At 39.2% G+C, this 72,089-nt stretch overlaps 3 protein-coding genes across 8 annotated transcripts; 1 reads left to right on the forward strand and 2 right to left on the reverse strand.

Annotated features, from left to right (window-relative positions):
* Positions 1–11,297: 11,297 nt before the first annotated feature.
* LOC115699866 (uncharacterized) lies at positions 11,298–14,045 on the reverse strand. The gene is made up of 3 exons (XM_061103201.1): positions 13,499–14,045; positions 11,806–13,378; positions 11,298–11,691 (listed from the first exon to the last, which is right to left on the reverse strand). The coding sequence occupies exons 1-3, from the start codon at positions 14,043–14,045 to the stop codon at positions 11,298–11,300; spliced, it is 2,514 nt and encodes an 837-aa protein (XP_060959184.1).
* Positions 14,046–32,146: 18,101 nt separating this feature from the next.
* Positions 32,147–35,148, reverse strand: LOC133030191 (uncharacterized). Its single transcript, XM_061102507.1, has 2 exons — positions 34,776–35,148; positions 32,147–33,824 (listed from the first exon to the last, which is right to left on the reverse strand). Exon 2 carries the CDS (start codon positions 33,822–33,824, stop codon positions 32,622–32,624), a length of 1,203 nt encoding a protein of 400 aa, XP_060958490.1. The 5' UTR covers positions 34,776–35,148; the 3' UTR covers positions 32,147–32,621.
* Positions 34,700–44,016, forward strand: LOC115700553 (protein transport protein SEC24 A). 6 transcript variants are annotated; one of them, XM_030628117.2, is made up of 15 exons: positions 34,700–35,031; positions 35,410–35,584; positions 36,985–38,142; positions 38,232–38,370; positions 38,823–39,013; positions 39,712–39,819; positions 39,922–40,125; positions 40,282–40,513; positions 41,211–41,360; positions 41,463–41,619; positions 41,908–42,035; positions 42,126–42,448; positions 42,542–42,727; positions 43,026–43,268; positions 43,432–44,016. In XM_030628117.2, exons 3-14 carry the CDS (start codon positions 37,123–37,125, stop codon positions 43,257–43,259), a joined length of 3,072 nt encoding a protein of 1,023 aa, XP_030483977.2. In that variant the 5' UTR covers positions 34,700–35,031; positions 35,410–35,584; positions 36,985–37,122; the 3' UTR covers positions 43,260–43,268; positions 43,432–44,016. The 6 variants fall into 6 exon arrangements, with proteins under 6 accessions (XP_030483977.2, XP_030483980.2, XP_060958489.1 ...); XM_030628120.2 differs by having other exon boundaries at positions 34,772–35,031; positions 43,530–44,016; XM_030628116.2 differs by having other exon boundaries at positions 34,816–35,031; positions 35,392–35,584.
* The last annotated feature ends 28,073 nt before the right edge of the window (positions 44,017–72,089 follow it).

Consider the following 72,089-nt stretch of genomic DNA (forward strand, 5'->3'; position numbering starts at 1 on the left):
TGTCCCGAGACCGAACACTTCAGGTCGTGCTGCTTGACATGTACAATCCCATCTGAGCTCGGGTTCACTCCTGTTCAGTCGTAGCCTTTCCTTTACCTACACATGAAAGTAGAACTGTGAGTCGACAGACTCAGTAAGAAATGCATATAACATATCATATAATTTCTGACTTGTAAATAGGCGCCCATACACCTATTTACAGAGCTTAACAGATGAGTATGAACGTTCAAACTACTTGTGCTATTGACCATGATATCACTCTTACCAGCTTTATAATCGAGCTGTAGGACCGGCACTATGTTCGCGCCGCTATGATAGCGTCAACAACACCTAAAAGTATAATTGGCCATGATATCACTCTTAACCAGTACGATGCATGTACTGCTGAACCGACACGATGGTTGTGTCGCTATGATAGTACCAATTCATACTTTCAGGGGAGAATATCACTCTTAACCAGTACGATGCCTGTACTGCTGAACCGACACAATGATTGTGTCGCTATGATATCACTCGAACATATACAATGATACAAACAACATGCATATATATCATACATATACATACACACAGATAATCACATCACACATTATACACAGTTCTTACCTGTTTTCCGAATTCAAGTGTGTTGGCTGATCTGAACGGAACTCTCGTGCTAGATGGATGCCCTAATCACAATAATTGTAACACAGATGAGTGACTAGCTAAATCACTTTCCGGGACTTAAACTTGAAACTAAAAAGTTTCCCTATCGATAAACCTCATGGCAATACCCTAAATATCTCAAAATTGGGCAAAACTAGGGTTTCGAAAATTCCCCCAACAGGCAGACCGGTTCCCAACTGGAAATCCAGTTCTGGGTCACCAACCGGTCGACCGGTTGCCACAGGTCCCCCAAAACCAGAATTTCGGTTCTGTGCTGGGAACCCGAAAATTTCCCCCATGACCTCAAAACTCAACCAAACTTTATCAAACTCTCCAGTATACCTATACAATGCTCAAAGCTTGAGTTTCAAAACTCAAGCTTGCTTAGAACTAACATCAAGCATTAAAACAAGCTGCTAGGGACTTAGATTAACTCAAATGAACCCTAATTTTCAAACTAAACAAACATCACACTCTAACAGCCACTGTTTAGGAAAAACATAACTTAAAATCAATGAAAACCTAGAGAAATACAACTAAAGAAGAACTAGAGTTACCTTTGATCAACCTCCTTGAATTCCTTGCTGAAATCCCAAAAAAAACTATTGAATTAAGGTGATTCTCCTTTGGTTTTGGTCCCAGCCGAAAGAGAGAAAGAGAGAGGGTTCAAGAGAATGAATTCCAATTTTTTTGATTTTTCTTCCAAAGAGAAATGGATTTTCTCTAGCTAAATCCTTAAATTAAAAGCCACTTGTCACCTCCCTAGGCAGCCACTACACTATTCCTTAAAAAGACTTAAATGCCCTTAAGGTTAAACTTAGATATTTTCCAAGATTAGGGGTAAAATGGTCAATTACATAACCCCGCTCAATCCCGATAATTTATTTTCTCTAAAATATTTCTCACTATGAAATAAGATTCTAAACTTACCCATGTGATCAATCTAGCCATCCATCGCATTTTCCGCTGTCGCCGAGCAAAAATTACAAAAATAGCATATTACACATATAAACTAAATAATACCCCTAGAGTTTAATAAAATCTCCAGAATTGAGAAATTATAACTCTAATATTTATTTCTAAATATTAGGATCCAGAATTAAATAAATTCACAAATAATAATAAAATAATAAAAATTAGTGCTAATTGCCTTTACTAATCCACATTACTACGGCGGTCATTACAATTATCCCCCCGTTAATAGGATTTCGTCCTCGAAATCTAACCTGAATAGCTCTGGATATTGAGTTCTCATATCCGACTCCAATTCCCAGGTGGCTTCTTCCACCTTACTGTTTCTCCAGAGCACCTTAACTAGTGCAATAGTCTTGTTCCGAAGAACTCTTTCCTTTCTATCCAAAATCTGTACAGGTTGCTTTTCATAGGATAAGTCTGGTTGTAGTTCAAGGGCTTCATAACTCAAGACATGAGTCGGGTCTGACACGTATTTCCTTAACATAGAAATGTGAAATACGTCATGAACAGCCGATAACGCTGGTGGTAAGGCTAGCCGATATGATACCTGGCCGACCTTCTCGAGTATCTGAAATGGCCCAATGAACCTAGGGCTTAACTTACCCTTCTTCCCGAAGCGCCTAATACCTTTCATTGGTGAAACCCGCAGGAAAACATGTTCCCCTGCCTGAAATGTAACATCTCTGCGCTTCGGATCAGCATAACTTTTCTGCCTGCTTTGAGAAGCAATCATCTGAGCCTTGATCTTATCAATAGCTTCATTGGTCCTCTGCACTAACTCTGGACCCAAGTACTTCCTTTCTCCTGTCTCGTCCCAATGAATAGGAGAACGACATTTTCTACCATATAACATCTCATAGGGAGCCATCCCTATTGTACTCTGGTAGCTGTTATTGTAGGAGAATTCAATTAAAGGCAAGTACTTACTCCATGAACCCTCAAAGTCCATGACACAAGCTCACAGTAAATCTTCCAGAATCTGGATAGTTCTTTCTAATTGACCATCAGTCTGAGGGTGAAAGGTTGTGCTAAACTTTAACTTGGTACCCATAGCCTTCTAAAGACTTACCCAAAACTTCGATGTGAACTTTGGATCCCTATCTGACACAATAGATTTAGGGGCTCCATGGAGACGAACTATCTCCTTCACATACAATTCAGCGTACTGATCCACTGAATATGTAACTTTCACTGGTAAAAAGTGAGCTGATTTTGTGAATCTGTCCACAATGACCCATACTGAATCATACATCCCTGTAGTTCTAGGCAAACTAGTTACGAAGTCCATTGCAATGTCCTCCCACTTCCATTCTGGAAGGACTAAAGGTTGCAATAACCCTGTCGGCCTCTGATGTTCAGCTTTAATTTGCTGGCAGGTTACTTGGACACGTAGTCCACCACATCTCTTTTCATCCCATACCACCAGAAGTAGGGTTTCAAATCCTGATACATCTTGGTGGTTCCCGGATGCAACGAATAAGGCGTGGTGTGAGCTTCATCCAGTATTTCTTTCTTAAGCTCATCAACACTAGGAACACAAACTCGAGCTTTGTATAATAACATTCCACTGTTCGAGACTGAAAAACCTCTAGGCCGACCGGCCATTACATCGTCTCAAACCTTAACTAACTCAGGATATTCCAATTGCGCTTTTCCGATTCTTTCTAATCGATCAGATTGAAGTGTTAAACTGTGTAACTTTCCAACTATGAATTCAATCCCAGCGTTAACCATTTCAGAGACTAGTTAAGGGCTAACAGAACAGTAGTACAAACTTGCCCGAAACCCTTTTTACTCAAAGCATTAGTCAAGACATTGGCCTTCCCGGAGTGATATAAAATTTCACAATCGTAGTCCTTAACCAATTCCAGCCATCTTCTCTGCCTCATGTTCAAATCCTTCTAGGTGAAAAAGTACTTGAGACTCTTATGATCAGTATAAATCTCACTTTTTTCACCATAAAGATAATGTCGCCATATCTTTAAAGCCAAAAACCATCGCAGCATGTTCTAAATCATGAGTTGGATAGCGCTGCCCATAATCTTTCAGTTGACGAGAGGCATAGGCTGTAACTCTGTCAGCTTGCATCAGAACACATCCCAGACCCTGTCTAGATGCATCATAGTAAACCACGATTTCTCTTGATCTGATGGCAAAGCTAACACCGAGCTATTATCAAATGTTGCTTTAACTCCTGGAAACTTGTTTCACATTTATCTGACCACACAAATCTCTGATTTTTCTTGGTTAACTCGGTTAGGGGCATAGAAATTTTAGAAAATCCTTCGATGAAACGTCGATAATACCCTGCTAAACCGAGAAAACTTCGAACTTCCGTCACAGACTTGGGCCTCGGCCAATTCTTCACTGATTCTATCTTATTTGGATCAACCATAATTCCATTCTTCCCAACAATATGTCCCAGAAAGGACACCTCAGACAACCAGAATTCGCACTTTTTGAACTTGGCATACAACTTGTGATCCCTAAGTCGCTGTAATACCATTCGAAGATGATGCTCGTGCTCCTCTTCTGACTGAGAGTATACAAGAATGTCATCGATAAACACTATAACGCAGTTATCGAGGAAATCCTTGAATACCCTATTCATGAGATCCATAAAGGCTGCAGGAGCATTAGTCAATCCGAATGACATTACCAGAAACTCATAGTGCCCATATCTGGTTCTAAAAGCAGTCTTCGGTATGTCCTCCTCCCGAATTCTAAGTTGATGATAACCAGACCGTAAATCAATCTTCGAAAACACTGTCTTTCCCTGAAGCTGATCGAACAGATTGTCGATTCTGGGCAACGGGTACTTGTTCTTAATCATCAGCTTGTTTAGTTCCTGATAATCGATACACATTCTGAGGGAACATCCTTCTTTTTCACAAATAGAACCGGAGCTCCCCAGGGCGATACACTGGGTCAGATAAACCCAATGTCAAGCATCCCCTGAAGTTGTAACTTAAGCTCCTTGACTTCTGCTAGAGCCATCCTATATGGAGCTTTAGAAACAGGTTCGACTCCAGGTGCCAAATCAATTACAAAATCAATCTCTCGCTGTGGCGGCAATCCCGGCAACTCCTCGGGAAACACGTCAAGAAAATCTTTCACCACCCTGACTGCCTCAGGCCCAAATGTTTCAGGTCTGCTGGAGTCAAAAACCACCGCTAGAAATCCTACACAGCCATTGCATAGTAAATCTCTAGCCTTCAGTACAGAAATAATCGGGATCCGAGACCCCTGAACTGATCCAACATAAACAAATGGATCTTCACCGTCCGGCTGAAAAGTCACCATTTTACGCCTATAATCTATACTGGCCGAATACTTGGATAGAAAATCCATTCCAAGTATAATGTCAAACTCAGTTAATTCCAGTTCTATAAGGTCAGCACTTAACTCCCTATCTTCGATTCTAACGGGCATAGACCTACTACGCCTATTAGAGACCACCAACTCCCCACTAGGCACTAGGGTTCCAAATCCTCTTCCTAAAATATTCCAAGGCCTACCCAAAATGAATTATTCTCATAGCTACATATAAACGTGCGGCTCCCAAATCAAACAACACGATATAAAAGAAGTCGTTTACAGGGAGCTAACCTGCCACTACAGAAGGGCTTGCTGCATCATCAACTTGAGCATTAACATACACCGGAGTAGGAACAAATACCACTTCCTGCTCTTGTTCTTCTTTCTCCACCTGTGGGCAATCTTTCTTAAAATGCTCAACCTTACCACATTGAAAACATACCTTTCGGTTGCATTCTCCGGGATGATGTTGTTGGGAATTATTTTACCAGGATCTTAGATCTACTCACAAGTATGTTTATTAACATCCTAAATATGAACTTTCTAAAACGATAAAATAAACACATATAAAGTTAAGAAAACCTTACATTGATGCAGCGGAATAAATGTCTCCTTCCACTCAGATCTCTAACCCTTGATTCCTTTCTGTAGCAGAGTATAATCAAGATCTGAGCCCGAATCTCCTTCTTCTTCAAGCTTTGATCCTTCACAGTCTTCCAATCTATGATTGAGTTACTGCTTGCTGTGTGTGGGCACTTACTCTTTCACTAGGGTCACGAAAAAGATGAAGGGAAAAGAGAGAGAGAGAGAGATATTTCGGCCAAGGTAGAGAGTGAGGAAGGCTCAGTTTTCTGAAGAGAGAAATTTCTGTCAGAAAGGCTTGTTGAAAACTTATGATTTGACTGAGCCATCACTTTCTATTTATAGGCAACTACTAGGTCTAGGTTTAGAATTATTTGGCATTAAAATAATGAAAATATTAATTTGAAAAAGCTAATTAAGTGGCCGGCCTAGGTGTTGTAATGGGCCTCACTTAATTTTGCAATTTTATCAAATTTTATCTCTATTTTCTCAAAAACGCCAATTTTCCAATTCTAACCTTTTAAATGCCAAAACTAATTATTTAATAACTAAAATACATTATTAAATAATATTGTCATTTAATTTAATTATTAATTAGACATATAAAGTCTATTAATAAATAAATAAACCTAGAAAACTCTTTTTCCTTACAATTTCACCCCTGCTTAGTGAAAATTCATAAAATTAGACATAGTCTAACTTTAGAATTATAATTGATCAATCACGAATCAATTAATGAGTCTTACAAGCAGAATGTTCTCAACTAGAATGGGGACCATGGATCTATATGCTGAGCATCCAATAAGTGAACCAAATTTACCAAGTAAATTCCTACTTATTAATTCTTCGTTGAATCCACTCTTAGAACTTAGAATTGCACTCTCAGACTTATATAGAGCATATTGTATGTTTCACGATACCAATATACTATCTCATTTAACCATTGTTATAATCTTATTGTGATTTAAAGATCCTCTATATAGATGATTTACATCGAGATGGGATTTATTTACCGTTCTCACCCCTCAATGTATTTTGCCCCTTAAAACACTTAACCTACACGTAAATGGTGTTTAGTGATCTAATAATTAGTCAGTTAAACAAGAGCTCATCCATTTACTTCTATTTGCTAAGCTCGAAGGGAATCATCACTTGACTTCTATACACCAGTAGAAGCTATAGATTCCATATTTATGTTCAGCACTCCCACTCAATCATACTATCATGTTCCCAAAATATATGTATCACCCTGACCCAAAAGTAGGCTTAACTAATAAATCAAAGAACATGAATAGCACTCCTGAGTTGAGCCCAAGCATATCAGGATTTAGATTCTTTTTAATCTTAAGATCAACTACTGATATTGACTTGGAAAGATATGTATAACGGTAAGTTTGTAATATCTTAACTTAGTTGCAATATCGGTCCAGTCCAATGTATACTCCATACATTCGAAACTAGTATACTTTACTAATGTCCTGGAAAGAACATAACACTTACTCCAAGTGTAAGTACACATCATCGCTGATTATCACATTAGTGTAAATCCAATAACACTGATGAAATAGGGACCAAAACTTTTGATTCATATGATCACAATCACATTCCACTGTGTTGACGATACTGTAATTGTGAATAAACATATGATCTGGATTTAACTGATTTTGTGTGTATGAATGTAATAAACATATTAAACATGTTAAACCATTAGCATGTAAAATTCATGCAAACATCGATCACTTCTAATTTCTTTTATTGATAACTAATCAGATTGTAAAGAGTTTTATTTAGGGCATAAAACGTAACAGATGTTTCATGCAACGTGGGCACTCAGGGTAAGAATAACCCTGGCGTCCACCCTTGCCTTGAAACTTTCGGAACCGCTTGTTCTGTCTTAAACCCACCACTGATGACGTAGGTTTCCTCTTCCGCTCAATCATGGAGCTCCTACCACTTTCACCATAATCTGGATTCAGGCAGGTAAAATTTTGACCCTCCACCATAATCTCCTGAGGTCTCATAATAATTTCCTCAGGGCTTTCAGCCCAAGAAGCATTCTTCATATTTGAACCTCCTTGAAAGTCTGAAGGTTCTTGGATCCAAATCTTTCCATGCAATGGTTCCACTTGATTACCAGCCATTCCATACTTTGCTGGTAATACCGAATCAAAAATGATTGGCATATGTGGCAAAGATACTACAGGAGACCTTTGTTGTTTCAACCTCTGAATCTCTTCTTCATGTCGTTGAATCACAGCTTCCATTTTTGCAAACCTTTGCTCCAAATCATACGGAGCCTGTGACGGATAACCATCACTCCCATCAGAAGCCCTCCAAGGACTTTCACCTTGGTTACGGGGACAACTTGGACTCCATTCTCTCCAACCGTTACTAGCCCTGGCCACATTACTTTGACTCTCCATACTGCACCAGGTGTCCATTTTATAAGACTAACCTGTCAGTTAGTAAGTCAGTCTGGTCAGGCAACAGCCTATTTACATACTTACTACCGCACTTACGGATTTTAAGGCAATGCACTTAACATAATTAATTATAATCTAATATGCTTCCTAATAGGCTTTCACATTCACAATATTTAAAATACTAAACAAGTACGGGCTTACTAAACCGTGAACCAAGCTTTTTCTGATGAAGATTGTACATGTCTTAGCAAGCTTCGGTAGACAAACCTGGTGGCTCTGATACCAAAATTGTAACGCCATAGTGCTAAGGCACGCTACAGTGCTTTTTCGATTAAAGTGCAATCTTTGCTAATCAAAGAATTTTCTCGAAAAACGTGTCAAATTAAAACTTTTACATTAAATATTAAACTTTGTAATATAATAAAATATTTACAAGTGCCGGGATCCCTTTTCAAACTTTGTAAAATTTACTTTTTAAAATATACATTCCAAAATACACAATTTACTAGTCGCACAGCGACTTTCAAAATACAACTCCCAGATGTCCCGAGACCGAACACTCCAGGTCGTGCTGCTTGACATGTACAATCCCATCTGAGCTCAGGTTCACTCCTGTTCAGTCGTAGCCTTTCCTTTACCTACACATGAAAGTAGAACTGTGAGTCGAAAGACTCAGTAAGAAATGCATATAACATATCATATAATTTCCGACCTGTAAATAGGCGCCCGTACACCTATTTACAGAGCTTAACAGATGAGTATGAATGTTCAAACTACTTGTGCTATTGACCATGATATCACTCTTACCAGCTTTATAATCGAGTCAGGGGATTCCAAGGCACTATGTTCGCGCCGCTATGATAGCGTCAACAACACCTAAAAGTATAATTGGCCATGATATCACTCTTAACCAGTACGATGCCTGTACTGCTGAACCAACACGATGGTTGTGTCGCTATGATAGTACCAATTCATACTTTCAGGGGAGAATATCACTCTTAACCAGTACGATGCCTGTACTGCTGAACCGACACAATGATTGTGTCGCTATGATATCACCCGAACATATACAATGATACAAACAACATGCATATATATCATACATATACATACACACAGATAATCACATCACACATTATACACAGTTCTTACCTGTTTTTCGAATTCAAGTGTGTTGGCCGATCTGAACGGAAATCTTGTGCTAGATGGATGCCCTAATCACAATAATTGTAACACAGATGAGTGACTCGCTAAATCACTTTCCGGGACTTAAACTTGAAACTAAAAGTTTCCCTATCGATAAACCTCATGGAAATACCCTAAATATCTCAAAATTGGGCAAAACTACGGTTCTGAAAATTCCCCCAACAGGCAGACCGGTTCCCAACCGGAAATCCTATTCTGGGTCACCAACCGGTCGACCGGTTGCCACAGGTCCCCCAGAACCGAAATTCCAGTTTTGTGCTGGGAACCCAAAAATTTCCCCCATGACCTCAAAACTCAACCAAACTTTATCAAACTCTCCAGTATACCTATACAATGCATAAACAACCATTTCCAACCAATAATTCACAGAACAAACCAATAAATCTCAAATTGCCATTAAAGCTCAAAGCTTGAGTTTCAAAACTCAAGCTTGCTTAGAACTAACATCAAGCATTAAAACCAGCTGCTAGGGACTTAGATTAACTCAAATGAACCCTAATTTTCAAACTAAACAAACATCACATTCTAACAGCCACTGTTTAGGAAAAACATAACTTAAAATCAATGAAAACCTAGAGAAATACAACTAAAGAAGAACTAGAGTTACCTTTGATCAACCTCCTTGAATTCCTTGCTGAAATCCCAAAAAAAACTATTGAATTAAGGTGATTCTCCTTTGGTTTTGGTCTCAGCCGAAAGAGAGAAAGAGAGAGGGTTCAAGAGAGTGAATTTCAATTTTTTTGATTTTTCTTCCAAAGAGAAATGGATTTTCTCTAGCTAAATCCTTGCTGAAATTAAAAGCCACTTGTCACCTCCCTAGGCAGCCACTACACTATTCCTTAAAAAGACTTAAATGCCCTTAAGGTTAAACTTAGATATTTTCCAAGATTAGGGGTAAAATGGTCAATTCCATAACCCCGCTCAATCCCGATAATTTATTTTCTCTAAAATATTTCTCACTATGAAATAAGATTCTAAACTTACCCATGTGATCAATCTAGCCATCCATCGCATTTTCCGTTGTCGCCGAGCAAAAATTACAAAAATAGCATATTACACATATAAACTAAATAATACCCCTAGAATTTAATAAAATCTCCAGAATTGAGAAATTATAACTCTAATATTTATTTCTGAATATTGGGATCCAGAATTAAATAAATTCACAAATAATAATAAAATAATAAAAATTAGTGCTACTTGCCTTTACTAATCCACATTACTAGGGCGGTCATTACAAACTTGGTACAACAAATTTGTGTCAAGCAGAATTTGAAGAAAGGGGTTGATAAGAGAAGCAATGGAAACTACAGAGCATAAAGGAGGAGAAGAAGATAAACAAGCAACTAGTACTAATGATGTGGGCTGGAGTGGAATGTTGGTGAATCAGTATCGGAAAATTAAAGAGAATGCAGAAACATACCCTTATGTTTGGGGTTCCTACATTGTTGTCTATGGGGGTTTTACTCTTTATATGGCTTATAGATGGAGGAAGCTAAGAAACATGTGAAACAACCTCATATTAACAAATTACTATCCCAAATATATAAATATATATACGATTGAACCTGAAAAAGTCTTACCGTATGCAATTAAGGAAAACGAAAAGAAATTACATGAAATGGGCATGTAATTATGACCAGAAAAAAAAAGAAGAAAAAAGTAAACTTTATACCTCTGAAGATAAGATTTGTAGGAAGCGAGAGAAGGGTTTGATTTGCAGCGAGTGATGAATTGCTCCAATTCTGCCAATTTCACAAAATATGTGTCGTTTGCGAGGGAGAAGATGTGTCGTTGTTGGGGAGGGAGGAGCTGTGTTGTCGTTGGGGGAGGGAGGAGTTGTGTCGCTTCTGTCGTTGGTGAAGATGTTGTCGGCAACTTAGGGAGGAGATGGCCGTCGTTGTCAGCGAGTAGGGAAGAAGATGTGGTCGTCTCCGTCATCGTCAAATTGTTGTGCAGCGAATCACCATCGTCACTCTCTGCGCAGTGGGCAGGTTTGGCGGCTTCAATGAGGGGTGAGGCGGCTTCAATGAGGGCTGAGATGAGATGAGAGAGAGGGGTCAGGTTATTTAGGGTTTTGCTTTTTTTAAATGTTTATATATATATATATGTAATAAAATATATATATATTGAGAAATTTCACTGTTATTAAAACTGATAATCGTTTACAACAACAGAGAAAATAGGATTCGAGATTTCACCCATCCAACAAACATCTTCATCCAACTCAAGAGCATACCTAGCTAAACCATGAGCAGCCTGGTTAGCGTTTCTCTTAACATGAGAAACTGTTACTCCCGAGAAAAAAAATAAAAGATAACAAACATCCATAATTAAGTCATCAAAACTAGAAAGATTTTTAAATGGAGAATTAATGGCTGAAGAAACACGTAAGGCATCGGTTTCCACATGTGTAATTCGAAGCTGCAATTGTCTAGCCCAATTAAGACTATGAAATAAAGCTTTGGCCTCCAATTCATCAGACCGAAAGCATCCCTGAACAGGCTTTGATAAAGCAGCTATAACATTGCCATTCTCGTTCCTAATAATAGCTCCAACCCCCAAAATTTTTTGTTCCTGGTTTAATGCAGCATCGACATTAAGTTTAAGGCCTGAAAGTGTTGGTGGAGTCCATGAAACTGTGGTGCTATGTTACTGGATTGTAGCTTGAACATCGACAGGGCTCGTTGAAGTATTGCAGACCGTATACTGCTGCTGGTTTTTCCTACTTGAACGATGGAATTTGTCAAGGTGTTGATTGGCAAAAACAGTAATATCACGGCTTGGTTTCGAAACACCTCCATGAATGACTTTATTTCTTTCATGCCATATAGCCCACATAGTACATACAATTAACTCAAAATCTTGCTTGGAATGAAGTGTGGACAAATGAATTAAATAATCACCCTTATACACATTGTTAGCATGTGAATGGTCAAGGATGAACTTAGTTTCTCTCCAAACCTTTCTAGCTTTGATGCAATTAAACAAGGCATGACCCACCGATTCCCATGCATTATGACATAGAGAACTTGTAGCAGAATCTATAACTTTCCTTCTGCATAAACAAGTAGCTACAGGCAGTGCATCTTGCATAACCCTCCAAGCAAATTTTTTTACCTTTGATGGCAAGCTCAAACTCCAAAACATTTTCCACCAATTCGTATGATTGTTAGAGCCACTAGTTTCCCTTACTTCAGCCAAGTGAAAACCAGAATTGACTGTGTAACAGCCCGTCGTTGTGTGATGCCAAATGAGACGATCATTGGAAGGGAAAAAACTAAGAGGAATCGTGACAATTCTATCAACATCAATAGGCAGGAAGTATTCATTTAAGAGTTGTATGTTCCATTCTCTTTTGTCAGTGATTAAGTTTGCAACGGTGAGAGTTGCAAGACCAGTATAGTTGATAGGCTTGAAGTCATTGTGACCAGGAATCCATTTGTCAAAACCAGCCAAGACATTGAATCCATTACCAATCTTGTGGCGCAAACCTTCTACCAATAATTCACGTCCCCAATGTATACCTTGCCAAGTAAGAGATGGGGAATGGCCAAGTCTAGCTTCTAAAAAGTTATTGTTGGAAAAGTATCTGTGTTTGAGCAATCGACTGAGCAAAGAATTAGGCATTTCAAAGATTCGCCATGCTTGCTTTGCAAGGAGAGCCTTGTTAAAGTGCACAAAAGAACGGAAACCCATTCCACTTTCAAACTTTGACTTACATAACAATTTCCAACTTCTCCAATGAATCTTTGAACCATCCTTGTTAAAACCCCACCAAAAATTTGCCATCATTGATTCAAGTTGGTTACAAAAAGTCGTTGGCAAACGAAAACAGCTCATAGCATATGTGGGAATTGATTGGACCACCGCTTTCAAAAGAACTTCCTTTCCCCCAACTGAAAAAAGTTTCTCATTCCAAGCATGAAGCTTTTGCCATATTCGTTCTTTCACATCACTAAACATTTCCTTTTTATCACACTCAGAAAAAGCAGGAAGACCCAGGTACCGTTCATGACATTCACTGATAGGCATGCCTAAAGTTTGTTGAAAGTAGTCTTTAGTTGCTTGTGAGGTATTGGGCGAGAAAGACATAACATACTTTGTTGTGTTCAGTAATTGACCAGAAGCCTTGTTGTAGATGTCAAGTACCTTCTTTATCGCTCTTGCCAAATTATTTGCTGCCTCACAAAGTAGGAGACTATCATCTGCAAAGAGAAGATGTGAAACTGAAGGTGCATGACGCGTTAAACGTAAGCCTTTAAGGTTCTGTAGCGATTCTTCACTCTATAGTAGCCTGGATAGCCCCTCTGAACAAATCAGAAATAAATAAGGTGATAAAGGATCACCTTGCCGAAGGCCCCTAGTAGGTTGTACAAATCCCACTTCTTCACCATTAAGCATAAAAGAGAAACTTGTGGAATTGAGACAACCCATGATCAAAGAAATCCATTTGTTGTGGAAACCCATTTTACGCATAACCTCTTGAATGTAGTGCCATTCTACCCTGTCAAAAGCTTTGCTCATATCTAATTTGAGCGCTGAATAGCTCCTACCCCCCCTTATCTTATGTTTCAAGTGATGGATTAACTCAAAAGCCACAATGATATTGTCAGTGATAAGTCTGTTTGAGAGAAAATCACTTTGAGTTTCAGAGATTACAGCTGGGAGGATTTCCTTGAATCGGATAGCAAGAGTCTTGGAGATGATTTTGTATATGACATTACACAGGCTAATGGGTCTGAAGTCTCCCATACTACTAGGAGTCTTTGTCTTAGGGATTAGAGTGATGAGTGAATGATTAATTGTTTCCAAACCATGTCCATCATTCAAAACACCCAAAACAACTTTGGTAACCACATCTCCTACAATAGACCAGTACTTGTGATAGAACATAGCTGACATACCATCACTACCTGGGCTTTTGTCAGGGTTGATAGTCTTGAGAGCATTGTATATTTCTTCACTTGTGAAAGGTTAAATTAATGATTCATTCATGGCAGCAGTAACTGTAGTTGGAATTGCTGCAACTGTGTGGTTTAAAGCATCAGGATCAACATCAGTAGCCTTGAATAAGTCTCCAAAATAGGATGCTATAATATCAGTTATGCCATTCTTGGAATGGACAGTATTGCCTCGGTCATCCATTAAAGACTTGATGGTGTTGTGTTGCCTTCTTGATGAAGCATAAGCATGGAAAAATTTTGTGTTTTGATCTCCATTTTGCAACCAATCCACACGGGATCGCTGCTGCCAATAGGTTTCTTCCTAAGCCAACAAATCATCTAACACATTTTCCTGATGCTTCAGTTCTTGGATAGCATTTGGGGTTTGATCACTCTCATTGTTCAGGTCCCTCACCTTCTTTTGAGCACGAGAAATGTTCTGTAACGTCCCCGCTTCAAGCCTCCATTGGGCCCTTACACCCACGGACTGAATGGCTCTTATACACGAGTACGTCACTCTGGCTGCTTCATGGACTGACGACTGACCCTACAGACCAACACGAGTGTTTCCAGCATGCTTTGTCCTCACTCGCACGCTTCTTGGGAAAACTTCCCAGGAGGTCACCCATCCTAAAATTGCTCCAGGTCAAGCACGCTTAACTGTGGAGTTCTTTCGCGTTGGGCTACCGAAAAACAAGATGCACCTTGTTGACATAGGTAGTACCAATCAATCCATTTAAGCTCTCTTCAACTGTGTAGTCCCATACCTACACAGTCTCAGAATCATCCCACTTGACCTTCCCCAGGCGATGTGGGATTGCACAGCTTACCCGGTATTTCCCCTTACGGATCACGGGACTACTGACTGTCACAATCACCCCCCCGTACGGGGTCCGACGTCCTCCTCGACCACACTTCCGGCTGGAAATCGTGATTAATTAAAATTTTTGCTTTTTAATTAAACTTATAAAATATTTTATACCAAAAATACTCGGGATCCCGATTACAAAATACGTTACAAAAGTTTACTGTCTAATACAAAATACTTGTCGCTTAGCGACTAATTACAAAAGCGCTGCTGTCCCGAGGATCGTACGCTCCAGGCCTAACCACCCCGACATGTACAATCTTCATCGGCTCGTCCTCGCGGTTCTTCAACTTTGGCCTTGCCCTTACCTACCCATGAACATAGCAATGTGAGTCGACAGACTCAGTAAGAAAAGCATAATAATAATCATACATAAATCCCGGGTTATGATCAGACGCCCATAGCCCTGACCATAACCCTAACTGTCATGTCCCACACGATACTGAGTCCTGAATGTTCATAAGACGGTACTATTGACAAGTAACAGCTTATACTCAGTACACTGGTCATACTCCAGCTGCTAGTCATACTCTAGCCTGTACCGATGTGTTACAGTATCAGCCTATACTCGCCACACTGGTCATACTCCAGCTGCTAGTCATGCTCTAGCCTGTGCCGATGTGATACGGTCAAATAGTACAGAACCACCAACCCTAGTATCAGCCTATACTCGGTACACTGGTCATACTCCAGCTGCTAGTCATACTCTAGCCTGTACCGATGTGATACAGTGTCAGCCTATACTCGGTACACTGGTCATACTCCAGCTGCTAGTCATACTCTAGCATGTACCGATGTGACACAGTCGGATGGTTCGAAGCCAACATACATATCTAATGTAATCTAACAGGCTTCCTACATGCACGCTAAACATGTAATACATATGCATACTGTTATACTAATCTTACCTCGATTCCGAATTCAGGTGTGCCGGTCAACCTGAGTGGAACGAACTGCACGGCGGTTTACAGGCTCCAAAACCATAACAATCACAACACTATTAAGTGATACGCTAAATCACTTCCCAGGGACTTAAACTAGAAACTAAAAGTTTCCCTATCAATAAAAAGCATGGCAATACCCCAAATAACATAAAAACGAGAAAATCTAGGGTTCCTAAAAATCCCCCAATCGGTAGACCGGTTCTGCAACCGGAATTCCGGTTCTGGGAATTCCTGAACCCTCATCCGGAATTCTGGTTCCTCGCAGGAAACATTCAAAAATTCATAACTTGCCCAAATCAAAACCAATTCAAACAAAACCTTCCAGACCTATTCTAAATACCCCAAAGAACAAAACCAAAGCATCAAAACAGCCCAGAACAGACAGATACTAAAAATGCCATTAGAGCTCCAAGCTTTGAGTTCAAAACTCAAACTTGGGTAAATCTAACTAACATGCATCACAACCTGCTTAAATCTACTTAAACAAGCATATAATAACTGCAGAAAACATCCACAAACCATAACAACAACTGCAGCAACCAAGATCACCTTTTTACTTTGAAAATCATAGTTTGAGTAAAAATTGCATACTTGCTATAAATCAACTAATCATGCTTCAAAACCTATTCTATTTCACTCATTCAAACATGATTATACCTCTGAAAACAACACATAAATCCAGCAGCAACAAGATCCAAAAACAAAGCATGCAAACTATCCTTTTTGTCTTAAAACTCAAGAAAACATCAAGAACAAGTTACTAAAATCTTACCAAGGCTTTGAGTTCACTAAATCTTGAGAAAATAGCTTGAATTCACAAAGAAAATTCCAATAATCTTTACTGCACAAGGAGGCCGAAAGAGAGAGAAGCTTGAGAGGAAACTTGGGTTTTTCTTTTCTTTTCTAACTTTTTTCCAATTTTGTAAAATGAAAATAAAAGGTTTCAAATAGTCATTTCAGCCAATACTTTAATAATAAACCAAGCATTTTCACAACACTAAGTCCACTAAAGGACAAAATAACATTGGGGCAAAATGGTCCCGCTAAAATAACATAAAGGACACTAAAGGGTATTTTGAAAAATTCTAAATTCCCGACCAATCCCGACATTCCCAATGTCTAAATAACCGTCCCACAATACTAACATACTGAGTTGTGATTTTATTGAGCCAAACACCAAGTTCCATGTTACCGGGCACCGGAAATGAAAAATTACGAAATTCACTATATGACATAAAATGCATTTCAGAATTCAATAATAACAGTATAAACAATTATTTAAATATCTATAAATAATTTTCATAATCAAGCATACTTAACTGCTAATTTCCAAATTAAACTAAGCGGTCTTTACAACTATCCCCCCCTTACAAGGATTTCGTCCCCGCAATCTAACCTGAACAACTCTGGATATTGAGCTCTCATATCTGACTCTAGCTCCCAGGTGGCTTCCTCCACCTTGCTGTTTCTCCAGAGTACCTTGACCAAAGCTACGGTCTTATTCTGAAAGACTTTATCCTTTCTATCCAGGAACTGCACTGGCTGTTCTTCGTATGTCATATCTGGCTGCAGCTCAAGGCTCTCTTAACTGAGTATATGAGAAGGATCTGAAACGTATTTTCTCAACATAGAGACATGGAATACGTTGTGAACTGCTGATAAAGCTGGAGGCAACGCTAACCGGTATGCCACTTGACCTATCTTCTTGAGAATCTCGAAGGGTCCTGTAAACCTAGGGCATAACTTGCCTCTTTTCCCGAAACATTTGAACCCCTACATTGGAGATACTCGTAAAAACACATGGTACCCTACTCGGAACTCAACATCTCTGCGTTTTGGATCTGCGTAACTTTTCTGTCTACTCTGTGAGGCAAGCATTCTAGCTTTTATTTTCTCAATTGCCTCATTGGTCCGCTGCACTGACTCCGGACCTAAGTATTTCCTCTCCCCTGTCTCATCCCAGTGGATGGGAGATCTACGCTTTCTACCGTATAACAACTCATAGGGAGCCATCCCTATCGTACTCTGATAACTGTTGTTGTAAGAAAATTCTATTAACGGTAGATACTTATTCTAAGAGCCTTCAAAATCCATAACACAGGCTCGTAACATGTCCTCCAATATCTGAATTGCCCTTTCGGACTGTCCATCTGTCTGAGGATGGAATGTTGTACTGAATTTCAGTTTTGTACCCATTGCTCGTTGCAAACTCTGCCAAAACTTGGAGGTGAACTTCGGATCTCTATCCGAAATTATAGACTTCGGTACCCCGTGAAGTCTTACAATCTCTCTAAAGTACAATTCTGCCAACTGATCCACTGAATAGGTTGTTCTAACAGGCAAAAAATGAGCAGACTTCGTGAATCAATCCACCACAACCCAGATGGAATCGAACAAACTCGTGGTTCTAGGTAACCCAACCACGAAATCCATCGCGATATCCTCCCACTTCCATTCAGGTAGGGTTAAAGACTGTAACAACCCTGCTGGTCTCTGATGTTCAGCCTTAATCTACTGACAAGTGAGGCATCTCGATACGAATTCTACCAAATTCTTCTTCATACCGCTCCACCAGAAATACGGTTTAAGATCCTGGTACATCTTGGTGGTGCTAGGATGCAGAGAATAAGGGGTAGAATGAGCCTCTTCAAAGACCTAATTCCTGAGTTCCACACTACTCGGAACACAAACCCTAGCTTTATACAGAAGCATCCCGTTGTCTGACACTGAAAAATCCCTGGCTTGACCAGCCGAAACCTCATCTGTGATTTTTACTAACTCTGGATCAGTCATCTGAGCGGCTTTAATTCTTTCCAACAGATCAGATTGCAGCGTCAAGTTGTGAAGCTGGCTTACAACAAACTCAATGCTGGATCTAACCATGTCCTCTGCTAACTGAGGTGAGATCTGAATCATGCTAGCTATCTGCCCGGGACCCTTCCTGCTCAGGGCATCGGCCACTACATTGGCCTTCCCAGGGTGATAGAGAATCTCACAGTCGTAATCTTTCACTAACTCCAACCAACGCCTTTGTCTCATATTCAAATCTTTTTGAGTACAGAAATACTTGAGACTTTTATGGTCGGTATAGATTTCACACCTTTCTCCATAAAGGTAATGCCGCCAGATCTTCAATGCAAAAACTACCGCGGTCAATTCTAGGTCATGAGTCGGGTATCGCTGTTCATAATCCTTTAACTGACGGGAGGCATAAGCGATAACCCAATCGGCTTGCATCAGCACACACCCCAGACCCTGTCTGGATGCATCGCAATAAACTACGAATTTTTCTTTATCTGAAGGCAAAGCTAGCACTGGAGCTGTAATCAATCTCTGTTTCAGCTCTTGAAAACTAGCTTCGCACTTATCTGACAAAACAAACCGCTAATTCTTCTTTGCAAGTTCGGTTAAGGGTGTTGAAATCTTAGAAAACCCTTCCACGAACCGACAATAGTATTCGGCTAAACCCAAGAAGCTTCTAACTTCTGTCACTGTCTTCGGTCTTGGCCAATCCCTGACGGATGCTATTTTCCCGGGATCCACCTTGATCCCATCTTTGCTAACAGTGTGCCCTAAGAAAGACACCTGAGATAACCAAGATTCACATTTCTTGAATTTGGCATAAAGCTTGTGTTCCCGAAGCCGTTGCAAAACCATCTGAAGATGTAGCTCATGCTCCTCTTCTGATTGAGAGTACACGAGGATGTCGTCGATAAACACAATCACACAGATATCGAGGAAATCCTTGAATACTCTATTCATCAAATCCATCAATGCTGCAGGAGCATTGGTTAGTCCAAACGACATAACTGAGAATTCGTAATGTCCATACCTAGTACGGAAAGCCGTCTTCGGAATGTCTTCCTCTCGGATTTTCAACTGATGATAACCCGATCAGAGATCAATCTTGGAAAAGACCGTCTTCCCTTGAAGTTGATCAAAAAGATCATCGATCCTAGGTAGTGGATATTTATTCTTCACTGTTAGCTTGTTTAACTCCCGATAGTCGATGCACATTCTCACAGTTCCATCTTTCTTCTTGACGAACAAAACCGGGGCCCCCAGGGTGACACACTAGGCCGAATAAACCCTATGTCAAGTAACCCTTGAAGCTGAATCTTTAATTCCTTAAGCTCAGCTGGAGCCATTCTATACGAAGCTTTGGAAACCGGTTCCACTCCTGGTGCCAAATCTATAATAAAATCAATCTCTCGTTGAGGTGGTAAACCTGGAAGTTCTTCGGAAAAAAACATCTAAAAATTCCCGAACCACCTTGATGTCCTCTAGCCGAATGGTATCTGGCCGAGTGGTGTCCATCACCACGGCCAGAAACCCTAAACAACCGCCATGCAATAATTCCCTAGCTGACATGGCCGAAATCACCGGGATCCGAGATCCCCGAACAGAACCAACAAACACAAATGGTTCTTCACTTTCCGATTGGAAGATCACCATCTTCCTCTTGCAATCAATACTGGCTGAGTATTTAGATAGGAAATCCATTCCTAAAACAATATCGAAATCTACTAGGCTCATCTCTATCAAGTCAGCACTTAACTCTCTACCATCTATTCTGATCGGCATAGACCTAATCCACCTTTTGAAGATAACTAACTCTCCGCCAAGTAATAGGGTTCCAAACCCTGATTCATAACTATCCCAAGGTCTATCCAATTTACTAAAGATTCAGGCTACCACATAAGAATGTGTGGCCCCAAAATCAAACAGCACTGAGTAAAATGAGTTATTAACCGAGAGCAGACCTGTTACAACTGAAGGGTTGGCTTCTGCATCAGCCTGCGTAATGGCAAACACCCTAGCTGGAGTGGGTCTCGCCGGAGCCCTAGGTGCCTCTGATCTAAGCTGGGGACAATCCCTCTTGTAATGTTCGGGCATGCCACACTGAAAGCATCCCTGACCTCTGCACTCACCCGGATGACGCCTTTTACAAATGGGACACTCCGGGTAGGAATAACGGGTCTCAGCACTACCCTAACGACCGCCTCGAATCTGGTTCCCCCGAAACCTCTTGTTCTGCCCCGAGCCACCGGGTGCAGTGGATGTTTTCCGCTTCTGGTCCATGGCCGAACCACTACCTCCCCTGCTAAAACCTGATGCAGGAGGGGTAGCAGCCCCGCCACTCACTGGAGTCCTAACTGACTCCGACATACATCCAACTGCGCCCTCAGCTCTCAGTGCTTTCTCCACCATCTCAGCATAGGTGGTCTTGTCGTCTGTTGTGATCATTAGGTCATGCTTGATCTTCACATTTAATCCGACCAGATATTATTCCTTCTTACTGAAATCGGTTGGCACAATTCCCGAGGCCAACCTCGCCAACCGATCAAACTGAGTAGTGTACTCTGTCACACTCATCAAATTCAATATCTTTGTAATCACTATTAGCCACTGCTCAGCTTTCATGACGTCCGGACCTCCCAGAATAGCCGGAGGTGCCTGCTCGAGGAACCTTTCATACAGGGGTTCCATTCTATTCGCCGCTACTACTGGTTCGACCTGGACCACAGGGGCATGTGCCACTGGAACTTCTGGCACGGGCACTGCAGGAGCACCCTGCTGCCTCAATCTCTGAATCTCATGATCTTGCTCCTCTATTCTGGCTTGCATTTCAGCAAACCTAGTTTCCCAATCCTGGGCTTCCTGATTGGCTTGAGCAGCCTAGGTAGCCTGTGGCGGGTTATCCTCACCCCGACTACGGGCCCTGCCCCTGGGACCTCTACTGCGGCCCTTAACATGCGGGGGAAACTGAGCTCCTTGACCCTGATTTGACCCGACTAAGTTGCCCTGACTCCTGGTATTTCGCCTGGCGTCCATCTAGTCTGAACAGCCTCGAAACCCCGAGTTGGCACATCAGGTCATGACCAATGAGAGCTTACTAATGCCGCTTAATTTAGAAATAGAAAACATGCGCCTATTCAACTATCAGGCTACTAACATGCTTCCTATCAGGCTTTTCTTATTCATATTAATTAAATAAACTGCTAAAGCAATAAAAGCTTACTGAAGCGTAGAACGAGCTAACTGCTGATGATGATTGTACATGTCGTGACGATCTTCGGAAGACAACCTGGCGGCTCTGATACCAAATTGTAACGCCCTAACTAGCACAGGCGTATTACGTGATTTTTAAACATACTGTGCAGCTCGTTGCTAATCAACGAGGTTTATGGAAATCGTGATTAATTAAAATTTTTGCTTTTTAATTAAACTTATAAAATATTTTATACCAAAAATACTCGGGATCCCGATTACAAAATACTTTACAAAAGTTTACTGTCTAATACAAAATACTTGTCGCCTAGCGACTAATTACAAAAGCACTGCTGTCCCGAGGATCGTACGCTCCAGGCCTAACCGCCCCGACATGTACAATCTTCATCGGCTCGTCCTCACGGTTCTTCAACTTTGGCCTTGCCCTTACCTACACATGAACATAGCACTGTGAGTCGACAGACTCAGTAAGAAAAGCATAATAATAATCATACATAAATCCCGGGTTATGATCAGACGCCCATAGCCCTGACCATAACCCTAACTGCCGTGTCCTACACGATACTGAGTCCTGAACGTTCATAAGACGATACTATTGACAAGTAACAGCCTATACTCGGTACACTGGTCATACTCCAGCTGCTAGTCATACTCTAGCCTGTACCGATGTGTTACAGTATAAGCCTATACTCGGCACACTGGTCATACTCCAGCTGCTAGTCATGCTCTAGCCTGTGCCGATGTGATACGGTCAAATAGTACAGAACCATCAACCCTAGTATCAGCCTATACTCGGTACACTGGTCATACTCCAGCTGCTAGTCATACTCTAGCCTGTACCGATGTGATACAGTGTCAGCCTATACTCGGTACACTGGTCATACTCCAGCTGCTAGTCATACTCTAGCCTGTACCGATGTGACACAGTCGGATGGTTCGAAGCCAACATACATATCTAATGTAATCTAACAGGCTTCCTACATGCACGCTAAACATGTAATACATATGCATACTGTTATACTAATCTTACCTCGATTCTGAATTCAGGTGTGCCGGTCAACCTGAGTGGAACGAACTGCATGGCGGTTTACAGGCTCCTAAACCATAACAATCACAACACTATTAAGTGATACGCTAAATCACTTCCCGGGGACTTAAACTAGAAACTAAAAGTTTCCCTATCGATAAAAAGCATGGCAAACTATCCTTTTTGTCTTAAAACTCAAGAAAACATCAAGAACAAGTTACTAAAATCTTACCAAGGATTTGAGTTCACTAAATCTTGAGAAAATAGCTTGAATTCACAAAGAAAATTCCAATAATCCTTGCTGCACAAGGAGGCCGAAAGAGAGAGAAGCTTGAGAGGAAATTTGGGTTTTTCTTTTCTTTTCTAACTTTTTTCCAATTTTGTAAAATGAAAATAAAAGGTTTCAAATAGTCATTTCAGCCAATACATTAATAATAAACCAAACATTTTCACAACACTAAGTCCACTAAAGGACAAAATAACATTGGGGCAAAATGACCATTTTGTCGCTTCCCACTAAAATAACATAAAGTGCACTAAAGGGTATTTTAGAAAATTCTAAATTCCTGACCAATCCCGACATTCCTAATGTCTAAATAACCGTCCCACAATACTAACATACTATTGTGATTTTATTGAGCCAAACACCGAGTTCCATGTTACCGGGCACCGGAAATGCAAAATTACGAAATTCACTATATGACATAAAATGCATTTCAGAATTCAATAATAACAGTATAAACAATTATTTAAATATCTATAAATAATTTTCATAATCAAGCATAATTAACTGCTAATTTCCAAATTAAACTAAGCGGTCTTTACATGTTCTTTTTAAAGCTGCCAAATTTCTGCTGGTGCCATTGTTGAAGAGAGTTAGCACACCGTTGAAGATTATTTACAAAAACAGCAGCCACATTCTCAGTTGTAACTTGGTGCCAATTTTGTTGAATCAAGTTTGTAGCTTCCTCCTCTTGTAACCAAATCTTTTCAAAGCGAAACCTGGTGCGTTTTTTCCGCTCCTGCTGCTGGTGTGTAGAGTTTATAGGCAAAATTTGGACTGCTATTGCACGATGATCCGAATGGTAATAGTTAAGGTGTTGAGTAGTAATTGGTTGGAACGTATCCCCCCACAAAGTATTTGCAAAACACCAATCTAATCGTTCTTTTATTGTGTCAACCGAGTGCCTTCCTTTAATCCATGTGAACTGATCACCTTTAAAAGCTTGCTCGTTAAGATGGCAGCGATCAAAGACATGTCTAAACTTGTCCATTTGAGCCTCATTACGCAAAGCTCCACCCGATTTATATTGATTGGAAAGGATTTCATTAAAGTCTCCAATTACTAACCAAGGCAATAAAGGTGCAACATCTTTTAATCTCTCTAATAAAGTCCAAGTATGGAGACGATTATGAGCAGCCGGGGCACCATAAAAAGCAGTAAAGTGCCAAGTAGGACCATTTCCACAAGCCAAGTAACAATCAAAAATATTCATATTATAATTTAAGAGGGTTACATCTACATCATCTTTCCAAAGTAACATTAGACCTCCACTAAGACCAACACGAGGGACTTCAAGTCCATTATGAAAACATAAAGAACTACGAAAGTGAGAAATAGAATTAGGACCTAATTTTGTTTCCATAACAAACAACACACTTGGGGATTGCTCTTTGACAAGCAATTTGAGATGTCAAAAAGCACTCGGGTTCCCCAAAACCACGAGAGTTCCAACTTATGATTTTCATGGCTGGTCGCGGAGCTGAAACTCAAACTTCGCGTCGTTGTCATTTGCACCTGTAGAATCTATATCGTTCATAGAAACTTCGAGGTGAGGTTCATTTTCAAATGACAAAGGAGAAAATAACAACTGAGTTTGGTTACCCCTGCATCGTTTCAGAGTTTGCCTAAAGTTAATGCCCTCCGAGTGCCTTTTGGAAAGGCGATTTGGAGACAAATTTTCCTTGCCCCCTTGCTGTTCCACACCAGAAGCAACAATTGACTGTGGTAAATGAGAAGTCTTGGAAAGAATTGGAGTGTGGAGTTGGCCAGTTTTATTGCTATGGAGAGAATAGTTTGCTGGAGGATAAGTAGCATAAACACTTAGGTCATTGTTCATAACAGCAAATGGAGTAAAGACTCCAGACAAATCCGAAAAGACTTCACTGGTATGAGATTGTGTGGAGGCGCAATTCATTGCAGTAGGATGTGGATTTTTGTTTGTTATTCCAACATGGGGAGTCATCATTGGAAGTGTACAATCTGTTAGTGAAGTGAACTTGGAAATTGTTGCATTTTGAGCATTTGCATTGGTAGAGAAACCTGCTGGTTTATGAACATTAGTAGCAGTGGTAATGTTGGAACCGCCCATTAGAAAATTATGAAAATGGGATAATGCAGCAGAAGTTGTAGGTTTGGCATGGGGATTAGAGGAGATGGCATTGATTTGTGAAGACTCTCCTGTTAGCGGTGGACTTGGTTGAGGAGAATCTCTGAGTTTCAAACTTGGAACAAAAATAAGGGAGTTTTTGGCTAGGCGGGTTAGCAGTGGCCAAGCATCACCCTTTGGAAAATTTGTACGATATTTGTCATAACTTGAAATCGGTAGAGAAGTTCCCTTTATAGTTGGCCTATATTCCAAGTCGGGCTCTATGCCATTGTCTAACTTTTCTAGATAAATGGAACACTTATCAAAAGGGTGTCCCAACCGCCCACACTCCATACAATATTTAGGCAATCTTTCATAACGAAATTCTAACCAAAACTTCTCCTGTGCTTGCTGAAGAGTGATCATTCGGCCCCTCAATAAAGGCTTTGTGGTATCAATTTTAACCCGAACACGCAGGAAAGGCCCCCACCCCTCATTAAGAGAATCCTCATAGACATCCACATATTCACCAATAATGTTACCAAGGGCTTTAGCAAGTCCCTTAGTTTTGCTAAGAAATGGAAGCCTATAAATATGCACCCAGAAAGGAGTGGAAATGAGTGTGCTCGAGTGAACATTCTGGCCCGGCAGAGGAGAGTGCAACACAATATGGTGGTTTTGAAATGATATGGCTCCTTAAGAAGGACACGAGCCTTATCTCCAGCACAACCAAAACTGAGTGAGAACATATCCGAGGACTCCGTAATTGTAACTGGAAACCTACCATTCCAATGTTGTGCCATTTGATTTTTGAAAGTAGAAAGCCAAACTTTCTTGTTAGTGAGAACCTTTGCATATAACACATGATCTTGAGTAGAATCATTAGCAACAAACCCCATATCAAATAGATCAAAAACATATTCTTCGTCCTTAGTTAAATTCATTGGTTCTTTCATCTTGTTAGTGTAAGGATCCATGGAAGCAAAACCAGATCGTAGCAAAAGAGATCAGATGAAGCAGGATTAGGAGCAGTTATTACTTACGACAGGGGAAAACAGAGGAAACCTGGGACTACACAAAGAGAAAAAGAAAAAACTTCCTTAATTGAAAAAAACTGCCGCAGAGCACAAAAGGGTGGGCAGACGCTCTCGTTTGAAAAAGTAATTTTGGTATAGTTTATTAATTTTTTTTTTTTTTGCAATGAATAAATTCATTAAAAATATAAAAATATCATACAGGCTAGTTATGAATACTATACATCATATGTTCGTCAAATAAATACTACTCTTGGGAGGATAATCAAAATAATACTATACACCCAAAAAAAATATGGATATTCATATCTAGCCAAACAAGTTATTTATTCATCCGAAGAGCATGCACAACTAATTTGTGTGCAACAAACTTGTAAAAACTTCTAATAATGATCTAAAAAATCATTTGAGCGGGAACTCTGATAGTAAAAGTAATCATAGTTGTAAAATCTTCGTAACAGACTGCAATGCATTGTCATCATCAGCGGCATGTAATTTGTTCTGAAAACTCGCTATCATTTCTCTCAAAGCTTGAAGGGACAATAATGTTTTAACTGCACATAACCAAACAATATATTAGTGGGATGAAAATTAAAATAATGAGTAATTAAATATTATTACAAATTTATATTTTATTTTACTACAAATAAACAAAATAAGCATTAAAAAAAATACTAACAATAGTTACTATAAAGAAAATATTTCAAACAAAAAAATTATAAAGAAATAGGAATTTGTCAAATGTAATTAGTGTCTGAAGTAGATTCACGAGCACTAATTCAATCATTAAAATAACTATCATAATTTAAAAAACATTAATAACTTTATAACTCAAATAACCGATAACTTAAAATTAAATTTTAAATTATATTGTAATAATCTAAATTTTTTCATGAAAAAATTATATTGTAATAATCTTAAATTATAAACTAAGGTTAATACAAATAATAATATATATTTTTTTTCCAAATAACTAACTAAAAATCAATTTATAAAAAAGAAATTGAAAAAATCAAATATAATAAAAAATATCAAACACATATATAAAAAGTTAAAATATTTTAAAATATAATAATATTTTTGAAGAAAAAAACTGCCTAAATAACTACATGGTAAAAAAAACTGCTACGGACAAAAATTCCACCAATAATCTGTAAAGAAAAATAACTATATTACAGGGAACAATTAAAGTAGTACCTTGAGATTGGATGAAATTAGTAGTTAACTGCCACAATCTACTTAACACCAATGATGTACCATTCATGGAGAAGAAAAAATATATGTAATCTTAATCAAACCCGATAAGTAAATTCGGTGGAACAACAAATCAGTTTATATTTATATTTAGTATGAAAAAAAAAATTAGAAATCAGTCCAAAAAAATTGAGCTGTATATTCTTCAATTTTTTTTTTAGTATATTTACATAAAGATATTATTATTATTATTTTTAGTATATTTACATAAATGTATTAAATCAATATTTATAGGATATCATCGTGTTGATAAAAATTAACGATACATGTATATACATTAAAAGGAGACTAAATGAATTCCGTATATTGAATAAAAAGACAAAAATATGTGAAACAGATAAATAAGAATTTGGAAAATAATTTACCACAAATCAAACATTTACCATAAATTTTAATAATGTACATGAGTTTATTCAAGTTGGTTCATAGTTATAGATCTTATAATGTTGTTGTTTCTTTTCTGGTTCTATAAACTATTGATAGCAAATATTATGCTTGAATAAAATTCTTGGTCTCACCTTTTTAGAGTGGTATTTTTCTTATTTGGTGATTGGGATTTTTCTCCTAAAATATCTATTATATAACCGTATCTGGTATAATCACTTTTTTTTTTGAGAAATTTTACTGTTATTAAAACTGGCAATCGTTTACAATAACAGAGAAAATAGGATTTGGGATTTCACCCATCCAACAGACATCTTCATCCAACTCGAGAGCATACTTAGCTAAACCATGTGCAGCTTGGTTAGCATTTCTCTTAACATGAGAAATAGTTACTCCTGAGAAAAAAGATAAAAGACAGCTAATATCTACGATTAAATCATTAAAACTTGAGAGGTTGCGAGATGTAGAGTTTAGGGCCAAAGAAACTCGCAATGCATCTGTTTCGATATGTGAAATTGAAAGTGGCATTTGCATCACCCAATTGAGACTATGAAATAGCGCCTTGGCCTCCATCTCATCCGATCTAAAACAACCTTGAACAGGCTTGGAAAGAGCAACAACGACATTACCAAGATGATCTCTTATAACAGCACCTATTCCCAAAATTTTCAACTCATGATTGACAGCAGCATCAACATTTAATTTGAGTCCAGTAGGTGATGGTGGCAGCCATGGAGAATGTCGTGTATTATCTTGATGCAGCCTAGCTACTGGTGCAACTTCTGGTGTGTGAATACTTGTTGAAACAGTCACTGGAGGTATAATGCTTGCTGATCCATGATAGTGCTTTGCTTTGCTACTAATAAACCTCTCAAAGTGTGTAACAACAAATGAAGCCATGGCATGGCTGGGGCATGAGACACCCCCATGTGTGACTTTGTTTCTATTATGCCAAATTGCCCACATTGTGCAAACAAGTAATTCAAAGTCTTGTTTTGAGTACAAGGTTGATAAATGGATTAAATAATCACCATTATCCATATTGTGTGCATTTGAATGATCTATGGTGAACTTTGTTTCCCTCCAAACTTTCCTAGCTGTAGTACAATTGAACATAGCATGTCCAATTGATTCCCATGCATTGTTGCATAATGAACATGTAGCAGAGTTGACAACTTTCCTTCGGCAAAGTGCAGTAGCAACAGGTAAAGCATTTTGCAACACTCTCCAAGCAAAAATTTTGATCTTAGATGGCAAAGTAAGATTCCAAAAAATTTTCCACCATTCGGAATGAGCAGAAGAACCACTTGATTCATTCCCTTTTGCCAAATTTTCTGCTCAATGGAACCCCGAATTGACTGTGTACATACCAGTCGTTGTATGAGCCAAATGTAACGGTCATTTCTAGGAAAATAACATAAAGGAATGGAGACTATTCTATCCACATCAATCGGCTGGAAGTGTTCACGAAGGAGAGGCAAATTCCACACTCTTTGCTCTGTTATGAAATAAGAAACGGGCAGATTTGGAGGGCCAGTATAGCTTACTGGTGTGAAAATATTATTACCAGGAATCCACTTGTCTACACCAGCTAACACATTAAAACCATTCCCAATCTTATAACGTAAGCCCTCTATTAAAAGCTCACGTCCCCAATGGATCCCTTGCCAAGTGAGTGAGGGTGAGTGGCCAAGTCTTTCTTCCAAAAAAGTATTGTTGGAAAAATATCTATGCTTTAGGAGTCGGCTAAGTAGAGAATTGGGCATTTCAAATATTCTCCAAGCTTGTTTAGCAAGGAGGGCTTTATTAAAGTGTACAAAAGAGCGGAATCCCATACCTCCTTCAAATTTCGACTTACAAAGCAATTTCCAACTTTTCCAATGAATCTTTGAGCCATCCTTATTTGATCCCCATCAGATATTGGCCATCATGGATTCCAATTGAGTGCAAAAAGTGGTTGGTAACCGAAAACAACTCATAGCGTAAGTTGGAATCGATTGAACAACGGCCTTTAGAAGAACTTCCTTACCACCAGCTGAGAAGAGTTTTTCATTCCATGCATGAAGTTTTTGCCATATACGTTATTTAACATCGCTGAACATATCTTTCTTATCTCGCTCTGAAAAAGCAGGTAAACCAAGGTAACGTTTATGGCAGTCACTTATTGGCATTCCTAGTGTTTGATGGAAGAAGTGCTGAGCTGATTGTGAGGTGTTGGGTGAAAAAGACATAACAGACTTCGCTGTGTTAAGCAATTGGCCAGATGCTTCATGATAAATATCCAAAACTTTCTTAATAGCAATTGCTGAACTGTTTGTAGCTTCACAAAAGAGGAGACTATCATCTGCAAAGAGCAGATGTGAAATGGAGGGAGCATGTCTTGTGAGCTTAAGTCCTCGAAGGTTACGACCTTCCTCTTCACTATGTAGAAGTCTAGAGAGTCCTTCAGAAAAAATCAAGAACAAGTACGGGGACAATGGATCTCCTTGCCGAAGCCCCCGAGTAGGCTTAACATGTCCCACTTCTTCACCATTGAGCATGAAAGAGAAACTAGTGGAGCTTAGACAACCCATGATTAAAGAAACCCATGTACTGTGAAAGCCCATTTTTAGCATTACCTCTTGAATATAGAACCACTCCACTCGATCAAAAGCTTTGCTCATGTCTAACTTGAGAGTCGAATAACCTCTATTCCCCCTTGTTTTATGCTTTAAATGATGTATCAATTCAAAAGCAACAAGAATATTGTCAGTAATAAGTCGATTGGAGAGGAAAGCACTTTGTGTTTCTGAAATAACAGCCGGTAGAACATCCTTAAATCTGAGAGCAAGCGCCTTAGAAATGATTTTGTAGATGACATTGCACAAACTTATTGGGCGAAAGTATCCCATTCCCGTTGGTGACTTAATCTTCGGAATAAGAGTGATTAGAGACTTGTTAATGGATTCCATACTACAACCCTCATTCAAAATTCCAAGTACCACTTTAGTGACCACATCTCTCACAATAGACCAATAATTGTGATAGAACATTGCCGACATTCCATCGCAACCTGGGCTTTTATCTGGATTGATTGTCTTGAGTGCATTGTAGACTTCATCGCTGGTAAACGGTTTTATGAGAGACTTATTCATTTCAGCCATGACTGTGGTTGGAATTGCAGCGAGAACATGTTGCAAAGCTTCAGTGTTAACGGCTGTTGCAGAGAATAAAGTACCAAAATAGGAAGTAATGACATCAGTCATTCCTTTTTTGAATGAACAATGGTACCATTATTATCTGTCAATGATTTAATGGTATTGTGCTGTCTCCTTGAGGATGCAAAAGCATGAAAAAATTTAGTGTTTTGATCTCCATTTTGCATCCAATCAACTCGCGATCGCTGCTGCCAATATGTCTCTTCTTGGGCCAACAACTCATCTAGAACCGATTCTTGATGTTTCAAATCATTCATTGCAGCAGTGCTTCGAACAGATGTGTTATTCAGATCAGCTACTTTCTTTTGCACTTTTGAAATCTTCTTTTTAAAGTTCCCAAATTTTTTGTATGCCAATGTTGGAGAGAATCAGCACACGAAGAAATGTTTTGTAGAAAAGTTGCAGCAGCATTTCCTGCAGAAACCGGCTTCCAATGTTGCTGAATGAGATCTGTAGCTTCTTCCTCGTGCAACCACAATTTCTCAAACCTGAATCTTGTTTGTCGACGAGGTTGCTAGTGTGTTGAAGAGTTTTCCAGCACTTGGACAGAGATCACTCTATGGTCAGAACCATAGTAATCTAAATGCTTAGTTGTGAGTTGTTGAAAGAAGTCACCCCAAATAGCATTCACAAAGCACCAGTCCAATCGCTCCTTAATTGTGTCAGCCTTAAGTCGTCCTTTGATCCAAGTGAATTGATCACCTTCGAAGGGCTGTTCATATAGGTGACAATGATCAAGAACATGTCTAAAGTTGTCCATTTGTGACTCATTACGCAAGCTCCCACCTGATTTGTTTTTGTTCGACAAGATTTCATTGAAGTCACCAACAACCATCCAAGGTAGCGTTGGTGCAACATCCTTTAATCTTTCTAAAAGTGTCCAAGTAAGATGCCGATTTTGAACAGCTGGTGCACCATAAAAAGCTGTAAAGTGCCAAGTCGGACCCATTCCACAAGCCATGTAGCAATCAAACATATTTATATTATAATTTAAAAGAGTTACATTTACATCATCTTTCCAAAGTAACATTAAACCACCACTAAGACCGACACGAGGGACTTCAAGTCCATTATTGAAATGTAATACATTACGAAAACGAGAAATAGAATTAGGACCTAACTTAGTTTCCATAAGAAATAAAACATGTGGGGATTGCTCTTTGACAAGCAATTTAAGATGACGGAAAGCATTCGGGTTCCCCAAACCACGAGAATTCCAACTTAAGATTTTCATGGCTGATCGCGGAGCTGAGACTCAGACTCCGCATCGCTGTCATAGACACCAGTCGAATCCATTCCATCAATGGAAACATCCAAGTGTGGTTCATTTTCTGCTGACAAAGGAGAAAAGAACAATTGTGCTGGATTACCCCTGCATCTTTTAAGAGTTTGTCGAAGATTAGTTCCTTCAGAAATTCTCTTCGGAAGCCGATTAGGTTACAAGTTCTCTTTTCCACTCTGAGGTGTAGCACTGGCAGTAGGAGTTGGCTTGGAAACAATGTATGATTGAGTTGGTAAGGGGATATTTAGTTGAGTTGGCTTTGGTGGCTGCCAGGTGCGACTTGTTGGAGGATAAGTTGCATAAGCATTGGGTGCCAAGTCCATGACAGTCAATGGAGTGAAAATCCCAGATAAATCTACTACTGATTCATTAATTTTTGAAGAAGCAGGTGAGTCTAATTTGACTGCAGTGTTGACTCGTACATTGTTTGTTAAGGATTTGTTATGTGGAGTTTGTGCATGAATTGAAGTTGCTGGGTTGACTGAAGCCGCAGGCCGTGAAGTGTGTTGAATCAGTGAAGTAGCAGTGGTAGGAACATCAGAGACAACAGGAACATCAGAGTGAAGAGTGTTGTTGTTCACAGAATGTTGGAGAATTTCATTAGTAGAAGCAAGGGAATTAACACCAGAGCGAGAAGATTCTCCAATAAACATAGGATTTGGAGAAGGAGGGGCTTGATTCTTTAAACTTGGAATTACCGAGATGAAGGAATTTTTAGCCAAACGGGTAAGTAATGGCCAAGCGTTTCCCTTTGAGAAATCAGTTCGATAACGATCATAACTTGAGATTGGAAGTGGTGAACCCTTCATAGTTGGGCGATACTCAAGATCTGGTTCAATACCATTGTCTAACTTCTCAAGATAGATCATACACTTATCAAAAGGATGTCCGATGCGCCCACATTCCATACAATATTCGGGTAAACACTCATATCTGAATTCCACCCAAAAATCATCTTTTGGTTGCTGCAGGGTAATCATTCTTCCTCGTAGAAGTGGCTTGGTAATATCAATTTTGACTCTCACTCGCAAAAAAGGCCCCCATCCTTTATTTAGCGAGTCTTCAAACACATCCACAAATTCGCCAATAATGTTACCAAGAGCAACAGCCAGCCCTTTTGTCTTACTAAGAAATAGAAGCCTGTAAATTTGAACCCAAAAGGGTGTAAATTTGAGTGATTCAGATTGTACACTTTGTCCAGGTGTGGGGGAGTGCAAGATAATGTGGTGATTCTGAAAGTGAAAAGGTTCACGAAGTAGGACTCTAGCTTTGTCCCCTGCACAACCGAAACTTAGAGAGAACATGTCTGAAGATTCAGTTATGGTAACTGGACATCTCCCATTCCAATATTGAGCCATCTGGTTCTTGAAAGTGGAGAGCCAAACTTTTTTGTTAGTAAGAACCTTCGCATACAACAAGTGATCAGATGAAATATGGAGATCAGGAACAACTATATCAGAGAGATCAAATATAGATCCTTCCTTCGATGTCAATTTTAAAGGCTCTTTCATCTTTTGCCTAAAAGGATCCATGAAAATAGATGAACAGAGTAAAACAATAGCCAATCCAGGAAAGATGGAAGAGAAGTTAACAACAAGAAAGAAGAAACCCCATGAAAACCAGAGAAAACCAGTTGAGAACCAAACAAAAATTGTGGAAAACCGTTACTGAAAACTTAACTGCCGCAGAGCACTAGAAGGGCAGAGGCTCTATTGTGGTATAATCACTTTGACATACTTAATTTATTTTCTTTATCATGGATTAAATTTAATTATGTTGAGAGAGAATAAAAAAATATTATTATCTTCATCATAAATCTTGATTGCTGGTAAAAAAATATTTACCTTGAAAGAAAGTAAAAAGAAAGTTACTGAAAGAAATAAATGCAGATAGTTATGTTTTTAATTAGATTACTATATAGATTTTAAAAAAATAATAAAAAATGTTATAGTTAAAAAAAATTAAAGAAAAAATATCATTTTTAGATTTTTTAATTTAAAAAATAAGTGAAACGTGATGAAAAGTAAAAATTAAAGAGTTATTTTTTAAAAAAATTAAATTAAAAAAATGAGAAATTTATAGAAAAAAAAATATATATTTTATATGAATTAATATTTATGAAATTAATAAAAATAAAAATAAAAGAGAATTAAAAAAAAATACTAATTAAATAAATTTAGTTATCATATTACCCACTCATATTATTGATAAAAGATAGAAGATTGATTATATTTTAAAAACCAAAATAAAGAAAAAAAAATACAAAAAATAAAGCAAATATAAAAAATATTAAAAAAAAAAAACAAAACCTTAATTATTATCAGATCCCTCTCTCGCTCTCGCTCGTACTCTCTCTCACCTCACCTCTTTGAAGCCGCTGCCCACTGCTCCGAGAGTGGACGACGACGGTGATTCGCTGCCAAGCGATTTGACGACGACGGAGACGGCAACAACTTCTCCCCTACTCGCTTACGACGACGGCTATCTCCTCCCTAAGTCGCCGACGACTTCTTCACCAACGACGGAAGCGACACAGCTCCTCTCTCGCAAACGGCAGCAACTCAGGTCTTTTAACTTTCTCTTATTTTTTCATTAACCCCAAAACCAGTGACTTAATTAGGTAATTTTTGTCCCATAATCTCTCTAATTAATTTGGTCGAAAGATGTAATCATGTACAAATTGATCTAATTATGTTAAAATTTGAATTTTTATTTTTCTTAAAAAAACAAGTGATGAATAAAAATAAATATTTTTTTTTTTAAAAAAAAATTATAAAAGGTTGGGTATGGTGTGCTGATTGAGTTAGCCCAATATAAGAAGCCCAATTATAAAGTCATAACGAAATAAAAAATAAATAAAAGTCATAGCACAAACCGTTACTCAAACTCTCTCTCAATCTCGCTTTCTTCATCACCTTACCCTAGAAATATTATCAACGTCAGATCGGAGATCGGAGATCGGACACGAGGAATTCTGTTTCATTCATTGCCGGATTAACAATTACTTCACTCACAATAGCTACTCTACTTAAATTATCAACCTTAGATCGGAGATCGGGGAGTAGGAACTCCCTTTCACTCATTTGTCGCGGATAAACAATTACTCCACTCACAACAGGTACTCTACTCTCGATTTTGAGGATGCTAATGAGGATCAAATACAAAGAGACGATGTGAACTTTGTCTTAAGTGATTTTCTCTCTTTTGTATAGACTTCTACATTGGCATTCTACACGGATATGATTTAGCTATTATGATTTTCTCTCTTTTGATAATAGTTAGGTCTGTCATAATTAGTTTATTATGTTTAGTTCTAAGATTTAAAAATTGTGTATACTATTATTTAATATGTTATAATTCGAATGCGTTAATAATCATAGGAGATTTTTTTGGGGATCGTTCCTAGATTTGGTTCTCAATCTTTTTCCAGGGCCAGGGCTAAAGAAACTTTCATAATTTTCTGAGTTCTGTTCAATAAAAAAAGTTCTGTTTTTTTTTTTCCTTCATGTGAATTTCATTTGTATGGTATTTGTTCCTGCATATATTTTGTTTCAGTACTGTGTTTTAAGTTTGGGATAATATTTTGGTGTTAATGAAGTGTTTGGTGACAATGAGAAACTTCTCTCCAAATAAAATCTAATTTATGGTGTTTCTTGGCAATTTGAATTGTAATTATTTTGACTACTCATAGTGACAAATAAGTTACCTGGAACAATGCTGTATTGTTGATAGGAGAGATAATTAGTTGTTGTTTCAAATTTTGTCGGGTATTTTAATAGGAGAAGCAAAATAGGCAATGCTCTATTGAATAGTTACCAATTAATAACCTGTTTAGAGAAGCTTTGAACCAAAATTGACAATACTGCTACCGACTACTAACCTGTTTAGAAAAGTTGTGAACAATTCTGGTTTATTCATTATCATCTTTTCAGCATTGTTGTTAGTATTTGACATGTTTCTGGTAAAACTAATAGATTTTTTAAAAAATTTCTGTTAAGCCACAAGAAATTCTATTAGATAGGCATTTATTGTATAGGTAAGATATCATTCTTTATTAAGTTAAGTCCAATGGGTGATTCCTATAGTTGTAATTCAATGTTTCAATGTTTCAATCTTTTTCTTTATCCTTTAGTATGAGTGTATACGTTTTTATGCTAACACTATGTAGTTGGTGATTGGTGTTGTGAAAATAAAAATAAAAAAATCAATGTTACTATAATTGTTTGGTCGAGGAGTGCTTCCTTGTTGAATATCAACATATATATTTGGAATAATCACTGATTTATGTGTAGGTATTCAAAAGAGAGATATGAACACATACACACATTTAATATACAAGTCTCTCTTCTTTTCTCCAGACAAAATTTGTACCCGTGCATGGAATATTCTGCTTCCATTGATATGTTACTTGTTTTTGTTGTTAATATTTGTTCCAAATGTTACTTAGAGAGGGTTTGGGTTTATAATTTTAATACTTGTTGTATGAATAATTATATTATATATTACTTGATTTTGCAGGAGTAGGTGGCCATATAAGTGTAGCTATCACGGTTATGATATATTTTATGAGTGAAACCAATTGGCACTGACGATCTTGGGCATTTGAAGTTATTTGCAAGACCCACCGCTGCACCTTTTGCCTGTAATTCTTCAACTATGACGCCCTTTCAATCATCTGGGCCTTTGGTGGGATCAGATAACTCAGGTTTGAGACCCAATACTCCATTAGTTCCACAATCTACAACACCTTTTTCATCATATGGGCCTGTGGTTGGATCTGAGTCCTCTAGTTATGTTCGTCCTCCACCAATGGCCCCACAGACAAACATTCCCCAGGCTTCTAGTTTTAGACCTGCTCCACCAGCTAGGTTTAATGACCCATCTGTGCCACCTCCACCAACGTCATATGCCCCTACACCTGCTGGACCTTTCCCAACGCCACAATTTCCCTCAAATCAACCACCTCCTTCTCGGCCTGTTATTGGAAGCCGGCCCCCATTTCAACCTCCTGCAGCTCAAGTGCCTCCTCCACAACTTCCACTTCATCCACAACAGCAAATACCGTTGGTGCCAATGGGATCTCCCCCTCAAAATATGAATTATGTACCAGGAACAGGAAGAACAAATATTCCGCAGCCTTCATCTGATTCATCATTTCCTGCTCTCAGGCCAAATTCCCAACCGTCATTTCCTGGATATGTTCGTCAACAATCTAGTGCAGATTCACCAGCGCCACCTGTCCAGTCTCCGTTTCTTTCTAAGCAGGGAAGTGCACCTTTCCAAACTACACCTCCCTCTTTTGCTACGCACCAAGCTGGTTATGCTGCTTCTCCACCTGTTGCAGCTCCCATGGGATTACAGACGAGGGATCGTATGCAACATTCAAGTTTAGGACCTCCTGCTGGTTCCTTGCAAGGCTTGGTAGAGGACTTTAACTCACTATCTATTGGATCCAGTCCTGGGTCAATTGAACCTGGAGTTGATCTCAACGCTTTGCCAAGACCATTGGATGGTGATATGGAACCAAAATTGTTTAATGAAATGTATCCATCAAACTGCAGTTCTAGATTTCTACGCCTAACAACTAGTGGAATACCAAGTTCCCAATCCTTAGCTTCAAGATGGCACTTGCCTCTTGGAGCAGTTGTTTGTCCACTTGCAGAAGCACCAGATGGGGTGAGTGTTTCATTATATAAAGTAATAAAACTTAATGATCCAAAATTTCCTCTAATAATTATTATTAACTGCTTTTGTGTTTCATTTAGGATGAGGTGCCAGTAATTAATTTTTCCAATTCTGGCATTGTTCGATGTAGAAGATGTCGTACATATGTGAATCCGTATGTGACATTTACAGATGCTGGAAGAAAGTGGCGATGTAACATGTGCTCTTTACTTAATGATGGTAAATTTTCAAGGACTGTTCTATTGATCTTCGAAAGCATATAATAGTCTATTCTCGAGGAATAATAAATTATGCATGTATAACTTTTTGTAATTTTAGTCTCATGTAAACTATACTGTATTATATACAAAGTTTTTAGTCCAAGCACACTCTGGTTCATTGGTCTGGTAGACTTCATATTGTCATTTCTATACCCGTCTTTTATTAATCTTGTGGAAATTTATGGTTGGACTTTGAACTTTTTTCCCCTGAAAATAATACGGCTGTAGAAGGAAAATAAAAAGAATGGAAGTAATGAGTTTGAATTTTCTACTAACAATTTTAAATTTTCCTCATGGAATTTTTCTTTCAAGAAATACTGGTTTTTGTTTGTTAACTTGCTTTAATCGTATATTCTTTTGTTATACTGGTTATTATGAAATATATGCTGATTTATTGATCTTCATGCATAGTTCCTGGTGAGTATTTTGCTCATTTGGATTCCACTGGAAAAAGAGTGGATTTGGATCAGCGACCTGAGCTTACACGTGGTAGTGTGGAGTTTGTTGCTCCAACAGAATATATGGTCCGGCCGCCAATGCCGCCATTGTATTTTTTTCTCATTGATGTTTCTGTATCTGCAGTTAGAAGTGGTATGATTGAGGTGAGATGTACAATGGTTTTTTTTTTTTTTTTTTTAATTCTTGCTTTGCTCCATGGGTTATCCTTTTTCATATAGCTTGTAACTCTTAGATAATCACAAAGCAACATAGTACCACCTAGAACACATATTTTGGCACAGACCTTCATATCAAAATGTTTGGAGATATGCGGGGTTAGACAGAGAAAGTAGTTTCAAAAAGAAAAATCTATGGAGATGTTGAATATCTTTGTGCATTAGAAAGTATAGTATAATTATAGACTAGAGTCACTTCAATACGCATTTTTGCCCATGGGGCTTATTACTGGTCTCATCGAAATGTAGAAAGATGCTCATTCTTTGAGTTAAAAAATTGCACACCTTTAAAAGAATAATTTCTGTAAAAAAAGAAGACATAATCGTATGTACTAAATCATGTATACTATTTTCAGTTTATGTTGTGCAAGTAATAAATAATTTTGTCTCTCAAATTTTACTTCTTGCATGATAATTGTAGAGTAGTATTCACATAGTGAAGCACCTGGAAATCTGTGATTGAAAAGCTCTTTTTGAACGTCTTTTACTCTCAATTTATGTCATCTGTATGGCTTGTATTATGGGTCGTATTGTTGTTACTTCAATGAATGAGTAATATCTTTTCACTTTCTTTCACACTCACTCATCTTGTCTTAAATATAATATATATTTTTTGTTTTCTGCAGGTTGTAGCCAAAACCATCAGGTCATGCTTGGATCAGTTGCCTGGCTTCCCTAGAACACAAATTGGGTTTGCAACTTATGACAGCACAATACATTTTTATAATCTGAAGGTATGTTTTTTCTATGAGATTTGTTTTTCAGCTCTAGCTGGTTTACTTGTTTCAGCAAATTTGTATTTTAAAATCAATATTCATGTGGTTATCTCTGTGCAGTCATCTTTGACTCAGCCTCAAATGATGGTGGTCTCTGATCTGGATGACATATTTGTACCATTGCCAGATGATCTTCTTGTCAACTTATCAGAATCTAGAAGTGTGGTGGAAGCATTTCTCGATAGCTTACCATCTATGTTCCAGGACAATTTAAACATTGAATCTGCTTTTGGTCCAGCCCTTAAGGCTTCTTTATTGCTTATGGTATGCTGTTTTTTTTTTCATTGTCACCTATTTGAGTTATTGATTTTGAGCACTGAGTTTCATTTAAATGATAGCTTTAATGTTAACCATTATATGTACTTATGGTAGAATTTGGCCATTCTTAATAATTCAATCTTTATATATGTGCTTCTGCAGAGGCAACTTGGGGGGAAATTGTTAATTTTCCAAAACACATTGCCATCTCTTGGAATTGGCCGCTTGAAGTTGCGGGGAGATGATCTACGTGTGTATGGAACAGATAAAGAACATGTGTTAAGACTTCCTGAAGATCCATTCTACAAGCAGATGGCTGCAGAATTCACAAAATTCCAGATAGGGGTGAATTTATATGCATTCAGTGACAAGTATACCGATATAGCCTCATTAGGTATAATTGCTATGCCTTGCCTCAATATTTATATTTATAATCTTAAACGGGATTCAAAGTGTATGCTAATGGTTATTGCTTGAGTGAGAGCCTGTTGTTCTTTGCAATGTCTTATTAATACCAAAGCTCCTTTATTTGAGAGAAAAAATAAATCAATGCCTTAGCTCTATTAATATTCACTGAAAGCATATTATGATTTAAGCCATTGGAAATACTGAAATAGTATACATCTTATTACTCTAAAGAGTATGTGAATATTTTGTGGCTATTATGAATTTGCATATTTATGTCAGATTGTTGGACATGTTATTATTGCAATTTTAAATACGGGTCGATGTTTGGGCTGGATAGTTATTGAGTTGCTAAAATGTGTCAATTAGTACTTACTACTTGAGAAATGTGAAAATTTGTATTTAAGAGTTTCTATAATTTATACAACTTTTGTCCCGGTGCTGTTGTGAAGTATCACTCAAAGATTCAAATATTCTGATGAGAAATACTGTCATATTGTTGCTTTTATGGTTCTTTTCTTGGCGTCTTATTTATTGAAACTATATGTATATATATATGCTTATCACACGAGTTTTTTTTTTTTATATATATATATATATTTTTCTTTTCTACACCATATATATATATATGAATAAATATTTTATTTTGTAATACCTTTATTTGTATTTTCTGACTTCCAATATAGGTGCTTTGGCAAAGTATACTGGAGGTCAAGTGAATTTCTATCCAAACTTTCAATCATCCATTCATGGAGAGAAACTAAGACATGAGTTAGCCAGAGACCTTACTCGGGAAACTGCTTGGGAAGCTGTCTTACGTATACGTGTTGGAAAAGGTCATTATTCTCTTGGCTTGCCTAAATTGAGCATATGTTTCTGTGGGTATGTAGTCTGCTGCTTTGTATCTGATATAACTGTGTTTTGGTATATTTATTTAGGAGTCCGCTTCACGTCATATCATGGGAACTTTATGCTACGGTCTACCGATTTAATAGCACTTCCAGCTGTTGATTGTGACAAAGCGTTTGCGATGCAGTTCTCTCTTGAGGAGGCTTTATTAACTACACAGACAGTTTATTTCCAAGTTGCCTTGCTGTATCCTTTTAGTTGGTTATATGATGTGTAATATCTTCTAAAACAAGTGTTTTATTATATTATATTGTTAATTACTAAGAAAGTTATATAATTGGTTTGGTTATGATTTTCACTGCTCTTAATTATCATATCTGAACCCTTCTTCCTCTTAGATTTATGGTTGGTATTGCATTCATCTGTGCTATTTTGCCTTGCTTTTATATAAATGACTTGTTAGTTAAATGTTAATTATTGGGATTTTAGAGTGAGTAGGTTGCCAGTTGTGAAGCTTCCTTGACAATTTTAAAGATACACAGCATCTTGTGGTGAGAGACGTATTAGAGTTCTTACTGCAGCTGCACCAGTAGTTCCAGATCTTGGGGAGATGTATCGTCATGCAGATACTGGTGCTATAGTCACCCTGCTTTCAAGGCTAGGTAAGATAAGTTGAATTTGATGCTAGTACTGCCGTGACTCTGAATTTTGAGATTTTTGGCATTTTTAATTTGGGTTTGAATAACTTGCAGCAATTGAGAAAACATTGTCCAGTAAGCTTGAAGATGCTCGTAGCAGTTTGCAACTAAGAATTGTGAAGGCCCTTAAAGAGTACCGAAATCTTCACTCTGTGCAACATCGCTTGGGAGGGAGGATCATATATCCTGAATCTCTGAAATTCTTGTTGTTGTATGGTTTGGCACTTACTAAGTCAACAACTCTTCGTGGAGGGTATGCTGATGTTACACTGGATGAACGCTGTGCAGCAGGTTTCACAATGATGGTTTTGCCAGTAAAAAACCTGTTAAAACTTCTATATCCTAGTTTAATTCGAGTTGATGAGCATCTTTTGAAGGTAACACGTTGGCAGAACACAATGCTTATTTGTAGTGATTAGTGATGATCGGTTGCCAATTACTTACATATGTTTACCTAATTATGTTTGCAGAGCTCTGGTCATGATGACCTCACAAGCATTGAGAAACGGTTGCCGCTCACTGCTGCAAGCTTGGATTCCAGGGGTCTTTATTTATGTGATGACGGTTTCCGTTTCATTCTTTGGTTTGGCAGAGTACTTTCACCTGATATAGCTATGAATTTACTTGGGCCAGATTGTGCAGCTGAGTTGTCAAAGGTATATCAGAATCAGATTTCATAGAAATATCATATGTTGATTTAGAAAATAGCGTTGGGCTTGTTTCATCTTAAAACTTATTAATTCACATTTCACAACTTCTAAGTGCATTTCTGCCTACCAATGGCCCCCTAATGGTCCTTATAGTCCTAAGTTGCTAATGCTCCTTACTTCATTTATTTATTAAATACTTGTTATAGAAATTCTTTTTCTTTGAACTTGTATTAAATGCTAAATATGCTACTGCTTGAATATTCTTTAATTGAATGCTGCATTACTGTTTTGGTTGGATAATCAGGTTATCCTTGGTGAGCATGGTAATGAAATGTCGAGAAAGTTGATGAGGATGCTTAATAAACTTAGAGAAAGCGATTCTTCATATTATCAGTTATGTCAGCTTGTAAGACAAGGTGAACAACCCCGGGAAGGTGTCCTTTTCCTTTCGAATCTTGTTGAGGACCCAATTGGGGGTACCAATGGTTATGTTGAATGGGTTCTACAGATTCACCGGCAAGTCCAGCAAAATCCTTAACTCTTTCAGGTAAGGGTTTCTTCTTCTTTTCATGTTTGAAAGGTTCACGGATAACCGAAATTTGGAGCAACATGTATTGAGAAAGATCACTAGGAAAAAGAGCTGCTTAATGTTTTATCTTTGTGCTTTGAAAGTAGTATTTAATATTCTTCTTACAACTATTTTCCCGCAGGTTAGTTCTATTTATTTTTTATGTTACATCAGATTAATATTGGTTTATCAAGCTTCTTCCATGGGGAATGTGATTGGAGTAAACTGAATTTTGGACAGCTTTTTCGGTTTGAAGCAGGATGATGCAATAATTGGGGGACATATTTTAGTGATATATAATCTTTGGCCACAGTAGTCTTCACATTGAGAAGAAGAAACACAACATTTTTGCTTGTCTTATATACTTACTTGATCTCTTCTCCTTCCTTTCTTCATCTTCTCCTTCTCCTTATTAACTCCCTCTCTCTCTCTCTCTAAGATGGAATAGCACTTATTGCTCTGCCTCTATATTTCGGCTATGGAGGAAAAATGAGAGAGTTTAGGGTTCTCTAATGTTCTATTTAGGGGATGTTTGGTATGGGAAATTCAAAATTTTCACTTTACTGGGAAAGCTTAAGAGAGTAATCTGAAGTTATTGTATTTGGTTGTGCATTGGAATCTTATTGTGATTCCTATGAATATTAGTTTTATGTATTTGGTTGGGTATGGAAATTTGTTTATTTTTAATGTTTTTTAGAAATTAATAAATACTTTTTTTTGGTCAAAAGAATACATATTTCATGTTCATAGCAGGAAAAAAAAAATATACAAATTTAATGTTTTGTTAAAATCATATAAAATATAATAAGGGTGACTATTTAATGGTTACATTTTTATTGTAACTATATGGTTACATTTTTCTTTGACTTGTAATAGTAGGTTACTAATAGGTAGACATTCTTTTTTTAGAATTAATTAATTATAATTAACTATTTTCTTAAAATAATTAATTAAATATTTAACAAGACCTCTTTTAGCAATTAATATTTATATTTAAATCTTTACTCTAATTATTTTAATAATTAAGCCATTTAATTATAATATTTACAATAAAATTTATTTTTTTTACAAAAATTAAACTTCTTTTGACACAAATTAAAATTATCTTCTTATAATAAAATTTTAAATAATTAATTATTTTTAAATGATATTTAATTATTTTGTTACAATTAGATGAACTAAGTATGAGGCTTCAAACTAGTCAATCGATAACAAGTGCAGCTATTTTTTTTCTAAAAAATCCTTCAACTTATTGTACTTTTACTTTTTAAATATTTAAATAAAAAAATTAAATAATTAAGTGTAATAATTTAAAATTAATATTACAAGTATAATAAAATTTAAATTATAAAATTATATGTGTATAATTTTGAATTATAAAAAGTTTTGCTATAAAATTTTAATAATTTAAGTGCAAAAAAGTAAATTGCTAAAAGATCCTTATATAGTAATAAATTGCAAAAAAAAATAATTAATAATTATAATTAATTTAATTTTAAAATATAATTAATCTTAATTAAAGTTTTATAAGGAAATAAATTATTAGGTTACTTTCAGGTTACAAGTTATTTATTATTTATTTTTATTTAATTTCTAAATTAATCACAACCATTTAATAGTAATCCAATGGCTTAGAAAAATGTAACCATAATGGTTACAATAAAAATGTAATCATTGAAACCTCTTCCAATATAATAATTATAATAATATTATAAAATATGATTTATTTTTATCACAACTAATTTTTATTTTTGATAAAAAAAAATTAATATACAATTATTTTTATTAACTTATACAACTTACGATATTTTGTTTCTATGAACTCCCAGAAAGTAAAAAAAACTCAAAACGTTAATTTATAGAAATATTTTTTCCTTTGAAAGAATTATTAAAATAGGTAAATGGCGGCAAAACTTCCAATACTTTCGTTTTGAATTTACCCTTTCTGTCCAAATTTAGCTGTTAAGTGTCATGTTGGCTTGTCCACACGTGGACACAATATACACGTGGCACCATTTTATTGGTCCACGTAAAAAATTATTTAAAATATTAAAAAATTAAATTAAAATTAATTTAAAATTAAAAAATATATATAAATAATAAAAAAATTTCTTGTTTTTTTTTTCTTTCCTTTTTTTTTTTCTTTTCTTTCTTTTTCTGTCTCTCTCACTGTAACTCCATCTCTTTCTCTATCTCACCACCACCATCACTCCTCTTCAAAAATATCATCACCACCACCACCATCATCCACCACAGATGCCCACCACGACACCACCTGCCGAAGCTTCAACACCCACTGTTAACCTGTTATTTATATCCAAACAACCACAACTACCACCAACTCCACCCCAACTCAAACACAACTCCGCAACTTATATCCAAACAATCAAACAAACCTAAACCTGCCAAGATCTCAGATTCAAATCCCAACAACAAAAAATCTAAATTAGATTCACAAAAAAAAAAAAAAAAATTCAAAAAACCTAATCGAAGGGGCAAGAAGCGAGATCGAGATCCTAGATCTCGTTCTGGTGTGAAACAATCCGTCACCTTCTCTTCTATTCTCTTCTCCTTTGGACGACGCCGGTGAACACGCGGGTGGTGAACGACACGCAGAACCACTGCCCCAGTCGAGTCCCAACCTTCGCCGTAACCCCCATTCGACTAAGCTTCAGCAACCACGAACTCGCACCAGCACGAACCCAGCAACTCCATCGCCACCCCCATTTGAGAACCCATCCGAGCAAGCTCCGTTCAACCAGGCACTATTAATTATCACCACCACCATGAAGCTTCAACACCAGCCGAAGCTTCAACACCCACTGTTAACCATCTCCATTCTACCTACGAAACACCCACCACCACGAAGCTTCAACACCAGCCGAACACCACTTTCACGAGCTCCAGCTTGCACGGCCTTGAGAGAGACAGAGAGAGGAGATCGAGTGAGAGAGATATAGAACGAGAGAGATAGATCGAGAGAAGTTTCAGAGAAAAAGAAAAAGAAAAAAAGAAAAAAAAAAGAAAGAAAGGAAAAAAAGAAAGAAAAAAAAAGAAAAATTATTTTTTTATTTATATATATTTTTTAATTTTAAATTAATTTTATTTTATTTTTTTAAATAATTTTTTACATGGACCAATAAAATGGTGCCACGTGTATATTGTGTCTACGTGGACAAGCCAACATGACACTTAACAACTAAATTTGGACGGAAAGAGTAAATTGCTAACAGTTTCCTGGTTTTGGGGGTTTACCCGCAGAAATTTGGGTTTTGGGGGTTTAATGAAACCAAACCGAAAGTATTGGGGGTTTTACCGCCATTTACCCTATTAAAATAGTAATCCTAGCAAAATATATAGAGGAGCCATAGGCCATTTTCTATTTCTTATACTTTATATCTCAAGTATATTATAGTTGTAATAATCATTATGTTTGTTTTCAATTTATGGTGTGGAAAAATAAAGTTGAAAATAATTTGGTACATTTGCCTATTTGACTCTGGAACATCTGTTTGTTGGTTTTTTTGTCTGGGAATAGCATTGTATTCGGTTTGTGCTACTCTGAAGCCGAAGAGACTAGTGGGCTGCACAGAAGTACTTACTCCGTAAATTGTGGGAGTTGTGAACGTGGTTGTTGGAGGATAGATAGCCGAAGCAGTCATCTGGGAAGTTTGAGTAGTTGTGGTATTAGCAATAGGTGTTGGAAGTACTCCATAAGCCTGAACGTGAGCATCTTCCTGGTTTATGAATCTTTTGGCTCTTTATAAGAACTCAGATAAAAAATCTACTCTTTTTCTGTGAAGTTCTCCTCATAGCAAGGATCCAATGGTTATTCCTAATGTATATCATCAGTAACTTTGGTCTTTGATGTCGCATCCATCATGCGCTAGGTGTACTTTTTGAGGCTTTCCTCTGGTTGTTTAATTTTCGTCAAAGAACTAACTTCCATGTCGAAATCCTTTGCTGCTATGAATTTTTTCTTGAACATTATTTGCAAGTCCTTCCAATTACGAATTGATCTGAGAGATAATCTTTTCCACCTCTACAGATTTTGATAGGGTTATTGAAAAATAGAGGCACTTTGCGTCATCACTAGCTTTTGCTGCATGCATCATCCGGCTGTACTTGGATAGATGGTCCCTGGGGTACGTTCTTCCTTCATACAATTCTATCTGAGGCATTTTGAAGTGTTTCGAAAACTGTGCATCTATGATTATTTTCACAAGGTTCTGTATCCTCTTCCTCTGAGTCGGACACAGTTCCATTTTGCTTTTGGGAGATCTTTTCCGTGAGCTTTGCTAACTCTTCAATTTTATGCTTCAGACATTGAGTCGTAGCATTAGAAGACTCTCTTTCGTGAATACAATCATTGATATGGTTTATGAGGTCATCTCCGCGAGGTCTGTTTTTTACTTCCGATGATCGACCAACTGGTAGATTTCATTGACGGGCATGAGATCAGGATGCATACCCTGTGTACAACCAGATCAAAAATACACATGCCAGCTAAGAGCACACAAGCTTTTTCATAAAGTTAAATTTGTCATTCGTACATAAATTAAAATTCTTATCATATAGTTAAATTTAAATTTCATAAATTCTAAAACAAGTCACTAGAAGACAAAATTGAATCATGGAGACAAAAGTCTCAATTGGTTACTCCAAGATATGACAAAATAAGTGAAATGAAAAACCTTATTACATCCGAGACAAGAGGGGTATAATAACAAAAGTCTTTCCCGAAGGTTTTCGAAAAACACTTTTAGGGAGCAAATGTTATACCTGATTTTTTGAGAAATCAAAAAAGTCAATCCTACGAATTTGACCAAGACTTACAAAGGAAAATTAAGTTAAGACATCTTAGTTGAGGGATCCATAGCACCTCTAGGAGACTCACAAAAATATTAACCAACCATTTGGTGTTGGGACCCACACACCTAAGTGTGCCCAAACTATGGTTTATGGGCCCGCGTGAGCGTTTTCACCCTAGAGACCTCAGAAACCAAAAAAGGACTTGACTTATTTAGGCTTAAAGTGACAAAAGCTTGAACTTAAAGTCAAGAATGCACAAGAAAGCCATCCCATGATGCATGGCCAACATGTGCCATCTTTTGGCACAAAAAGATGGCACAAGTCTCTACTCTCAAAACACTAAAGGAGTCTTGTCAAAATGTGTTCCCATAATACCAAGGAGTAAAACACAAGTGAAAGAATCTGTTTCTCACCAAGGAATCACCCTAGCCAACTTATGCCATCTTTGTGCATAAATAAGTGGCATAGGTTGGCCACACCAAATGGGAAGGATTTTTTTGGTCAAAGTACTTTTTTATCAACATATCAAAGCAAAGTGAGAAAGGCCACCAAGTGGTATAAAAACTACTTGGCCGACCACTGCCATCTTTGTGGCCCAAAGAGTGGCAATGGTTGACGATAACAAATGGTGGGGAATCTCTTTAGCCAAAGTGTTTTTCAAAAATCAAGGTATAAAATACAAGTGAAAAAAGTCATTAAAGGGTGTGTAACCCCCATTGTAACGCCCTAATGCTAAGGCACGCTACAGTGCTTTTTCAATTATTGTGCAATCTTTGCTAATCAAAGAAATTTCTCGAAAAACGTGTCAAATTAAAACTTTTGCTTTAAATATTAAACTTTGTAATATAATATAATATTTACAAATCCCGGGATCCCGATTTCAAACTTTTAAAAATTTACTGTTTAAACTTTACATTCAAAATACACAAGTTCTGGGTCGCACAACGACTTTCAAAATACAACTCCCAGATGTCCCGAGACTGAACACTCCAGGTCGCGCCACTTGACATGTACAATCTCACCCGAGCTCAGGTTCATTCCCGTTCAGCCTTCGCCTTTCCTTTACCTACACATGGAAGCAGAAACTGTGAGTCAACAGACTCAGTAAGAAATGCATATAACATACCATATAATTTCCGATCTGTAAATAGGCGCCCATACACCTATTTACAGAGCTTAACAGATGAGTATGAACGTTCTAACTAGGATACGACCATGTACCATGTACCACATGCACTCAGTATACCATCGTACTAGTGTAGGTAGGGTATGGACCGCACCTTGAGTACCGTTAAGTGTTGTACCACAGACACCTTGTACCTTTCCGTACAAGTGCTGGTAACACCATGATGTACTTCCAAACATCATACACCTTACCAATGCACTCTGTACCGCAACCATACAAGTGTTGGTAGTGTATGAATCACAACAATAAGCATGTATATATAAACACATATACATACATTCAGATAATCACATCATACATTATACACAGTTCTTACCTGTTTTCCGAATTCAAGTGTGCTGGCCGACCTGAACGGAAGTCACGTGCTAGATGGATGCCCTAATCACAATAATAGTAATACAGATGAGTGACTCGCTAAATCACTTTTCGGGACTTAAAACTTGAAACTAAAAGTTTCCCTATCGATAAACCTCATGGCAATACCCTAAATATCTCAAAATTGGCCAAAACTAGGGTTCTGAAAATTCCCCCAACAGGTAGACCGGTTCCGAACCGGCATCCCAAGCTTCGGGTCACCAACCTGGCCGACCGGTTGGTACAGACCACCCAGAACCGGAATTCCGGTTCTACTACTGGGAACCAAAAATCATCCCCCTTGATTCAATTCAACCCCAAACTTTACCAAACTCTCCAGTATACCTATACAATGTATAAACATCCATTTCCAATCAACAAATCACAGAACAAACCAATAATTCAATTTATGCCATTAAAGCTCAAAGCTTGAGTTTCAAAACTCAAGCTTGCTTAAAACCATACTCAAGCAATAAAATCAGCTGCTAGGAACTTCAATCAACTCAAACTAACCCTAGAATTCGAATCCTAAACACATCAAACCTTAACAGCCCCTAAATTACAAAATCACCAATTCAACCTAACTTTAAAACTTGGAAATTAAGAAAGGTTTCTTTAGGGCTTACCTCAACTTGAATCTTCCAAGCTTCCTTTGCTGGAAACTCCAAGAATTAACAGCCCTTCCCCCTTGATCAAGCCCCAGCCGAAAGAGAAAAGAGAGAAAGAGAGAGAGTTCTCTAGATTTTGGTTTTCTTTGATTTTTCCCTCAAATGAATTGATTTTTTCTTAATTAATTCATGGCTGAAAAGTCATGTGCTAGGTGTCAATTACTTGGGCAGCCACCTCACTCATCCATAAACAAAAGACCAAAATGCCCTTAGACTTAAAACTAGGGTATTTCTAAAGCTAGGGGTAAAATGGTCAAAATCCATAACCCCGCTCAATCCCGATAATTAATTTTCTCTAAAATATTCCCCACTATAAAATAGGGTTCTAAACTTACTCATGTGATTATCTAGCCATCCATCGCATTTTCCGTTGTCGCCGAGCAAAAATTACAAAATTAACATATTTCACATATAAGCTAAATAATACCCCTAGAGTTTAATAAAATCTCCGGAATTGAGAAATTATAACTCTAATATTTATTTCTAAATATTGGGGTCCACAAATAAATTAATTCACAAATAATAATAAAATAATAAAAATTAGTGCTAATTGCCTTTACTAATCCACATTACTAGAGCGGTCATTACAATTATCCCCCCGTTAATAGGATTTCGTCCCCGAAATCTAACCTGAATAGCTCTGGATGTTGAGTCCTCATATCTGACTCCAATTCCCAGGTGGCTTCTTCCACCTTACTGTTCCTCCAGAGCACTTTAACCAGTGCAATAGTCTTATTTTGAAGAACTTTTTCTTTCCTATCCAAAATCTGAACAGGTTGCTCTTCATAGGATAAGTCTGGTTGTAGTTCAAGGGCTTCATAACTCAAGACATGAGTTGGGTCTGACACGTATTTCCTTAACATAGAGATGTGAAATACGTCATGAACAGCTGATAATGCTGGTGGTAAGGCTAGCCGATACGCTACCTGCCCGACCTTCTCGAGTATCTGAAATGGCCCAATGAACCTAGGGCTTAACTTACCCTTCTTCCCGAAGCGCCTAATACCCTTCATTGGTGAAACCCGCAGGAAAACATGTTCCCCTCGCCCGAAATGTAACATCTCTGCGCTTCGGATCAGCATAACTTTTCTGCCTGCTTTGAGAAGCAAGCATCCGAGCCTTGATCTTATCAATAGCTTCATTGGTCTTTTGCACCAACTCTGGACCCATGTACTTCCTTTCTCCTGTCTCGTCCCAATGAATAGGAGAATGACATTTTCTACCATATAACATCTCATAGGGAGCCATCCCTATTGTACTTTGGTAGCTGTTGTTGTAGGAGAATTCAATTAAAGGCAAGTACTTACTCCATGAACCCTCAAAGTCCATGACACAGGCTCGCAGTAGGTCTTCCAAAATCTGGATAGTTCTTTCTGACTGACCATCAGTCTGAGGGTGAAAAGCTGTACTAAACTTTAACTTGGTACCCATAGCTTTCTGAAGACTCACCCAAAACTTCGATGTGAACTTTGGATCCCTATCTGATACAATAGATTTAGGGGCTCCATGGAGACGAACTATCTCCTTCACATACAATTCAGCATACTGATCCACTGAATAGGTAACTTTCACTGGTAGAAAGTGAGCCGACTTTGTAAATCTATCCACAATGACCCATACAGAATCATACATCCCTGTAGTTCTAGGTAAACCAGTTACAAAGTCCATTGCGATGCCTCCCACTTCCATTCTGGAAGGACTAAAGGTTGCAATAACCCTGCCGGTCTCTGATGTTCAGCCTTAATCTGTCCGGTGTTAAACACTTGGACACATAGTCCACTACATCTCTTTTCATCCCATACCACCAGAAGTAGGGTTTCAAATCCTGATACATCTTGGTGGTTCCCGGATGCAACGAATAAGGCGTGGTGTGAGCTTCATCAAGTATCTCTTTCTTAAGCTCATCAACACTAGGAACACAAACTCGAGCTTTATATAACAGCATTCCACTGCTCGAGATTGAAAAACCTCTAGGCCGACCAGCCACTACTTCATCTCGAACTTTAACTAGCTCGGGATCTTCCAGTTGTGCCTTTCTGATTCTCTCCAACAGATCAGATTGGAGTGTTAAATTATATAATTTCCCGACCACGAACTCAATTCCTGCACTAACCATTTCCGAGGCTAGTTGAGGAGCTATCATAGCCGTAGTACACACTTGACGGGGACCTTTTCTGCTCAGAGCATCGGCCACAACATTGGCTTTCCCGGGGTGATATAGTATTTCACAATCGTAGTCTTTAACTAACTCCAACCACCTTCTCTGCCTCATATTCAAATCTTTTTGGGTGAAAAAGTATTTAAGACTTTTATGATCCGTATAAATCTCACACTTTTCACCGTAAAGATAATGTCGCCAAATCTTTAAAGCAAAAACCACAGCAGCGAGCTCTAAATCATGAGTTGGGTAACGCTGCTCATAATCCTTCAGTTGACGAGAGGCATAAGCTATGACTCGTCGGCTTGCATCGAACACATCCCGGACCCCTCGTCCGGGATGCATCACAATACACAACAAATTTCTCTTGATCTGATGGCAAAGCTAACACCGGAGCTGTTATCAAACGCTGCTTCAACTCCTGAAAGCTTGATTCACACTTATCTGACCACACAAATCTCTGATTTTTCTTGGTCAATTCGGTTAGGGGCATAGAAAGTTTAGAAAATCCTTCGACGAAGCGTCGATAATACCCTGCTAACCCGAGAAAACTTCGAATTTCTGTCACAGACTTGGGCCTCGGCCAATTCTTCACTGATTCTATCTTGTTTGGATCAACCATAATTCCATTTTTCATAACAATATGACCCAGAAAGGACACCTCGGACAACCAGAATTCGCACTTTTTGAACTTGGCATACAGCTTGTGATCCCTAAGTCGCTGTAACACCATTCGAAGATGATGCTCGTGCTCCTCTTCTGACTGAGAGTATACAAGAATGTCATCGATAAACACTATAACGCAGTTATCGAGGAAATCCTTGAACACCCTATTCATGAGATCCATAAAGGCCGCAGGAGCATTAGTCGATCCGAACGACATTACCAGAAACTCATAGTGCCCATATCCGGTTCTAAAGCGCCTTCGGTATGTCCTCCTCCCGAATTCCCGAGTTGATGATAACCAGACCGTAAATCAATCTTCGAAAACACTGTCTTTCCCTGAAGCTGATCGAACAGATCATCGATCCTAGGCAACGGGTACTTGTTCTTAATCGTCAGCTTGTTTAGTTCCCGATAATCAATACACATTCTGAGGGAACCATCTTTTTTTTTTCACAAAAAGAACCGGAGCTCCCCAGGGCGATACACTGGGTCGAATAAACCCAATATCAAGCATCCCCTGAAGTTGTAACTTAAGCTCCTTGAGTTCCGCTGGAGCCATCCTATATGGAGCTTTAGAAACAGGTTCGACTCCAGGTGCCAAATCAATTACAAAGTCAATCTCTCGCTGTGGCGGCAATCCCGGCAATTCCTCGGGAAACACATCAAGAAAATCTTTCACCACCCGGACTACCTCAGGCCCAAATGTTTCAGGTCTGCTGGAGTCAAAAACTACCGCTAGAAATCCTACACAACTATTGCATAGTAAATCCCTAGCTCTCAACACAGAAATAACCGGGATCCGAGACCCCTGAACCGATCCAACATAAACAAATGGATCTTCACCTTCCGGCTGAAAAGTCACCATTTTACGCCTACAATCTATACTGGCCGAATACTTGGATAGAAAATCCATTCCCAGTATAATATCAAACTCAGTTAATTTCAATTCTATAAGGTCAGTACTCAATTCCCTATCTTCGATCCTAATCGGCATAGACCTAATGCGCCTATTAGAGATAACCAATTCCCCGCTAGGCATTAGGGTTCCAAACCCTCTTTCTAAAATATCACAAGGCCTACCCAAAAGATCAATCACTCTTGTAGCCACATATGAACGTGTAGCTCCCGAGTCAAATAATACTGTAAATAACAAGTTGTTGACGGGAAGCTGACCTGTCACAACGAAGGGCCGGGTCGGCGCATCAGCTTGGGTAATGGCAAACACACGAGCAGGAACCTGTTTCACCTCAGCTTTCGACTCCTCTTTCTTTGCCTGGGGGCAATCTTTCTTGAAATGCCCCACCATGCCACACAGAAAGCATGTCTTCCGGTTACACTCTCCCGGATGATGTTTCTTGCACCTTGGACACTCAGGATAAGAGTAACCCTGGCGTCCTCTTCTGCCTTGGTTCCCACGAAACCGCTTGCTTTGCCCCGAGCCACCAGAAGCTGGAACAACTTTTCTTTTTTGCTCAGTGGTGGAGTCACCACCATCCCTACCATAAACAGGATTAGGAACAGTGGGGGTTCCACCAACACTCGGAGTCACCCGGGGCTCCTGAAGAAATTTTACTGCACCCTCGGCTCTCAAAGCCTTCTCAACCATATCTGCATACGTGGTTGCTTCAGTAGTGGTAATAACCAGATCATGCCGGATCTTTGCACTCAAACCCGCTAAATATTTTTCTTTCTTACTGAAGTCCGTGGGCACAATTCCTGCCGCCAACTTAGCCAACCGATCAAACTTCGTTGTGTACTCAGTGACTGACATTCCCTCAGTCTGAACTAGATCAGTGAACTCTTTCCGCTTTGCACTGCGGACCGCTTCATTGTAATACTTGGAGTTAAATAACTCCCTAAATTCTTCCCAGGTCATCAGCGTGACGTCCCGAGTGAGGGTTATCAATTCCCACCACACGAGGGCATCTTCCTGAAACTGGAAAGTGGCGCAGGTCATACGCTCAATCATCGAAAGCCATTGCTCGGCCTTCATCACATTAGGGCCTCCCAGAAACACTGGAGGTGCCTGTTTTCGAAATCTTTCGTACAACGGTTCCATACGGTTGCCAACAACAGGTTGTTCTGCTGGCACCGCTGGAACTGCAACGGCCTGAACTTCTTGAGGAGGCACGGCAGGAGGACCCTGCTGCCTCAATCTTTGGATCTCTTCGTCTTGCTGACGGATTCTATCTTGCATTTCAGCAAATCTTTGCTCCCAGTCAGGAGGAGCTTGAGGTGGATTTACAGGGCGACCACCCTGAGCTCTGCCACGGCCACGGCCGCGACCACGAGGATTTTGAGGATTCCCCTGACCGCCTCCGGTCTCAACCATGCCACCCTGACTTCTTGTATTTCGCGGGGCGTCCATTTAATAGGACTTAGCCTGCGAATCCATAAGCCAGGCAGGTTAGACAGCGATCAAAATTAACACCGCTCTTAATAATTTAAAGGCAACACACTTTCTTTTCTTTTTAAGGAAATATATTTAATTTAAATCTAATATGCTTCCTAACATGCTTTCACATCACACTTATCTAAAATACTAAACAAGTACGGGCTTACTGAACCATGAACCGAGCTTTCTCTGATGAAGATTGTACATGTCATAGCAAGCTTCGGTAGACAAACCTGGCGGCTCTGATACCAAAATTGTAACGCCCTAATGCTAAGGCACGCTACAGTGCTTTTTCAATTATTGTGCAATCTTTGCTAATCAAAGAAATTTCTCGAAAAACGTGTCAAATTAAAACTTTTACTTTAAATATTAAACTTTGTAATATAATATAATATTTACAAATCCCGGGATCCCGATTTCAAACTTTTAAAAATTTACTGTTTAAACTTTACATTCAAAATACACAAGTTCTGGGTCGCACAGCGACTTTCAAAATACAACTCCCAGATGTCCCGAGACCGAACACTCCAGGTCGCGCCGCTTGACATGTACAATCTCACCCGAGCTCAGGTTCATTCCTGTTCAGCCTTCGCCTTTCCTTTACCTACACATGGAAGCAGAAACTGTGAGTCAACAGACTCAGTAAGAAATGCATATAACATACCATATAATTTCCGATCTGTAAATAGGCGCCCATACACCTATTTACAGAGCTTAACAGATGAGTATGAACGTTCTAACTAGGATACGACCATGTACCATGTACCACATGCACTCAGTATACCATTGTACTAGTGTAGGTAGGGTATGGACCGCACCTTGAGTACCGTTAAGTGTTGTACCACAGACACCTTGTACCTTTTCGTACAAGTGCTGGTAACACCATGATGTACTTCCAAACATCATACACCTTACCAATGCACTCTGTACCGCAACCATACAAGTGTTGGTAGTGTATGAATCACAACAATAAGCATGTATATATAAACACATATACATACATTCAGATAATCACATCATACATTATACACAGTTCTTACCTGTTTTCCGAATTCAAGTGTGCTGGCCGACCTGAACGGAAGTCACGTGCTAGATGGATGCCCTAATCACAATAATAGTAATACAGATGAGTGACTCGCTAAATCACTTTTCGGGACTTAAAACTTGAAACTAAAAGTTTCCCTATCGATAAACCTCATGGCAATACCCTAAATATCTCAAAATTGGCCAAAACTAGGGTTCTGAAAATTCCCCCAACAGGTAGACCGGTTCCGAACCGGCATCCCAGTTCTGGGTCACCAACCGGTCGACCGGTTGGTACAGACCACCCAGAACCGGAATTCCGGTTCTACTGCTGGGAACCAAAAATCATCCCCCTTGATTCAATTCAATCCCAAACTTTACCAAACTCTCCAGTATACCTATACAATGTATAAACATCCATTTCCAATCAACAAATCACAGAACAAACCAATAATTCAATTTATGCCATTAAAGCTCAAAGCTTGAGTTTCAAAACTCAAGCTTGCTTAAAACCATACTCAAGCAATAAAATCAGCTGCTAGGAACTTCAATCAACTCAAACTAACCCTAGAATTCGAATCCTAAACACATCAAACCTTAACAACCCCTAAATTACAAAATCACCAATTCAACCTAACTTTAAAACTTGGAAATTAAGAAAGGTTTCTTTAGGGCTTACCTCAACTTGAATCTTCCAAGCTTCCTTTGCTGGAAACTCCAAGAATTAACAGCCCTTCCCCCTTGATCAAGCCCCAGCCGAAAGAGAAAAGAGAGAAAGAGAGAGAGTTCTCTAGATTTTTTGATTTTTCCCTCAAATGAATTGATTTTTTCTTAATTAATTCATGGCTGAAAAGTCATGTGCTAGGTGTCAATTACTTGGGCAGCCACCTCACTCATCCATAAACAAAAGACCAAAATGCCATTAGACTTAAAACTAGGGTATTTCTAAAGCTAAGGGTAAAATGGTCAAAATCCATAACCCCGCTCAATCCCGATAATTAATTTTCTCTAAAATATTCCCCACTATAAAATAGGGTTCTAAACTTACTCATGTGATTATCTAGCCATCCATCGCATTTTCCGTTGTCGCCGAGCAAAAATTACAAAATTAACATATTTCACATATAAGCTAAATAATACCCCTAGAGTTTAATAAAATCTCCGGAATTGAAAAATTATAACTCTAATATTTATTTCTATATATTGGCGTCCACAAATAAATTAATTCACAAATAATAATAAAATAATAAAAATTAGTGCTAATTGCCTTTACTAATCCACATTACTAGAGCGGTCATTACACCCATAGCCGACCACTGCCATCTTCATGTCCCAAAAGATGACATTGCTCTCTTCTACCAATTGGTCGAGAACTAATGTGGCCAAAGTATTTTTCTAGTATCCATATTACTAAAATAAGAAAGAAACACCATCAAGGGCTTCCTACATGCCCTAGCCGACCATTGCCATCTTTTGGAACCAAAAGATGGCGCAGGTCTCCTGTTAGGATTTCAAATGTCAAAATGAGGTTTTGGGGTCCCAACACCTCCAAAATATGAGTCACCATAAAAAAATTCAAAACACACCCCGAGGTGTTCAAGAACATGCACGACTGACTTGTACCATGATGAGGTGTTATGAATCATGATGACATGGCACATGTCGGATTTGGAGCTGAAAAGTACATAATGCCCTTTGGTAAAATAGGCATAACTCTCTTATTTTTTTATCCAAATGACTTGGTTAAACTTGCATTGGAAAGATCGTTAAGAAGGATCTATGCGTGTCTCATGGTCATAACTCAATTGTAAAGTTACCAGGCTCAAAATTGAGTTTCAAGACAGGCTGTCACACTTTCTTTGAAAATTAATTAGTTTTATTAAGTGTGAACTATAATGGAATGTTGGGAGTATAAGAATATTTCTATATTGGGAAATATATTTCTATTTAAGGAAATAAATTTCTATTTAAGGAAATAAATAAATAATTGATTTTGTGATAAATGAATATTTTATATTCATTGAATCTGAACAAAATCAACTACGTAATATTCTATATATTGTCAGATTTAAATATTCATTACCTGATTTGATTTCCTGAATTAATTGTCAAAATATTCTGACAATTAATGTGGCACAGATACTGATGGAGTATCTCACCTATAAATATAGGGTTTCGGTCCCCGAGCTCCTCACTCATTCTGTTCATAATAGCAAAATTCCATCTAAAGAGAGTAGAGAGAGCGAGGAAGCCCGATTACCCACATCAACTAGTTTCCTTTGCAGATCAAAGCTTATGTTGGTTTGAAGCTCAAGAATCAGTGGCTGGAGGTATATCGATCTTTCATTACATATGTTTACGATATGTTTATAGTTTATTTCTGCATTACATATCGTTTATATCTATGTTATTTCATATACTATATTATAGTCCAACAATTGGTATCAGAGCGGTCTTTATCTCTGCCTTGATTTTAGTTTGAGTTTCATTTATATATATATATACTCGTATATACAGTGCTTATATATATATTTAATTCAGTGTTCATATATATATATATATTTATTTTCGTTCGTGTATATATATATTCATATTCATTCAATCCCAATTATATATATGTTATAGTGAGATTTCTCTCACCTAGAAACTCGAGACCAGACTCCTCTTTAAAGGACACGTGTATTCAGATTTCCAATGAAGGCTGAACGTCCGTGAGAGATTTCTCGAAGTTTAGACCTCGCGTGTGCGAAATAGCGAGATACTGTAGGTGCGACTTAGGTCACACCGCATAACCATAATTCTCATCATGCAGGGTAGATCCAATTTGCATATGTCAGAATATGTGCGAGTGTCCCCCTCTATACCTCCGCGACGAGTATAGAGACCAATGCCCTATGATGCAGTTTTGGTCCCAGCGACCCAATAGCCCTAACAGACCAATATAAGTTCGCATGTCCAGATGTTACCAGCTTCAACATGCGACGTCTACAAAGGGCGATTACCTAAGGACGCAGACGTTCCAAACGTATGTGCGACCCTACGAGCTCAACAAACGGAACATGAACGGTCAACTCGCAGATGCGAAAGACGCATACGTTGATGAATTTAGTAACTGTCATACATTTATTAATGTTAACGTTGTTTGAGTTTAGTCATTGCAATTCAATGTGTAAATAATGGATTAACAATAAATGTGATCCTCATGTAACCGATTGGACACCTACTTTGTATATAAAGGGGTGATCCACCATGAAAATGGAACTACGAATCCTTTGCTACAGTGGACTAAGCAGAACAAAATCTGACTGAACCACTATAATTCACCGTCTTGTTTACTTTTTCCAGCCTTGTTGTTTATTCTCGCATTCCCATCCGAGTACTCGCCATTTTAGGTTGAATACTCGCACTTGTCATCCCTCAAATAATTCCTTGTCTTATCGATTAAATCATACATTTTGGTGTTGCGAAATTTGCTCGACAACATTTGGCGCCGTCTGTGGGAAACGACTGTAAGATTCTATTCACTTCAAAGAACACCACTCATCATGGCTGGAAATCACGCTAACGGAGCTAACAATGAATCCATCAATATTGGAATGATGAGCGTACCATTGCCTGGAGCCGGAGTGCCGCCTGAAGACGTCATCAACGGCGGGATAGGGAGGAGCAACATCAGACCACTCAACCTATTTCCAGAAACAACTGGTCCTCAAGTCGGAGGCACGTCCACACCACCAGCAACCATGCACTTTCCCCCTGTCACCCCGGCGGTCGTGTCCGAAGGAGTGGTCCAGCTCACGACTGATCAATACGCTGCAATCCAGGATCAGCTGCGAGCACTACAAGCCGAGGTAGATGGACAGAGCCGAGCTCGACGCCCTCCTCGGGTCCCTGCCATTCGTAACGAAAACCCTCAGGTAACAGTTTCCCGACGTCAAACTAACCGTGCACGCAGGGAACGAAGAACTGATCCTGAAATCTTGGACTTGAATCACCCGACGTCAAGAGACCAATCTGCAAGGTTGCCTAACCAGAGCGCGCAAATCGACGAGGATCCTGAGCGCCGCAACCCTCGCAGTCGTCCACCTCGAGATAACGACGCAGAGTCAGCTTCTTCATCCTCGCATGGCCGCACTCCGAGCAGGTATACGAGGTCTGGCTCTGTGCAGACACAGCAAGGAGGACATTATCGTGTACACCGAGGTGATCTGCGTGATCATCTCAATGCAGTCTTTAGGGCGCGCTCCCGCGGCCCGCATAACACGGAGACGCTCCATGATCCCCATACGGGCGATCAGGGTGTCAATACAGTTAACAACCCGCCTATCGCGCCGATCGCGACCACTGGGATTAATATCCCCTCGAACCTTGCCGCAGTGGCTGCGAGCCCCGCTATTGTAGCAACTCCAACCCCAGCGACAGGAGGAATCGATCAAAGTATGCTTCTGCAAGCCTTGAAGATGCTCGAGCAACAGCGTAAGCCCATATACAAGTTGCACGGCACCTCGCCTTTTACCACAGAAGTGCGACAGGCCCAACTTCCAAAGGGGTTTCGTTTATCCGAATCCCTCAAATATAAAGGTACTTCTAACCCGTTAGATTACCTAGAAAAGTTTAACACCATAATGGAAGTGGACCAGGTACCGCAACTTGCGAAGTGTCGCATTCTCGCGGCCACACTCGAGGAGAATGCCCATGATTGGTTCACCCAATTACCAGAGGCATCGATATCGACATGGGAGAACTTCGTCGATTTATTTCTCACACATTTCCAGGCCACGATGACGTATAGGCCACCCTATACGACTTTGGCGAACATCAAGAAAGAACCTGGTGAGTCTTTGCAGAATTATTTCAAGCGTTTTAACGCCGAAGTAACAAAAGTTGAGAAGGCCCCCGAGTCTTCGCTTGTTTGCATGTTAATAACAGGTATCTTGCCAAGAACCGACTTCTGGAAGGAACTACAGGCCCGAAGGCCAGAATCCTTGGTAGAGTTTTTCGCCATGGCCGAACCTCATAAGAGAATCGAGAATTCCTTGGCGGAGTTGGAGAAGGGCAAGAATAAACGGCGATCACCCATACCGCGGTCGCGGTCCCGCAGTCCGCGAGGAAAAAATTCCAGGGGCCGAAGCCCCAGAAGACGCAGTCCACGCAAACCGTGGAGCCCGAAGTTGGCTAAGTCACCTCCAAAAAAGGAGTCCTCGCCCAAAAGAAAAGGGGGACCTCGCTTCGTCAATTATACCGAACTTGCCGTACCTCGAGACCATATCTATGCGATTGAGGAAAGGAACGACGTCTTCAAAAAGCCGCCCCCCATCAGGGGAAATCGCGACCGAAGAGATCCCAAAAAGTTCTGTAAGTACCACAAAGACATCGGTCACACTACCCTTGAGTGTTGGGTCTTGCAGGACGAGATTGAGGAATTGATCAGAAGGGGAAAGTTCGACAAATATAAGAGAAACGAGGAAAGACATCCCCAAGCGGATGGCAAGGAAGATAGTCAGAACGCGAGTGGCTCGAGAACGCCTCGCAACATTTTAACCATAATCGGAGGACCGCATATCGCAGGCGACTCTCGCAAGTCACAAGAAAGGTATGCTAGAGAAGCTAAGGAGAGGCCGTTAACCAATGTAAACAATCTTGGTGAACGGCCGGAGAAGCTCTTCAAGAAAGAATGCGAGGACATTGTCTTTATGGAGAGCGATGCGAGATGGGTCCACCACCCGCATTCTGACGCACTCGTGATAGTCGCCAATATAGGTGGAGACAACGTCCATCGCATATTGGTCGACAATGGAAGTTCGGTGAATTTACTGAACTTCCAAGCCTTCAAGCAAATGGGGTTACAAGAAAAAGATTTGCGGCCAATGACATCGAGCATCTATGGCTTCTCGGGAGATGTCATAGCTATCAAAGGAATGATCAAACTCCCAATCACTTTGGGAACTGCCCCAATAACTGCCAAGTCGATGGCCGACTTCGCAGTAATTGACCAATACTCAGCGTATAACGCCGTAATTGGACGGCCAATTCTGAAGGAGATGAAGATCATAACTTCGATCTATCATCTAACAATGAAGTTCCCCACTCCCTCTGGAGTAGGATCAGTGAGGGGAGTCCAATCTGACTCTCGAGAATGTTACAATGCAGCTGTCAAGCTCGCAGAAAAAAGGACAGTTAATGTTATTCACCTTTTGAATGCACCACCACCTCGCCAGGAGATCCTCAGGATCGAGGAAGTACCGCACGTGGACAACCCAGACTTGGACCCAAGAATCCTTGATCACACCACCGCAGCCCAAGCCGCGGAAGACACAATCGAGGTACCTATAGATCCTATGGATAATAATAAGGTTTTAAAGATTGGTTCTAGATTAAATATACAGTTGCGAGAACGCTTGACGACTTTTCTAAAACAAAATCTTGACATTTTTGCCTGGAAACATTCAGATATGGTCGGGATATCTCCACAGGTCATGTGTCATCGCTTGAACATTGACCCAGAAGTGCGAGGTGTCCGACAAAAGCGCCGCAAAATGGACCCCGCGAGGTACCAAGCGCTGAAAGAGGAAGTTGACCGCCTCCTTGCCTGCGGCTTTATACGGGAATCATTTTACCCCGACTGGTTAGCTAACCCAGTACTCGTACCAAAGCCCAATGGCTCATGGCGTACATGCGTTGACTTTACAGATTTGAACAAAGCCTGTCCCAAAGACAGCTTTCCTCTTCCTAGCATTGACCAGCTTGTCGATGCCACTGCAGGTCACGCACTTTTAAGTTTCATGGATGCATACTCGGGATACAATCAAATCCCGATGTACGAACCAGACCAAGAACATACCTCGTTCATCACTGATCGAGGATTATACTGTTACAAGGTAATGCCTTTTGGTTTAATAAACGCAGGTGCGACTTATCAAAGGCTAGTGAATATGATGTTCGCAGATCTTATTGGAAAGACAATGGAGGTATATGTTGACGATATGCTCGTAAAATCGCAACACGCGGAGGATCATATCACGCACTTACAGGCCATGTTCGACATATTGCGACAATATAAGATGCGTCTAAACCCCTTAAAATGCGTCTTTGGAGTGGGTTCCGGAAAATTCCTGGGTTTTATGGTAAATCAGCGAGGAACAGAAGCCAATCCTGCGAAGATTAGAGCGTTGGTAGAAATGCCGTCACCAACTAAGCCAAAGGAGGTTCAGAGCCTCACAGGCAAAGTCGCGGCTTTAAACCGCTTCATATCCAGATCCTCTGACAAGTGTAAAGAGTTTTTCCAGATTTTGAAAGGTAACAAGAGGTTTCAATGGGATGAGAAATGCGAGCAGGCCTTTCAAGCGTTAAAAACGCATCTGGGGCAACCTCCAATTCTATCAAAACCATTGCCCGGAGAGGTTTTGTCTATTTATTTAGCCGTCTCCGAGTACGCGATCAGTTCAGTACTAGTCCGCGAGGACCAAGGACGTCAACAACCGGTGTACTACGTCAGTAAGCGATTATTAGACGCCGAGACGCGTTATCCTCAAATGGAGAAACTGGCTTTCGCCTTGATAATATCCTCAAGAAAATTGCGACCTTATTTCCAGGCTCACAGCATTGAAGTTTTGACAAACTTCCCCTTAAGACAGGTTTTGGCTAAGCCAGAGACATCGGGGAGATTGTTAAAGTGGGCGATGGAGTTGAGTCAGTTCGACATCAAGTATAAACCAAGAACTGCGATCAAGGGGCAAGCTCTGGCAGATTTTATACTTGAGTTCCCAAGCACAGAGGTGGCGGTTGTAGAGGGTGGAACTGACATCGCCATGATGGGCAAAGAGGTATGGACATTGTATGTCGATGGAGCCTCAAATAATGAAGGTTCTGGCAGCGGGATCTTGTTAATCAGTCCCAATAATTTCAAGGTACACGCTGCTCTACGTTTTGAATTCTCTGCATCTAACAATGAAGCCGAGTATGAGGCTTTAATCGCAGGTCTGAAATTGGCTCTCGAGATGAAAGTCGAATATCTACAAGCATTTAGCGACTCTCAAATCGTGGTATGTCAAGTGAGTGGAGAATACCTAGCGAGAGGCGGAAGATTGGTTAAATACTTAGCCATCGTTCGAGAAATAATGCAGAAGTTCAAACATGTAGTTGTGTCTCGAGTACCGCGTACTCAAAATGCCCACGCAGACGCATTGGCCCGACTGGCCTCCGCTAGAGAAGCCGAATTACTCGATGTAATTCCGGTAGATGTATTGTCTCATCCAACCATAGATCGAGAAACAATCATGGAGATCGATGACGTTCAGGAGATTACCTGGATGACTCCTATCCTCACATACCTTGACAAGGGGCTCCTACCTGACGATAAAATAGAAGCAAGGAAATTGCGACAACGAGCAGCCCGTTATGTGATATATGACCAGAGTTTGTATCGCCGAAGTTTTAGTCAACCACTTCTCAAATGTATCGGTGGAGAAGGTTGCGATTACATACTGCGTGAAGTGCATGAGGGAATTTGTGGAAATCATACTGGAGGTAATTCCCTTGCCTTAAAAATTATGCGACAAGGATATTACTGGCCAACATTGCGACAAGATGCCCTCGCATTTGCAAAAAAGTGTGATAGATGCCAGCGAATAGCCAAATACACACACCAACCCCCGAGTAACCTCCATTCTATTACGAGTCCCTGGCCCTTTGCAATATGGGGAATTGATTTAATCGGTGAGTTACCCAAGGGAAAAGGCGGAGTAAAATATGCTGTAGTCGCGGTTGACTATTTCACGAAGTGGGCTGAAGCGAAAGCACTCGCAACCATCACTGCGACGAAGTTACGCGAGTTCGTCTACACTTCCATCATTTGTCGTTTTGGCATACCGCACAAACTCATTTCAGATAATGGAAAACAGTTTGACTGTAAAGAAATGCGACAGCTGTGCGATGATTTAGGGATTAAAAAAGCCTTTTCTGCAGTCGCTTACCCGCAGAGTAATGGACAGACTGAAGCAGTCAATAAAATAATTAAGCACACCATAAAGGGAAAGTTAGAAGATCGCAAAGGGGCATGGCCAGATGAATTATCGCAAGTCCTATGGTCTTACAGTACAACCCCTCGATCTACAACTGGCGAAACACCCTTCTCGCTTTCTTACGGGTGCGAGGCCATGTTGCCGGTAGAAGTTGGAGCCGGTTCCTTACGCAGAGATGCTTTCGATATCTCGCAGAATAACGAGAATCAGTTGTTTTGCCTTGATCTTTTGGAAGAAAAGCGTGATAAAGCGCAACTACAAAACGCGGCTTATCAGCAACGAACAGCAAGGTACTTTAACTCGAAAGTAAAGATAAAAACTCTGCGAGTAGGAGACTTGGTCCTTAGAAGGGTAATGCCAAACACCAAAGTCCCATCTCATGGAGTCTTTGGGGACAATTGGGAAGGACCATACATAATCGCAGATCAAATTGGTGATGCCACTTATCGACTCGCAACACTCGATGGAACCGCGATTCCACGAGCATGGAATAGCGAGAGCTTGAAATTTTATTATCAGTAATATTCGCGTTATTCGATTATGTTAATTCGAGCACTTATACTTAGATATTTTTCGTTCAAAAATCCTAAGTATAGGGGCATGTGTACCCGCATGTATTACTGATTGCATGAATAAAACTACTTACTAATTTTTCCGAGTAATTTAAATTTACTTTACCAACTTCAAAGTTTCTCCTACTTTATTACACCAAGCTGTAATTTAAGTCGCATATATATATAGATAATTGCGATTACACCAAGCTGTAATCAAAGTTAAAAATATATAAAAATCGCAAGTACCCGTGTACTGCGTAAATATTAAAGTATAAAGCTATCCCCGCGAGAATAGAAATTTGTCCAAAAAGTAAGATAAATTTGTTCAAGTACATAAGTGCGAGTACCCATGTACCGCATATATAAAAAAAAAAGTGAGAGTGAAATTAAACAACAACATAAGATAGAAAATAATCAAGCGTCTGGAGCAACGGGAGTAGTCTCGTCAGGAGCAGCCTCATCCGCGATCTTGCTGACGACCTCATTCTCGACCTCTTCAGCCTGTACGCCCTCGATTTCGTCCGGAAGGTTGCCTCCCCCACCTTGAGTCTGGGTAGGAGACATGGCGCGAAAGGCTTCAGCCATTTCAGCAGCTTCAGCTCCAAGCAGCGAGAAGTCGAAGTCAGGGACTTTGGAAAGAGTGGTATAAATGTAATCAGACACAGCCTGATCGTACTGTTTCTTCCCATTCTCTTTCTCAGCCTCCAAGTCGCGAGCCATCTCAACGACCGTTGTCTGCGACTTCTTGAGCTCGAGCTCCACCTGTTCTTTTGCCCTGCTGAGTTCCTCGAGCTCCTTCTCCTTGGCCTTGTTAAGCTCCTCCATCCTCGCCACATCTTGCTTCAGCTTCTTTATGTTTTCTTGAAAATGAGCGTTCTGCCTCTTCAGCGAATCAGTTTCCTTGGAAGGAGTAGCCGCGGCTTTCATGAACAAAGCCATGGATTGCACGGCCAGTTCAGTAGATCGAGTAGCAAGATCCTCGTAAGGAATCTCAGTCAGTAATTTTTCCTGCATGGCCAGGAAGTCGCGAGCACGAACTGGAGAGTCGATGACGACTTTCTTCCCCTTATCCTGAGTAGTCTTGGCCAACTTCTTGGAGGAGTCTGCAACAAGCGAAGTCATCACATCGCTCTTCCTCTTCTGGGCAACGACCGGCGAAGTCGCCGGTGTTCCGCCCTTTTGCTTGATCTTCAGGACAGGGGCAGACTTCAAAAAAGTCATGTCTACAAGCATAAAGGACAGATAAGTAAAAATCACAATCCTACCCGTCAATTTATAGCAAAAGGACGAGTTACCTGAAGTTTGCCGAGGAGTTTGCTTAGAAAGACGTTTATCTATCCGCTCTTGCTGTTTCTCAGATGGTTCTTTATATACTGGCTCCCGTTGAAGACTCGCGTTCTCGGGGATCAGCTGGTGTTCTCGCAATTTCGCAGTCGTGCACAGTAATCGCCAGTCGCGATCTTGTACCGGAAGACTCCCGAGAATTTCAGCTACCCCCTTCTTAGTCGCGTCAAGAGTTGGTCGAGCTGGTCTATCTGCGATAACAACAAAAAGCGAGTTAGCAAAAGATCTCGAAAAACAAAGTAACTAATTTTATCTAAGTCAACAAATACGCGACATACTGGGTCTGCGATTAAAGTCGGTCCTGATCCCAGGAACCTTAAAAACATAAAACCATTTCGACTTCCAGTCGCCCATGTTCGAGACCATCCCCTCAACACCGTTTATTTCAGAAGTCGCCCATTTACTAAAGCAATAGAAGCCGTTATGAAGACCCACGCTCTTTATGTCATAGAAGTAACTAAACTCCTCTACTGACGGAGCCCTATGGGCGTACTCCATGTACATCGCATAGAAAGCTAGAACAGTGTGATAACTGTTGGGTGTTAGCTGAAAGGGCGATACGTCATAACGCCTGAGAATGGCTGCGACGAAAGGATGAAACGGGACCGATACACCACATCGAAGAATGGGTATTGAGATGACCACGTCCTCTGTAGGGATGATCGCAGGGTTGGTGAACGGAAGATGCGCTCTCTGAGATGGTTTGGGACGTTGAAACGCAAGTCGCAACAAATTCAACCTCACGAAGGTGGTGAAGTCAGATTTGGCGACCCTCGAGACTAGGTCTTCGCATGAGAAAGGTTCGTTCAATTGGGAGTCGTCGACCGAATCCGTCCCGCTCCCTTCCGCTTCCTCTTCTTCCCCACCTGACTCACGGACCGGAGTAGTCCATTCCTCCTCCACCTCATCGACCTCGATGTCGGGAGCATGTCTCGTATGAATGAGGTAGTCGCGTGCTGACACTGTGGATTCGCTATCTCGGACATCGATTGTCCCAGGTTCAGCGAGCTCCTGTACCATCCTCTCGATGTCTACAGAAGACATCGGACCTAACTCTATCTCCGCAGCCTCCATTTCGGAGATGTCCGTAGGGAGAAAACTGTCTCTCTCTTGGTCCGACTCCCCGTCAAAGGCGCGACCTCCTGAGCCGAGCTGCTGGCTATCCGATAGATCGCTCATCTGAAAGATAGAAGATCTTTTCAGCGTGATGGATGTGTGAAAAAATAAAGGTAAGTGATCTCACCCGCAGTAGATTATAAAAGTCGCATTCGACAAGAAAGTCAGGCTCTGTGCGAAAACTGACCCTCCTATCAACATGCGAGAAGAAATGTAACTATCTTTGGGCGAGTAATTCACGCATCCTCAGTTGTGCGGTATACCTCCAGAAACGGCTGGGCGTATCCCAGTGACTCAAGAGGTATGCATTTTCGAGCATAACCCTGAAGTTACTGGGAGACTCCCACCGTTTCGAGACTACCTATCAACCAAAGAGTACGGTCATTCGAGTATTAACGCACGTCAACAAATGGCTGGGTGTATCTCAGTATCTCAAGGGACATATAATCGCATATATAGCCATTAGAATACTGTGACACACCCACCATTTGGAATGGCACTTAATACTCTCACCATTCAGCCCGCGACATGTAAAGATCCTAAAAGATCTAGCTAATAGTTAAGCGGGAATAAGTCTTGGAAACATGCGATTATTCAAATTGTTCATCCGAACACCCGCGAACATTCAAATTGTTCATCCAAATATCCGCGAGCATTCGTGACGTGAATCAGTGCCTATGAATTGTATGCGGTTATGTCAATTTACAGGCCCTATACTATGAATATTACCCAGTTTCATTGACCCAAAACACATAAATACCCACTAGCATACACTCCTAAAAAGTTTTCAAAAACACCCAAACCCAGAGAGTAAAACGCAATTTCTCTAAAAACAAAAACGAAAAATGCAAAAAAACTAACCTTTAGTTCTGATTCCTGCAAACTGCTCTCGATCACGTCTGAGATTGGAAATGTTGTGAAAACTGGCAGAAATCTGGAGATGAACTTTTTCTGAAGTGTATGAACTAAGAGGGAAGTTAAGAGAAAAGAGGGAAAATAGGGAAATTTGATTCGTATCAAAGCGTTTAAATACCCATATCCCTTATTAATTGGGATCGTGACACATGGCAGTCAGAATGCCTAAGGTCGCCCAATCTAACGGCCAATTATGGCCACGCCTACACGAAAACCGAAGGGTTTTGTGACGTGGCATCCTAGAGATAATGAAAATTAATTATTACAGCCGTCATTTTTCGAAACCCTCGATGGGACAACCAAAAGGTCACCTCCTCGTGACAACCTTTCACCTGTCTCTCGAGCAATAGTTTCCCTCAGTGACCGCTCTAGTCACGTCGCGAAACTAGGGGCATGTGTTATAGTGAGATTTCTCTCACCTAGAAACTCGAGACCAGACTCCTCTTTAAAGGACACGTGTATTCAGATTTCCAATGAAGGCTGAACGTCCGTGAGAGATTTCTCGAAGTTTAGACCTCGCGTGTGCGAAATAGCGAGATACTGTAGGTGCGACTTAGGTCACACCGCATAACCATAATTCTCATCATGCAGGGTAGATCCAATTTGCATATGTCAGAATATGTGCGAGTGTCCCCCTCTATACCTCCGCGACGAGTATAGAGACCAATGCCCTATGATGCAGTTTTGGTCCCAGCGACCCAATAGCCCTAACAGACCAATATAAGTTCGCATGTCCAGATGTTACCAGCTTCAACATGCGACGTCTACAAAGGGCGATTACCTAAGGACGCAGACGTTCCAAACGTATGTGCGACCCTACGAGCTCAACAAACGGAACATGAACGGTCAACTCGCAGATGCGAAAGACGCATACGTTGATGAATTTAGTAACTGTCATACATTTATTAATGTTAACGTTGTTTGAGTTTAGTCATTGCAATTCAATGTGTAAATAATGGATTAACAATAAATGTGATCCTCATGTAACCGATTGGACACCTACTTTATATATAAAGGGGTGATCCACCATGAAAATGGAACTACGAATCCTTTGCTACAGTGGACTAAGCAGAACAAAATCTGACTGAACCACTATAATTCACCGTCTTGTTTACTTTTTCCAGCCTTGTTGTTTATTCTCGCATTCCCATCCGAGTACTCGCCATTTTAGGTTGAATACTCGCACTTGTCATCCCTCAAATAATTCCTTGTCTTATCGATTAAATCATACATTTTGGTGTTGCGAAATTTGCTCGACAACAATATACATATATATTTTCATACATATATACTTGTTTATTCATTCAGTTCATATATATATTTATATACAGTATACATATATATATATTTTTCTTCATTTCATTACGTATATATGTTGTATATATACGTAAATGCTATATACAAATATATACATATATACATTTCATGTTTATATATATACATAAGGTATATACATACGGTATATATATTTTATTTTTATTTTTCTGTGTATATATATATATATGTATACATATTTATATATGCATTAAACATTCTGAATCAATATATTCATATATTAATATAGATTTTTCTAAGCATGAAAACTCATTTTGAAAAACAAAGAAATCTAAAAAAATTTCTGGAAAATGTTTTTCGGACCCGAAGATTTTTGGTGATTTTAAATACTTTGTTTCACGTGTTTTCGATGTATGAAATCTATATTAATGTCTTAATTTTTGCATTTAGATTCATTTGGAATTGATTTGGAGTCTTTTGGTCGTCGGAAACGCATTTTCCGATCGGGTTTGGGTCGGGTCCGTCGGACCCGCGTGACTGAAAAACGGGTCAAAACGACCCGGTTTGGCTGTTGAAGACGACGCAAACGACACGTCGTTTGTTAAAAACAACGTGTTATTTGCAGAAAACGACGTGTCGTTTGCAACTTTATTCATGCAGTTGTCGTTGTGTGGAAACGACATGTCGTCTTTCACATTGTGGAAAACGACATGTCGTTTTTCGTCTTATGAAGCAGCCCGTGTAAACGACGTGTCGTTTTTCTATGCATTTTCAGTCCCCTTCAGGTTGGCAGAAACGACGTGTCGTTTTGCTTTTTGCAAAAACGACATGTCGTTTATACAGTGTGATTTTTCAAAAAAAAAAGGGGAAAAATTCCGAATTTTTATAAATTTTTTATTTATTTGGAATATTAATTATTTTCCTATTTTTGTGTTAATTTAGTCAATAAATTGCATTTAGTTAATTTTTCATATTTGTTTTATACATATATCTAGTATAAATTGAAAATGGAAATTTGTTTAATTTGGTAATTTATTACATGATTTATTTAGGCATGTAAAAATTGTGCTAATTTGTGAATTTAATTATATATTACCAAATTTATGCAATTTATTGTCTAAATTAATTTTGAAAAATCTGCCATTAATTTCATATTAAGGAATTAGCATTTAATTAATTATCATACATTAATTGTATTAATTTGACAAATTTATGTTTAATGCAATTAATTTAGATTTGTATGATTTAAATGCTATACATAAATTTTTTTTATAGTGCTAGATATATTTAGAAATATTCAAACATTAAGATAGG

The sequence above is a fragment of the Cannabis sativa genome, chromosome 8 (assembly GCF_029168945.1).
Source record: "Cannabis sativa cultivar Pink pepper isolate KNU-18-1 chromosome 8, ASM2916894v1, whole genome shotgun sequence".
Taxonomy (NCBI): domain Eukaryota; kingdom Viridiplantae; phylum Streptophyta; class Magnoliopsida; order Rosales; family Cannabaceae; genus Cannabis; species Cannabis sativa.

Coding starts and splice junctions, on each gene's coding strand:
- LOC115699866 (XM_061103201.1), bottom strand. CDS start 14,045: ATGTTCTATCACAAGTACTGGTCTATTGTAGGAGATGTGGTTACCAAA. Junction 13,379..13,498: donor TACTAGGGGCCTTCGGCAAG/GTGATCCTTTAT, acceptor ATGCACCTTCAG/TTTCACATCTTCTCTTTGCA. Junction 11,692..11,805: donor GATGTTCAAGCTACAATCCA/GTAACATAGCAC, acceptor AGCTATTATTAG/GAACGAGAATGGCAATGTTA.
- LOC115700553 (XM_030628117.2), top strand. CDS start 37,123: ATGACGCCCTTTCAATCATCTGGGCCTTTGGTGGGATCAGATAACTCA. Junction 38,143..38,231: donor TTGCAGAAGCACCAGATGGG/GTGAGTGTTTCA, acceptor TGTTTCATTTAG/GATGAGGTGCCAGTAATTAA. Junction 39,014..39,711: donor TTAGAAGTGGTATGATTGAG/GTGAGATGTACA, acceptor TGTTTTCTGCAG/GTTGTAGCCAAAACCATCAG.
- LOC133030191 (XM_061102507.1), bottom strand. CDS start 33,824: ATGGCTCAATATTGGAATGGGAGATGTCCAGTTACCATAACTGAATCT.